This window comes from Somniosus microcephalus, chromosome 33 (genome assembly GCF_052327205.1).
Source record: "Somniosus microcephalus isolate GS21.2 chromosome 33, FLI_Smic_1.0, whole genome shotgun sequence".
NCBI classification, from domain to species: Eukaryota; Metazoa; Chordata; class Chondrichthyes; order Squaliformes; family Somniosidae; genus Somniosus; species Somniosus microcephalus.
This window is the reverse complement of record NC_141019.1, coordinates 28,869,390-28,940,652: the sequence shown is the minus strand read 5'-3', so window position 1 is coordinate 28,940,652 and position 71,263 is coordinate 28,869,390. Positions and strand designations below refer to the sequence as shown.

The window sequence follows — 71,263 nt, the reverse complement described above, 5'->3', positions numbered from 1 at the left end:
CCTATTTTAAAATGCAATATCTTCCAAAATTGAGTCGGAAGTGTGATTTTGTTCCCTCAGGTTAGTAATGCTGACCTGAATACTGACAGGAAAAACAAATGAGTCTTTAAGTTTTAAACTTTAATTTGTATCAAATGCTGTTTTACTCCCACCCCTTCCAGTTTTATATGCTTTGTTAGTGTTCAGATCATTACAAAAGTTTGAATGAGAGGAAAGGCTATTGCAGCCTTTTGGGTCCATATATATGACCCACTCAGATCATTATACCCCTCAGGCTTTGGTGCCAAGCCCATATCCCTTTTATTCTCTATTGAATCAAGAATCTTACCAATTTATTTCTCTTAAAAGTCTCAACTGTGTTCACATTCAGTGCACTAGGTGGAAGTCTATTCTGAAGTGTGAAGTAGTTACAGTAAGGGTTATTGTGATTTAGCCCCTACACATTTGATGTTGAGACAAGGGATCATGTCACAGATTCACTGTAAGCATATTTCTGGTAGTTCAGTGAAATGCTGGCTGCCCAGCACCAGACCAATAATTGAGAGCTAGGCTACCATGCAGTGGGAGTAATCCATTTTTCAATAGTTGATTCCTATTTGCATAACCGAATCTGAATCCTCCAATCTATGGTATGTTGGTACATTATGACTGCATCTCAGGCAGCGGAATCGCTGCTCCCTCTTAGCGCAAGTCTCTTCCTGACATATGTCATGTATTTAAAATTTAGTTAATAAAGAAACCGTATTCTAAACTAATCCTTGTTGTACATGTGGCTTTTTCCCCCTTTAATAGTTTCATCCAGTCTAGAAAAAAATCTAAAGCAAGACTATACACTCCTTAGGGAGAGCATTTTCCCTGGGTGTAACAGTTCTCTGCTATTACATAAGTTTGTCCCTTATTAGCCTTGCAACTAGTAGAGTAAGTGAATCTGCAGAATTATAGCTTGCGATGACAAGCCTATGAAGACTTGATGTTGACTTAACCATCCCACTGCCAATTGTAACTAATTGCCCATTTCACCACGAGAACTCACTAAAATAGGCTGATACATAGTAGATGAAATTTAATGCAGAGAAGTGTGAAGTGATGGATTTTGGGAGAACAAGGCACAGCAATATGAATTAAATGATACAATTTTGCAGAGACCTCTGGAGGTTCACATACACACATCTTTGAAGGTGGCAGGACAAGTTGATTCCAGACCAGATCCATGGTGATAAATTGCTTGGAGATCTTGCCATTTGTCTATCCATTGAAACTGAAAGAGAGTGTTCAGAGGGAGCCAGATAAATGGAGATACTATGTGAGGGCAGGAGAAATGTTCAAGAACTCAACAATGGAGTCCTGCTGAGCACAGCACTCGCCTGACAAGTACCTATTTATAACATAGACTCAACTGTTTCTTACAAGGGAATAATAACAATTGTGAGTCAACTTCATCTAAACAAATGATAGGTATGCAAAAAAAAAACAACTTTACAGATCTGGAGGAATGTTCTTGCCAGCTATATCCACAGGGAATGTTGAGATAAACTGAGAATGGTGATCACCCTGCCACTGTTGTGACCTGAGCTCCAGCCCCTTTTCCAGCTAACAGATGCTTGATTAAGCTTTTCACATTTCTACAAAGTAACAAATTAGTTTTACCACAAATGACTGAGATAAATGTTGTCTGCACCTTATGAAGTTATTTTTGCTTTTGTGATAGCATATGTTGTGAATTTCATTAAAACAAGACAGCAATTTACCATCTAAATTTAGCAAAGTAAATTCAATCACAACTGAGAATTTAATTTACCAGTATTGCAGGAAAGTCTGAATCCCATCAAATCCACCATCCAGCTGCAGAATCTGTAACCCTCCTGTCAGTAATGGCCTGGGACAGGCAAATCATCAAGACCAAATTTTGCACCTTACCTGGAACTTTCAGAGCACAGAAATAGCTATTTAAATAGAATTGTACAGCACAGGAGGCCATCCAGCACAGGAGGCCATCCAGCTCATTGTACCTGTGCTGGCTCTTTGAAAGAACTATCCACTTAGTCACATTCCCTTGCCTTTTTGAATTGTTCTTGAAATATTTATTCACTTCACTTTCAAAAGCTATTTTGGACTCTGCTTCCATTGTAGAGATATGAATTTATGCCACCACATCAAATAGCCTGTCAACATTCACTGCCTCACTAGCAAAATACCAAATTCCACTGGCATCACCAGAGCGGCAACCCCTAAAAACTAGCCTTATATTTTCATACGTATAAGTTCTGTTCTCACAAAATATTGCACAGTACAGCTTTAGGAGGAACTTTGTGGCACAGAATCCAGTTTCTCAGCTTAGTTAATGATCAACTGCATTCTCTCGAGTTGAATCTTGGAAGACAACAAAACTGAAAACTGCAAGACAATGACTTCGTTACTGGTGCAATCTGCCTGTCAAAACAAGCAACAGGCCCGCTACAATCGCCTCCTTTGCCCTTCAGAAGTATTCTAATGGTTTTTTATGATCGTGCCTCTGCATTGACCTATCATAGAAACATAGAAGATAGGAGCAGGAGTAGGCCCTTCGAGCCTGCTCCGCCCTTCAATGAGATCATGGCTGATCATCCAAATTCAGCACCCTGTCCCTGCCTTCTCCCCATATCCCTTTAGCCTTAAGAAATATACCCAACTCTTTCTTGAATATATTTAATGAACTGGCCTCCACCACCCTCTGGCAGAGAATTCCACAGGTTCACCACTCTCTGGGTGAAGAAATTCCTCCTCATTTCTGTCCTAAATGGCTTACCCCTTGTCCTTAGACTGTGACCCCTGGTTCTGGACTCCCTGGCCATCAGAAACATCCTTCCTGCATCTAGTCTGTCCAGGCCTGACAGAATTTTATAGGTTTCGATCAGATCCCCTCTCAATCTTCTAAACTCCAGTGAGTATAAACACAATCTCTCCTCATACATCATTCCTGCCATCCCAGGTATCAGCCTGGTGAATCTTCACTGCACTCCTTCCATGGCAAGAACGTCCTTCCTCAGGTAAGGCGACCAAAACTGCACACAATACTCAAGGTGTGGTCTCACCAAGGCCCTGTACAACTGTAGCAAGACATCCTTGTTCCTGTACTCAAACCCTCTTGCTACGAAGGCCAACATACCATTTGCCACCTTAACCGCCTGCTGCACCTGCATGCTTACCTTCAGTGACTGGTGCACAAGAACACCCAGGTCTCTTTGCACTTCCCCTTCTCCCAACCTATTGCCATTCAAATAATAATCTGCCTTCCTGTTTTTGCCACCAAAGTGGATAACCTCACATTTATCCACATTATAGTGCATTTGCCATGTTTCTGCCCAATCACCCAACCTGTCCAAATCGTGCTGGAGTTTCACGACATCCTCCTCACAGCATACCCTCCCGCCCAGCTTTGTGTCGTCTGCAAATTTGGAGATATTACATCCAATTCCCTCGTCCAGATCATTAATATATATTGTGAACAGCTGGGGTCCTGGGACCAATCCTTGCGGTACCCAACTAGTCACTGCCTGCCACTCGGAAAACGACCCGTTTATTCCAACTCTTTGCTTTCTGTCCGCCAACCAGTTCTCTATCCAAGTCAATACCTTGCGCCTTAATTTTGCACGCTAATCTCTTATGTGGGACCTTATCGAAAGCCTTCTGAAAGTCCAAATATACCACAGCCACTGGTTCTCCCTTATCTATTTTACCAGTTACATTCTCAAAAAATTCCAGTAGTCAAGCATGATTTACCTTTTGTAAATCCATGTTGACTTTGTCCGATCCCGTCACTGCTTTCCAAGTGCTCTATTACATCTTTTATAATGGACTCTAGCATTTTCCCCACTACCGATGTCAGGCTTACCGGTCTGTAATTCCCCGCTTTTTCTCTACCACCTTTTTTGAATAGTGGGGTAACATTAGCTACCCTCCAATCCATGGGTACTGTTCCAGAGTCTATCGAGTTCTGGAAGATGACCAGCAATGCATCTACTATTTCTAGGGCTACTTCCTTAAGTACCCTGGGATGTAGATTATCAGGCCCTGGGGATTTATCGGCCTTCAGTCCCATCAATTTTCCTAACACAATTTCCCTACAAATACTGATTTCTTTCAGTTCCACGCTTTCATCAGACCCTATGTTCCCCAGCATCTGTGGGAGGTTATTTGTGTCCTCCTTTGTGAAGACAGAACCAAAATATGTATTTAGTTGGTCTGCCATTTCTTTGTTCCCCATTATAAATTCCCCTGATTCTGACTGCAAGGGACCTACGCTTGACTTCACCAATCTTTTTCTCTTCACATAGCTATAAAAGCTTTGAGTCAGTTTTTATGTTCTCTGCAAGCTTACTCTCATTCTATTTTCCCTTTCTTAATTAATCCCTTTGTCATCCTTTGTTGAATCCTAAACTGCTCCCAATCCTCAGGATTATTGCTTTTTCTGGCCAATTTGTATGTCCTCTCCTTGGATCTTATGTTATCCCTAATTTCCCTTGTTAGCCACGGTTGAATCACCTTTTTTGTTTTATTTTTATGCCAAACTGGGATGAACAAATTCTGTAGCTCATCCATTTGGTCTTTGACTGGTTGCCATTGCCTATCCACCGTCAAGCCTTTGAGTGCCATTCCCCAATCAATCCTACCCAACTCGCTCCTCAGACCATCGTAGTTTCCTTTATTTAAATTGAGGACCCTAGTCTCCGAGTCAACTACTTCATTCTCCATCTTAATGAAGAATTCGATCATATTATGATCGCTCCGACCCAAGGGGCCTCGTACAACAAGATTGCTAATTAATCCTTTCTCGTTACATAATACCCAGTCTAAGGTGGCCTGATCTCTGGTTGGTTCCTCGACATATTGGTCCAGGAAACCATCCCGTAAACACTCCAGGAATTCCTCCTCCACAGTATTGTTACTAATTTGGTTGGCCCAATCTATTGTGATTTCTGTGATGATGACTGCTGTGCCCTTATTGCACGCTTCTTTAATTTCCCTTTTAATGCCATCCCCAACCTCCGCCTTACTGTTTGGAGGTCTATATACCACTCCCACTAACGTTTTTTTCCCCTTAGTATTCCTCAATTCTACCCATACAGGTAGTAGTGGTTTAGTAGAAGTGTGTACAACCTTGTCGTAATCTTCAGTTTCTGATGATCAGTAAAACTATTGAAAAGCATATTTATCTTTCCAACAGATATTTGACAGTAGCCAAGGTAGATTCATTGAAGGCTCATGTGCCTAACCTACACTGGGGTAATGTTACAGAAATTAATGATTATGGGATAGCTACTGGAATACACTCAAAAAAAATCTGACTGGTTTTATGTAGAAGCAATAGGATGGTTTTCATTTGCATCATAAACAGTCATCAACCCACTGACGTCACTGCATGTACAATGCATATGCCTATACTTCAATCTCACTTTTCAGATTTGAGAACCATTTTACCAAAAGAATTCTAGGTCCAATACGATCTACCTCAGATGACGTGAGTGAAAGACAGCCTCTTCCTTGATGAACACCAAGGTTCCTCCATTTTTTGCCAACAGCACACATACCTCCTCCACCACTTTAAGGGGCCCTGGCTGTGGAAGGACAGACTGATCCTCTCCCTCAGATATCCCAGAAACCCAAACACAGTACCCAGAGGGCTGTGAAGCCCTTTTGCTGCATGACCACTGTAGTGTATGTGCCTTTAAGAGCCCCCTGTGTACTGTAATGCCGGTAATGGCCACTTGGGCTATATAAGCCTGTATATTGTGTTGTATCAGTTAGTTCCCCTCCAGACTTTGTTCAGTAAACACCTGTGAAACCAACTCCTGTCTTCAGTGTCTCTATTAACACACAGATACAACAACCACAACGTCAGTATAAATCCGAAGTCAGGCAAAGGGGTTTCCTTTTTTTTTTTAATTTGGCGGGGGGGGGGGGGGGGGGGGGCGCGAAAGAAGATCACTACCATGAATTACTGCCAGAGGTTTTAGCAGATTGACATTTAGTCGAGTGCATATGTATAAATGGAAAGTGCAGTTGAAAAACAGAAAAGCTCCCTTAAGTACCTGTAAACTACTCAAAAAGGTTTTCCCCCACCCGTGCTTTTTTAAAAAGCTGAAAATACCTATTTTTTGTAAACAATTTAACTCAGAATACTGAAACAAATTAGGAGGAAAGTAAAAGTTTTAGGTCAGCTTATACTGTGAAGTAATATTCCATGGTTTAATTCTCTTAAATAACATTCATTAGAAACCTACAGAAATTCGTGACAGAACACGGGAATAGATTTTTGCAAAAATGATAAAGAACAGTCTAGCTGGAGTAATCTCCCAGGTGTGTCATCTACAATTGTGAGAATGTCAAGCTCGTGCTCACTTTCCTCTTCCTTGCCTATTAAGCTCCATATTTTATTCAGTTGGTCCATGCGACGGTAAAGCAACACCTTCCATGTCATGTCTATTGACAGATAAACGTCAGTAATAGCAGATGGCTCTGGTCCTGTGTTTGCTAATCCTTCTAAAATTAGATAAAACAGTTTTTACAGTCCAAATATCAGGAGGCTTATGAATCCCTGGCCACCGACAAGGATGCTTTCATCATTATTTTCAGCCACCATTTGCTGTTTGCTCAGAGACTGGAATCTCCCTCTCACTGCTGGTTCATCTTGGCAGCCTCCGCCCTGATCAGTGCAATCAGATCCTGGTTAATTAAAAACACAAAACGAAGGCCAGCAATCTACAGCAGGAAGGAAATAACAACAACAAAAAATTATTCTATCAGTTGCATAGGTTTTTCATGCCAGAAATTCAAACCTTAAAAAAAACTATATCCTTGTCTATCTGCCATCTGCACAATTGGTTAATATCTCTCTGAAGATAACCAATCCCCTTTCTACCCATTACCTGCCCACGACATCGGCAAATTGACTATCGCAGCCCGTCCATATCATTCACAAATATTTTGAACATAAGGGTCCCACAACAGACACATTGTAACACCACTGACTACTTCCCCGCCCACCCATCAGAGCATTCTCTACTTAATCACTCTTTGTCTTCACGTTAAATGCGCTATATAAATATAAGTTGTTATTATTGTTACTCAACCCATTCACAAACCATCTAAACAGTTCTTTATCTATTTTGGGAGCCTTAACCTTCTTTACCAATCTCACCCAAGGAACTTTATCAAAAGCCTTTTGAAAATCTAAGTGAACTACATCTACTAGATTATCCTTGTCCACTAGCTTAGGATACCTCAATTTACACAGAGGCTCAATTGTACTTGTGGCTTTTGTGATCACTTGAATCATTGAATGCGCTTTTTTTTTAAATATACCAAATTTGTAGCAAGTGATCGTCACAACGGTCAACATTTTGACAAGTGCAAGATGATTCCCCTCATCTTGGACACAACGCTTACTTCGACAACAGAATTGTTGTTCAATTTCCATTTATTTCCGCTCAGTACTGGCCTGCCATCGATGTAGATGGGACGTCGGCCTTCATTGGCAATGAAGAAGTCTCCATTGTTCTTCAGTTTTATTATACCTTTAAGACAAACAAAATGAATTTCTTTCTAAAGCAAATATCACTCCCCAGTGGTTTGATCCCACATTGTTACACGAGAGGAAATGATTCCAAGATTAATTAGAACCTCTCTGGAACCATGTTTATTATATAGCTACAGATTCCCATTCAGCTGCTACTCCACATTATGACAGAGGCAGCCTGTCCAACACAATCCCGACAGCTCCAACACAAAAACATTAACCCATGTCCAAGGAGAAGAGCCAAGTTTAAATACCAAGTGTCCGGTGATGTTTGTATTTTTTTTCCCCCAGAGAATTCTGTCCATCTTACTTGGTTGCCTCTTTCAGAAAGAAAATCACTTGGGGAGGGGGCACGAGAGAAAGAGAATGGGGTGAGGAAGAGAGAACTGGGAGTGTGGTTAATTGGATAGCTCTATCGAAGAGCCGGCACAGGCACGATGGACCGAATGGTCTCCTTCTGTGCTGTATCATTCTAATGATTCTATGACTGCATTCACATTCTGTGCTGCTCATCCTGGCGTGCTCAATGAGTGCACAGACAGTATCGCAGGTAACTGGAACCGGAAGGGATATAGGTGTGTGGATGTTGAGCAGCAAAGAATTATTATTTTTGAAAAATGCATCATGCTGACCAGTAGAAGATACGAGCAACTGGTTCAAATTTCTTGGTCCCTCATTCCTCACGAGGTGAAGTGCATACATATGTAAATACACAATTACATACATTTATAATTCATACAAGAGGAAGATAAAGTCAATCTAATGTAGATTGCAAGTCAAATTGAGAAAAAAACACTGACTGCTCCAAGACTGCCTTTTTGCCCCAGTTGTTAACCAAGGTTTAGAAGAACGCAGCAGGCAGGGAATTCTGTCCAAGAGCTGCACTCATATGACGCTCAGTCACAAAGCAGTACCGACAGTGGTTGTAGCCACAGGTCCACTGCCCAGATTCCCAGGGTTACGGCATGTACGGCAGCCTGAAGCCAGGAAGAATCAGCAACATAGAAGAAGCTAATACGATAGCAAAATTTCAGATCATAACCTCGGCCCCTATTATATTTTTATATATTTTTTATCCACACCTTTGGTTTGTGCCTTTTCCTTGTTTTCCTCTCTCTCCCACATGGCAGCTGTCTCTCACTCTGCCAGCGCATTTCACACTTCATCTAGAGCCATCCTTTGTCTCTTTACCTGTCCTATTACCATCTCGTCTCGCCTTGAATATCTCTTAATGTCTCCTCACCTCTCACAGACCTTCCCTTTTGCTCTTTCATCCCCTCCCCCATTTCCCAGCCCCCAAACTGGCCTTTTAATCCGTTTCATTTCCTGTTTGTTTCCTCAGTTCTGACGAAGGGTTTCGACCTGAAACGCTAACTCTGTTTCTCTCTCCACGGATGTTGCCTGGCCTGCTGAGTGTTTCCAACGTTTACTGTTGTTATACATAGAAGCTGCTGGTCAGTACCTTGCCTTCTGGAGATTTTCCATGCTGGTCCTTCTAGAGAGAGGTCAACATCAATCTGATTATCTTTTGTGGCTCTACCCAGTGTGATCTGTTTTGAGGGGAGAAGGGAGAGGTATTTATTAGACAGGGAGGGGAGACTACATACAAACAGGGGTCCATTTTGGAATTTAAAAATCTGGATTTAGCGGGATCAAAAAATGAAGTCACCTTTTCAAGTCCTTAACAAAATGTCAGCATTTTTTGTGATTTTCCCATTACAGAATTCTTTACATCTGTGCTCATAACCTAGCAGAGTGGCACTGAATTAGTAGCAAAAGTTCAAATTTCAGCACAGCAACATCTGAACTTGAATTCCACAGATCGAGCAATGACCATAAGCTATTCCTGTGCTTATATTAACAGCGCTGTATAAATACAATTTCTTTCTGATATACTTTGTGACGATTCCTCCGTCTGCTACTCCATTGATGTACATTTCAAAATCGTTGATGGAGGAGCTCAGAGTATGAAGAGATGGATACTCTGCCTATCTGACATGGACAGTTCCAATCAAGAGTCCTGCCCAAAATCTAAACCCACCGCCTTAGCTTGCTGACTGACCGGATGGGCATTTGCAGCATTTCGTTTTTAAAAGTCACTGTATCTTTAGAACGGAAACAAAATAACCAGCACACCCTACAACCATCTATATATCAAATGAAAATACTGCCGTACCTCTCGAGATCTCATCAAGTATCGGACCATTCTGCCTCGCAAAACAGCAAGAGTCTGGTTATCAAAGTCGGGAGAGCTGATACCTTAAGGAAACAAAAAAGGGATCGTTTTATAAATTTAGGCCTTTTCTGGCAGGAATATTACCTTTATAAAAACAATGTACAATTCTCAATGATCCTAACAAAGGCACACTCGATGAAAAAGTGTTTGGGATCTATCCTTCTTTTGAAGTTGAGAATCACAGTTCATTTTTTTTTAATCATGATGATGCATTTTGATACAATTTACTTCATCACATTGTTTGTAAACAAACAAAAAAAGTTTGCCAAATCCTTTTCCAAGGCAATGCCCCTTCAGAGAGTGTGGAAAACGGCCTAATATTTTTTTATCATAAAACTCCCCGATAAACCACATGGTAACCTGATCACTGAATCTGAAAACATCAAATAATTTTCCAATTTGCCCCTCTTGGGGACACAGGCCCAAAACCAATTCTTCCCAACAGCTACTCATCCAGGAACATCTGGTTCCAGGAACATCTGGTGGCCGTATGCACAAACAAACCAAATTCGAAGAGAGGGGAATTCCAAACACAGCCAGTAGGTGGTGTTTTCTGGGCTGGAGCGCCCTCTAATGGCGTCACTCATTTCAACTATAAACTGGATCTGGGGGCACATCGAAAATAAAACGATTCTCATTCTTAGCTACTTTGCATTTGCTGGGAACATTTTTGAAAAACCTGGTTTCCGCCGGTTCCTGGTAACTACTGGAACTTTAAAGTTACATTTTAAATTGAAACCAGCTTTATATATCTTTTGAAAGTTTTAGTCTGAGCAGTTGCAAATACAGCAATTTTTACACACAATACCATTGCAGTCGGCAAAATGAGCCTTTTATACAATAGTTGCCTGTGACCATGTGGTATATTATAGTTTGTTACAATAAAGACTTTAATATTACACTATCGATAAATAGAGTTATAGAAACCTCATTTTTGAGAGCAGGTAATCTTTATGTTTTGTCGAAATATCAGCCAATACCTGTTTGCCTTCTCGGCCAGGGATTGGTGACCAATGTGAAGGAGATAGGGGCCTAGCAGGGTTGTGGTGGATACTGCGAATACTCTTGGCAGGATCACAATAGCATTTCTGCAACCACCTCCCAAAGAAATATACAAGAATATGACTTTGTACTTGTACACAGTGCTTTACAGACTGCAGTTTTAGCACTGCTTAAGGGGGTCAGCCATGACTCAGTGGTAACACTCTGCTGTCCGAGTCACTCGATCGTGGATTCGAGTCCCACTCCAGAAATGTTTATTTCTTGTAACTTCTTGCACCACAGATGTTCCCCCAGCCAGGATGTCAGGGCTGCGACTGCCACCTTATATAAACGAATGTTGCTATACAGCCAGTCACTGTGCAGGGGAAATCACAGGTACACAACGGCATTCTGCCATTCACTGGCACAGCTTGTTAGAGCGCCAACACGCTGCTCCACTGTGCCAATCCTAGTGGGGCATTCTCATAGAATCAGAATGGTTACAGCATGGAAGGTGGTCATTCGACCAGTGCCAGCTCTCTGCAAGAGCACCTCAGCTAGTCCCACTCCCCCGCCCTTTCCCCGTAGCCCTGCAAATATTTTTCTTTTAGGTACTTATCCAACTCCCTTTTGAAAGCAGTGATTGAGTCTGCCTCCACCACCCTATCAGGCAGTGCCACTGTATACCTTCTTACAGTCCGAAAAACAACCGTTCACCACTACTCTCTGTTTCCTGTCACTTAGCCAATTTCGTATCCATGCTGCCACTGTCCCCTTTGGGCTTCAACTTTTCTGGCAAGCCTATTATGTGGCACTTTGTCGAACACCTTTTGGAAATCCATGTACACCACGTCAACCGCATTGCCCTCATCAACCCTCTCTGTTACCTCATCAAAAAACTCAAATAAAGTTGGTTAAACACGATTTGCCTTCAACAAATCAGTGCTGGCTTTCCTCAATTAATCCATACCTGTCCAAGTGACTGTTAATTTTGTCCCCGATTATTGTTTCTAAAAACTTCCCCACTACCGAGGTTAAACTGACTGGCCTGTAGTAGCTGGGTTTATCTTTACACCCTTTTTTGAAGAAGGGTGTAACATTTGCAAGTCTCCAGTCCTCTGGCACCACACCCATTTCTAAGGAGGATTGGAAGATTATGGCCAGTACCTCCACGATTTCTTCCTTCACTTCCCTCAGCGTCCTAGGGTGCATCCCATCCGGTCCTGGTGACTTATCGTCCTCAAGTACAGCCAGCCTTTCTAGTACCTTGTCTTTATCCATTTTTATCCCATCCAGTATCTCCTCTACCTCCTCCTTCACTATGTCTATGGCAGCATCCTCTTCCTTGGTGAAGACAGATGCAAAGTACTCATTTAGTACCTCAGCCATACCCTCTGCCTCCATGCGTAGGTCTCCTTTTTGGTCCCTAATCGGCCCCACCCCTCCTCTTACTACCCGTTTACTATGATGCTGCTGCAAAATATGTTGTGTGTAGTGGGACTTAGGACTAATAAACAGAGCACATCATAAAAATTATGAAATTGGAATATCTAAAGCATAAACAATCGTAACTTTAGTTCTTAATTCCAATATGATCTTTTTATGGAGTGGCTGTGCCTTGAGTTCACGCTGCAGTGCCCTCAGCCTGTGATATGCCCCAAAAGCATCTGGCTTAGTGATGCCAATGGGACTCAATTTAGTCACTGTTTGCTCCTTCACCTGTGACGCTGTCAACTAGAACCTGCCACTTCGGAAGCTCTTGTTCCAGCTGCCGGATCTCTCGCTTCTGACGTCGGTCTGCCAGAGTGAGCTCTGGAAAAAAAACACAAGCAACAAATAAAATAAAATGGATGTAAAAAGGCCGGAGCAACTTGCTACAGCATAGGCTTTCAGGCAAAACATAAATTGGCTCATTTGTTTGCTGCGCAATGGGAGAGGGGCAGGAAGACGACGCTGGATTAGCATTGAAAGAAATGCCAGTAGGCATCTGTATAAAAGACATTCACATTCTCCGGACATCCCAAAGTGCTTTACAGCCAACGAAGTGCTTCTTGAAGTGTAGTCACTGTTGTAATGTGGGAAACGCAGCAGCCAATTTACACACAGCAAGCTCCAAAAACAGCTATGTGATAATGACCAAATAATCTGTTTTTTTTAGCGATGTTGGTTGAGGGATAAATGTTGGCCCAGGACACTGGGGATAACTCCCCTGCTCTTCTTCGAAATAGTGGCCATAGGATCTTTTACGTCTACCCGAGGGGGCAGACGGGGCCTCGGTTTAACGTCTCATCTGAAAGACGGCACCTCCTACAGTGCAGCGCTCCCTCAGCACTGCACTGGAGCGTCAGCCTAGTTTTTTGTGCTGAAGTCTCTGGAGTGGGACTTGAATCCACAACTTTCTGACTCCGAGGCAAGCGCGCCACCAACTGAGCCACTGGCTGACACTGCGTGTAGCAAATCCTCCTCCCCATACTACGCATCAAGATCTTAGATCAAGCTGATAGATACAGATGAGTCATAGAGTTAGATGGTGCAGAGGAGATTTACCAGAATGGTTCCGGGGATGGGGGATCTTAGCTACAAGGACAGGTTGGAGAAGCTGGATTTGTTTTCATTAGAGGGGTGATTTGATAGAAGTGTACAAGATTATGACTGGTTTGGATAGGCTAGACGGGGAAAGGCTGTTCCCACTAGTTGATAGTAGAACTAGGGGACACAGATTTAAGGTTTTGGGCAAGAGATGCTGTGCGTAAATTGGCTGCAACGTTTCCTACATTGCAACAGTGACTACACTTCAACTTTTTTACGCAGCGAGTGGCGAGAACCTAGAACTCGCTGCCGGCGGAAGTGGTAGAAGCGGAGACACTCAGGCCTAGAAATTCAGTGGGCTGCGCCACCCGTTAGCACCTCAAGAGGGCGCTAAATGGGTCGGAAGCCACTGGCCACGCCTCCCGCTACATTCAGCGGGACGCTAATGGTGGCGCTAGCCGTTAGCGCTGCGCGGCTACCGATGACGTCATCGGTGTACGCAGCGCCCCGCTAACGCCCCGATCGCGTTATTTAGACGCGCCCCCTGCCTGAACGCCGGACGCTATGTGCGACCGGTTCAGGGGAGCCTACCTGCGGCGGTAGAGGCGCTAATTAAAGGAGCGGTGCGGGGTGGCCATTTTTGTTGCTGGCCGCCTGCCAGCACCTCTCCGCGCTGCCGTCCCCGGCCTCCTGAGCCCCCCCCCCCCCCGCGGAGTGCCGACTGCGTTCCAAGAGCCCGGAACTTCTCCTCGGTGCCGGGCTCTTTTGTCAGCACTCGCGATCCTCGATCCCGCTGCACAAGGCCCCTCCCCTTTAAGAAGGGGAGGAAGGCCTGCAGTACCGCAGCGCGCGCTGCGGCATGTTGCGCAGCGATATTCAGTTGCAGCGCCCCAAGAGGGATGTGGGGCGCCTCCAGTAGCGCCGCGCTTCCCTCTGGGGCGCGCCAACTGAATTTCCGGCGGGCGGTCGCGACTGCTTCCGGGGCGCTACTTTTAGTGCCCTGGCGAGGCTGGCGCCCCAAACGGGGCTATAGTGAATTTCTAGGCCTCAATGTTTTCAAGGCACTGGAGGGAAATAAACTTGCAGCGCTACGGGGATAGAGCGGGGGAATGGGACTGACTGGATTGCTCTAGAGAGCCGGCACGGACTCGATGGGCCGAATGGCCTCCTTCTGTGCCGTTATGACTATGAGAAAAGTCATTCAGCCCCTCCATCCAGACCGAACTTACAGCCGCCCACCACCATTACAGCAAACTGTTTCTTAAATGATTCCAGGGCATTTGCTTCCCTGCCCAGGAGTCCATTCCATATATTAAATCATTAACAAATGGACTATATAAAACCAACCAGTCACTATAACACACTACTGCCATGGCTTCCAAAAACACTGCTATTTTATGAAGATATTAAAGCATATTCAAGTCAGCTCCCATAAATACCAAAGCCCTGCTGCTAGATATCAATTACACTCTGCCGTGGCTCAGTGGGCAGCACCCTCACCTCTGAGTCAGAAGGTCGTGGGTTCAAGTCCCACTCCAGAGACTTGAGCACAACAATCCAGGCTGACACTCCCAGTGCAGTGCTGAGGGAGAGCTGCACTGTCGGAGGTGCCGTCTTTCAGATGAGATGTTAAACCGAGGCCCCATCTGCCCTCTCAGGTGGACGTAAAAGATCCCATGGCACTATTTCGAAGAAGAGCAGGAGAGTTCTCCCCGGTGTCCTGGCAAATATTTATCCCTCAATCAACATTACTAAAACAGATTATCTGGTCATTTACATATTGCTGTTTGTGGGAGTTTGCTGTGCGCAAATTGGCTGCCACATATCCCACATTACAACAGTGACTACACTTCAAAAAGAACTTCATTGGCTGGTAAAGTGCTTTGAGATGTCCAGTGGTCGTGAAAGGCGCTATATAAATGCAAGTCTTTCTTTAGTTCAACTACTGACATCTAGGAGGTGTAAATGAGATGCTGTGGGTTAGACGGCAGCACTGTCTTTCATAGCTGCACTTTTAACCATACAACCTTAGACGACTGTGAGCATTTCCCCTGATGAAGGAGAAACTGCATGCGGCACTATAATACTTGCAAAACACTGGAAATACTTGAACTCAAGGTTGAAGGAGTTGACGAGAAAACCCTGTGACAAGCACTCATCTAAAACAGGGTGCAATAAAGACTGGGAAGATGCACTGACATATCAGGAACCTTGACTCGCTTGTGGACTCTCCCCATAATTAGCTTTAGTCAGCAAACATTTCATCACCACAAACTGAAATCTGGCAACCTACCATGTTCCAGGACATCATCTCGTGTTTCTCTGGGAAAGGAATAAAAACAAGTGTTACACAGCATTCTATTGGAGCCAAGATGCTTCCCTATATACAGGAAACTCTTTTATCCGGCACAGACATGGAGCCGGTTTATCAAAAAGTCCGGATTACACAGAGAATTACACAGAGAGGTATAGTTAAAAGGTACGAGAGCTCCGTACACAGCAACAAATCCAGGCTTCCCTGTTGCTTAGCAACATGTGCAGGAACCCTGGCCACAGACCAAGCATCCCTGTTGCTTAGCAACATGTGCAGGCACCCCGATTGCACAGCCACAGATCCAGGAACTGCCACTAATATGAAGTGAAACTTAGCTGAACCTACTCCTGAATTTTGCCGGCTAACCGAGATTTCCGGTTATTTAGGTGCCAGTAAATCGAGAGTTTCCTGTACTGCATTACCAGATTAATGTTTCTTGCTACCCCCCCCACTCGGAAGGTGCTAACTCATTCTCATGTAGTTCCACAGGCTCTCGTGGCCCTGCAGTACCTCATTCAAGTCGCTTTTCCTTGTGTGCAAGGCAATGAGTATAGGGAGCCTATTTGAGCATTTGGGAGGGGCAGAGGATTACCAGTCTGGTCCAATCACTTCCTCCTGCAATAACCAGTCTTACCAACAGGGGTCACTTACACAGCATTCAGGAACAAGCACCTTGGTTGATTTTCCCTTCCCTAGTGCAGGGACACCAATTGCAGCAGTCCATTCACCCCAGTTCAGATCAGTTAACTCAACTCATCACAGACTGGAGACACCTCAGATCCACATCAAAATCACTGGGGGAGCCAACAACTTGAGGCATCTGGAAGGATCTCCGACGCAATTTCTGAAATGGCCCAAGCATTCCGATTTATCAATGTTTGTCCTGTTTGGATCAATTTGGACTTCAAATGACAAACTGCGGCCAATTCGGGTAAAATGCAGCCTCAGATTTCTTATCCTCAAGAACGGTGCTGTTACTTATAAAAAGCTGAATTAGCAGCGAGAGTCAGGGTAGGAATCAGAGCTTTGGATAGGTTGGTCCAAATCCTGAGCACATTCACCTCCAGTTCATTAGAAACCACGATTATCTATCTTATTACACAAGAGTGACTACAATAACTGAATATCCAGCAGGAACATTTCACTGGTATAACAAGTTTCAACCCACAGATTGCCAATAGCCTCTAGCATGCAGTAAAGCGCTGGCTGCCCCAGAAAAAAATGTCTTCATCCAAACCTCAGAAAAACACACCATAACAATGAAGCACTGCCCACCACATGACTAAGATGTGCCAGTTTAATGTGCTGTTTTGGGCAGTAAACTAGGAAGGAATTGGGTTAAGACTCATCCCACATTAGATCCTTACACCCAAAGAGAACTCTTTCTAAAGAGAACACTTTCTTCCATCAGTCTGTGCTGGATTCTAGCCCAGGTCCCAGGAGGTAACGTCCCACCGCTCTAATATTTCACTGCTCAAGAATTAAGGTCATTTTGACAAGAATATAAATAAATAAATAAATAAATAAAGAGAGGAGGGGGGAAAATTACATTCACACTTTCCCACTGTACATAAATCTTCAAACTCTTACTTGAGTTTGCTGTCATCAATCATGTCTTCAGCATCAGAAAAATTCAGAACTTGGTCTCCTTTAGGTAACGGTTGGACTAGAAAGAAAAAAAAGAGTAAAGAACCAGTCAGGAAAAAGCAGTAAAAGTCAGCCCGCCGAGTAAAATAAACTGCACATTAACCAACAGCAGCAGCAGCAAATTACACTTACAGAACGCCTTTAATGTAATATAATGTTCAAAAGCGCGTCACAAAGGCAAAACCAGACATTGAACGATAGAGGAGTTAGGAGAGTGACTGAAGGGGTGTTCAAAGAGATTTTAAGCAGGGGAGAGGGCTAACAAGGTTTAGGGGAGCGTTCCAGAGTGCGGGGCTGAGATAGCTGAAGGCCCTGTGGCTGAAGAGAGAGGGAGAGCTGCCCGTAACCTTCTTTAGCCCAGAACATGGAACAGCTCTGGCTCCAGGTCTCTCCACTGCTCTTTGTGCGATTCACCAATGGCAGGCACATGCTTGCAGATGAAATCAGACTCAATTTCCCCTTTTACTTTCTCTTCGCCCATTCCTTTCCCCTTCACGTCAAGGCGCCTCACCCAGCAGACCAGCAACAATATTCATTCCCAGACTCAAAATGATAGCCAGCCCGGAGACACACCGATAATGGTGTGATTAGGAAGCAGCTCCCTGCTTTGTGCTGCCAGGCTGGCCTCTCGTCTCTCCTGAAGGCACGGACTCTCACGAGGCTACAGGTGAACAGGCAGTGGTCACCCTCTGGTACTTCTCAGTTCATTCTTCAACTGCACTTCATTCTTGCCAACACCCACCAGTGAGGTGAGCCTGGACATAGCGTGTCAGCAACAACAACAACTTGCATTTATATAGTGCCTTTAACATAGTAAAACGTCCCGAGGCGCTTCACAGGAGCGTTATAGAACAAAATTTGACACCAAGCCACATAAGGAGATATATGGGTAGATGATTGGTCAAAGAGGTAGGTTTTAAGGAGCGTCTTAAAAGGAGGAAAGAGAGGCGGAGAGGTTTAGGGAGGGAATTCCAGAGCTTTGGCAGCTGAAGGCACAGCCGCCAATGGTGGAGCGATTCAAATTAGGGATGCTCAAGAGGCCAGAATTAGAGGAGCGCAGAGATCTCGGGGTGGGGTGTGGGGCTGGAGGAGATTACAGACCTCATAGAAATATAGAAGACAGGAGCAGGAGTAGGCCATTCGGCCCCTCGAGTCCATTTAATGAGATCATGGCTGATCATCCAAACTCAGTACCCTGTCCCTGCCTTCTCCCCATATCCCTTGATCCCTTTAGCCTTAAGAAATATATCTAACTCCTTCTTGAATATATTTAATGAATTGGCCTCAACTGCCTTCTGTGGTAGAGAATTCCACAGGTTCACCACTCTCTGGGTGAAGAAATTCCTCCTCATCTCTGTCCTAAATGGCTTACCTCATCAGCAGGTTTATTTAAATTGTATGGGGTGGGGGGGGGCAACAGAGCCAAGCCTGATCCCGTCCTCAGTCAACATCCACTGTCCAGCGAGGGTCAGGACAATCAGGTCCTGGGGGATTCTGTTGCCCTGGTTGAGATCAGCTGACTTAGCACAAATCTAGGACTTCCCTGATTTGTACACCTCAGTAGAGGAACATGGGGACAGGAGGAGGCCATTCAGTCCCTCGAGCCTGTTCCACCATTCAATTAGACTGATCTTCCACAGGGAACAGTCCGTGTACCCATTGAGAGAAGCTCGCTAATATTTGAGTTATCTGGTTGAACCAATCTACATCATCTCACCTCCACATCACAAGGCAAATCAGGATAGCAGGCACCTAGGTCATCCACGACCACCAGCGCCTCGCCAGGCTCGAAGGGGATACGAGGGCATACACCAGGGACAAGTTAAAATAAAGTGGCCCTCATCAGCAGACAGGGAAGTCACTTCAACAGCCGAGGATATGCAGAAAGCGGTGGATCAATGGCTATTGCCCGCTCAGCGGCCACACAGCCAACATGCTTTTACCTGTTTGATCTTCCAAGAGGTAGTACTGTTTCATCAGCTGCCAATGAACCTGCAGGGATTTGGCAGTGCGTGACTGATAGAAAACATTTGGGTGTTTGTTCAGCAACTCCTGAAAGGTGTCCAGCATGGGCTGACTGGTCTGTGGGCGGAACAGAAAAAATAAGGAATGGTAAACAATGTCGGAATTTTCTGTCAGCATTGCCCCATCAGAAGGTTATGACGTCCAGGCAAAGACATGTAAAAACTTTCATCTCCCAAACAGAAGAAAGATGCCTGGCTTATTTAGGGACCAGCTCCAATTAAATTGCACATCCAAGGGTATTTAAATTGAGCACGGTCAGATAGGTTAGGATTTTATTGAAATGTTTTATTATGTTTCCTGGTACTAGGGAGACTCATTAAATAACAACAGAAAATGCTGGAAAAACTCAGCAGGCCAGGCAACATCCGTGGAGAGAAATTAGAATTGACGTTTCGGGTCTAACCCTTTTTCAAAACTAGAAAGGAAATAAAGTAGATCGAAGGCAGGGCTGCGATAGAACAAAAGAAGTAAAAAAGAGACATTAAGCAGTATTCAAAACCAGACGAGATGGTAATAGGACAGTGGAGACAAAAGACGGCTCAGATTAGGTGTGAAGTGTACTGGCAGGATGAGAGACAGCTGCCATGTGGGAGAGAGAAAAAAAAGGAAAAGGGGGGGGGGGGGGGGGGGAAAAAGGGAAGACCCAAAACAAAGGGGTGGGAAAAAAATTATAAGTAAAAATGTAATAGGTCTTCCCTTCCACCCCCCTTTCCTTTTTTTTTGTTCTCGCTCCCACATGGCAGCTGTCTCTCATCCTGCCAGTACACTTCACACCTAATCTGAGCCGTCTTTTGTCTCCACTGTCCTATTACCATCTCGTCTGGTTTTGAATACCTCTTAATGTCTCTTTTACTTCTTTTGTTCTATCGCAGCCCTGCCTTCGATCTATTTTATTTCCTTTCCAATTCTGAAAAAGGGTTTCGACCCAAAACGTCAACTCTAATTTCTCTCCACGGATGTTGCCCGGCCTGCTGAGTTTTTCCAGCATTTTCTGTTGTTATTTCGGATTTCCAGCATCGAGACTCATTAAATGTTTTATTACTGCATGCATGTGCACGCACACACTTCCTCCCCTCTTCTGAAGGCACCAAGGTTTGCTGGAGAACAGCTCCAGCAAGTACCAGCAGTCCTCCAGTGCTTCACTCTAATGGCCATTCTCCATGTGTGAGCCGAGACAATGCCACCAGACTATTCAGTTGTAGAGTGCATCATAACTTCGGCCCCATCCAATGTTCGCCCACAAGAACTTTCCAAAAGCAATCACCGGATAGCAGTCAGGGACAGGGACCTTGGATGACTTTTCCCCTATTGTTGGGGCGCTGCATTGTTCCCTGCCCAAACAGTTGCCTTGGCTGAATTCAACTAACTCAGCAGAGCTGGCATCAAATCAGAACCCCTCAACAGGTTTGCGACACGCTCTTCATTGTGCGCATTATTCTGCAGAAAATCTAATCCACTTCCAAGTCTTGGACTGGTAGCAATCCTCCCCCTACCCCAACGTCCAGTTTGAAAAGATAATTCAATCAGAATGTATTTTGCCCCTATGGAAAATACTGCAAGGATTACCGATCCAATCTTTGCCAACTGTTGCTCCTCTGCCTTGCTGTAGAGAGCCTTGGCCTGAATTGCTGCAATCGCTTCAGGGTGAAGCTGTCTCATTGCCTGACAAGCCAGTCTGAAAGAACAAAGAGCTAGTAAGAGATCTGGGTTAGCATGAACTTTCAATGTCAAGACTTACTCACGAGATAGATAGGGAGGAAGGAGTTAAGAGACAGTTGTGAAATCCAAAAGCTCTGCTGACGTGGCGCAAAGCTTGAGCAATTTGCACACAGCTGAAACCTACAATCACATTTCAACCTTGAACTATCTCCGATTAGTTACAGTCTACTCCTGATCATTTGTTGTCTTTGCGCTAAAAATATGAATTATCCAATCATTTGAATTAACAAAGTGGCAAGTTAATGATAAAAAATTTGAATGATAGATAACTTGAATGAAGAGTTGACTGAATATGTAACATTTCAATTTTGATTGATGAAGTTGTAATGATTGAGTGCTGGGAAATAGTGAATGCAACTAAGTGACAATGGAGAAAAATTACTGGTCGATTCATTGTTGCACTTCAATAAGTAAAAGTGACGACAATCAATCATTCATTGTCTTCCACGAATGTAATGATCTTAAATCACAGCAATTATACCAGAGACAGATTTGTTTTAAATGTAAGTTCATCATTAAGCGGGGAAGTACACTGGTGTATCAATATGCTGTATCGTAGAGGTGCCATCTGGGTTTGGGCTCAAGATTTGCCATGAGAGGTCAAACACCAGGGGGCATAGATTTAAAGTCATTGGTTGGAGGTTTAGAGGGGAGTTGAGGAGAACTTTTTTCACCCAGAGGGTGGTGGGGGTCTGGAACTCACTGCTTGAAAGGGTGGTAGAGGCAGAAACCCTCATCACATTTAAGAAAGTACTTGGATATGCGCTTGAAGTGCCGTAACCCACAGGGCTACGGACCAAGAGCTGGAAAGTGGGATTAGGCTGGAGAGCTCTTTGTTGGCTGGCGCGGACATGATGGGCCGAATGGCCTCCTTCTCTGCCATAAATTTCTATGATTCTACGCTAATTCTCCTGATGGTTCACACCCCTGCCCACTCGGCAACACTTTCTGGCAGTGCTAACAGGAAGCTAAGAATAGGCCAGCAGCTTGCCTCATCAGGATAACTGGTGCTTGGCACTGGTGGGGAGGTGGTGAAGGAGGAGGAAGAATGGTACGGGCTAAAAAGGGGAGAAAAATTTAAATGGCCAATGTCAAACCTAAAATAGGGGGTAGGGTGACTTAAACATTGACCTTTTGTCTCTAACCTGGATTTAAATCCAGTCCAGTTGATGGGATAAACATTTTCTCTATCTGCTGGCTGTAAGGGTCCTGCATGGATTGAGTTTGAGCCACAGGACAAGCCCACCACACAAAACTGCCCCAATTTCAGTACAAATTGGCATATCCGGCAGGCAAAATGTCACTCTAGTGCAGTAGGGGGTGCTCTTCTGAAGTGGGGTCAGAGAAGAGGGAGCTTTGCTCCACATCCAACAGTGTTGTACCCGATGCCGACATTGGATGCCCAAAGTGGAAACGGTTCCAATCCTCAGCACCAGCTTCCCACACCTTGAGGAGCAGAACATTGCAATTCATTCTAAAATAAGAGGGGACAGGGGTAGTGGAATATTGTCACATTGCCTTATAATGCAGCTCAACCGGTTTTACACTCATTTCACTTACTTGGATATAACTGGATCGTACAGCAGTGCGTACCACCGCTCCTGGATCTCCCGTAGCGTGAAGCGACAGCTGAACTTCACCCCAAGGTGCACTGCAGTCAAGTCATTTGTCTGCAATTCAAAAAATGCAACATCAGACCCTAAAAAGGGCGGTAGCATTTACTGTAAAATTTAGCGTACAGATACCACTGGCGGGCAGGTTAACATTATCTATATATCTATCAATTATTATTAATAGATATCTACATGTTCGACAACTGCAGCACAGGATGATCCAGTATTCTTTCAGTTGCAGACCATTCCAGTTACACAAGACACGAGGCAGGTACCTTGTACAGGAAACTTTTTTTTAATCCGGCATGGACGGGACCGACGTGGTGCCGGTTCATCAAAAATTCCGGATAACCGAGCGCTGTAGTAAAAGGTACGGAGCGGAGAGTTCCGTATAAAGCAACAAACCCCGTTGCTTAGCAACAGCTTCAGAACAATGGCCACAAGTTGCAAGCATCTCTGTAGCTTAGCAACAGCTGCAGCCACACCCTTGCACAGCAACACATGGAGGAAGGCAAGTAATAAAAGTTACCTGAACCTACTCCTGAATTTTGCCGGTTAACCGTGATTTCCGGTTATTTAGGTGCTGGTAAATCGAAAGTTTCCTGTATGTCTTTCTCTACATTCATTCCCTTTCCCGCTCACCCCCACCACATCCAACGCCATTTTAATCACTTCTCTCCTAAAGGTGGTGACTCGTGCTGGGGTATAGTTCCCCAGATGCGGCCAACCCTCCAGTACTTCAGCCAAGTAGCCGTTCATTGAGTATAACCCAGGCAGTGTCAGCACTATTCAAATATATGGGGCATCCCAGCCGAGACAGATTCTCTCCTCACCCCTCATCTCACATCTACATTTTCTGGCAGGGGTCACACGATAGTGATCAGGAGCAGGAACCTTGATCCCCTCCTGAGCTCAGAGAATTTAAAAAAAAAGAGAAAACTGGTGGGGTCATTCACTACAGATTCAGTAGGCTGCAATGGAGACGTTCATTCAGACTTATACCAGGTGCTCAACCCATAAGCTACAATTTTCATGAAACTATTAGTTTAATTTATGGGCAGAACAAAACATACTTACTGTTTAAACATGTCTCGCTCACTCACTGGAGAAAATCCCGAACTAAACAATTATTGCCTAGCAACCTGACTGCCGACAAGAAACAACTGGGATTAGATAGAATAAATAAAGAGAAACTGTTTCCAATGGCTGAAGGGTCAATAATGCGAGGGCGCAGATTCAAGGTGATTGGCAAAAGAACCAGAGGCAACATGAGGAAAAACTTTTTTACACAACGAGTGGTTAGGATTTGGATCGCACTGCCTGATAGGGTGGTGGAAACAAATTCAATAGTGGCTTTCAAAAGGATAAATGCAGGGATATGGGGAAAGGGCGGGGCAGTGGGACTAACTGGATTACTCTTCGAAAAAGCCGGGGCAGACTCAATGGGCCAAATGGCCTCCTTCTGTGCTGCACTATTCTATGATCATCTATGACACTGCAAAGCGCCATACACCTTAGTCCATGAATAATGCGGCTCATATTTATTCCTCCGTTCTGACCCATTCTAACTTTACAAAAGATCAGTTTTGGTCTAAAATTTGATTTGACTTCCTCTCAATTCACTGCTTCCTTCCGTCTTCCTCGTCTACTTTTCTTAACTTCTATTCTACCCATACCCCCTTTAACTCTTCCTCTCAGTTTCTCATCACTTCTCTATAAATGAAAGCAACACTGTAGCACCACCCAGTGACAAGAATCGGGTGCTACAATAAAGCTGAACGTATAGAAACATAGAAGATAGGAGCAGGAGTAGGCCATTCGGCCCCTCGAGCCTGCTCTGCCATTTAATGAGATCATGGCTGATCATCCAAACTCAGTACCCTGTCCCTGCTTTCTCCCCATATCCCTTGATCCCTTTAGCCTTAAGAAACATATCTAACTCCTTCTTGAATATATTTAATGAATTGGCCTCAACTGCCTTTTGTGGCAGAGAATTCCACAGGTTCACCACTCTCTGGGTGAAGAAATTCCTCCTCATCTCTGTCCTAAATGGCTTACCCCTTATCCTTAGACTGTGACCCCTGGTTCTGGACTCCCCAGCCATCGGGAACATCCTTCCTGCATCTAGTCCTGTTAGAATTTTATAAGTTTCAATGAGATCCCCTCTCATTCTTCTAAACTCCAGCGAATATAAGCCCAATCGACCCAATCTCTCCTCATACGTCATTCCTGCCATCCCAGGTATCAGTCTGGTGAATCTTCGCTGCACTCCCTCCATGGCAAGAACATCCTTCCTCAGATAAGGCCATGGTCTGAAATTCAGAATATTTTCTGCTTGTCTGGACCCAGTTTTGTCTCCTTACATAAATAAATGCAAAGATGCAACAATGCAGTCATCCAGTTGAATAAAGGTGATGGTTGCAACGGAATACAGGAAGATGAATGGGGTAGGTTGGAGATGGAGCTAATTGAAGAAAAATATAGCACCGCACATTAGCAAAACATCTCAAAGCGAGTTACTTTTTGGACTGTTATGTAGGCACAATCACTTTTGTAGATTACAAGGCAACTTAGACAAGAGGTCAGGAACTGAAAAGGGTTTTAAAAAAACATACAAAGAGCACTAAAATTGGAAACCAACCTCCTAGAAACCAGCTCAAGTAGTACTGGCAGTTACGTGAATAGGTCGCCTAACTGCCGCCTTATCCAGGGATTTGTGTATGGCGGGGGGGGGGGGGGGGGGGGGGGGGGAGATACAAAAAAGGGGGGGTGGAAATGGGATAAAGCAAAGATGAGTTTGTGTGGTACTAAGTGTACTTCCAGGTTTCAAACTATTTAAATTAATTAACATTGTGGCATATAGAATTTACATTGGAGTAGACCGATTACTTGCTTCTCGTTAAAAGGACAGTGTCCAGCAGAATTAGCTCGGTCGTCGCCCCGAAACGTTAACTCGGTTTCTCTCTCCACAGATGCTGCCTGGCCTGCTGAGTATTAACAGCATTTTCAGCTTTTATTTCCGATTTCCAGCATCCGCAGTATCGTGCTTTTGTTTTCGGATTAGTTAGGTTCTTGGTTACATTCAGAAGATGACCCACAGGATGCTGCAAGTAAATTTGAATGGGCCGCACAGCCCATTAAAGGGACCGCGCACCCACAAAAAAGAGGGGGGGGGGGGGGGAAACACTGGATACAAGGTTCCAAATCTCAGAGAATACAGGCCTCCGTTATGTAGAGTTCGAAGAGAAAAGCTACTTTGATCCAATATTTGTAAAACTCGAATCTCTCCCCCGCCCCCTCCACTTTACCTGCAAGACTGCATTTATTAACAGCAAGTCATCTGTTGGTTTCCATCGTCCAAGATCCTTTGTGACTTGAAGTGGTTGCTTGCTTTTCTTCAGTCGCTTGGCGATGCTGCTGGGAGCTGATGGCACTGCGGTGGACTTTGATATCTGATTTTTTTTAAAAGAGACATAGGGTTGTATTAAATGCTAACCAAGAACATGGCCTGGACAGGACACTTCTACAGCTAGCCCAGTGCTTGAACAATCCATTCCTGCACAAACTATTTAGTTACCAGATTAAAGTTTTCATCTAACATCTAGGTTTCAGAATAAAATTGGGAGAATACACCTGTTATTTCAGTGGGTATACAAAAGTTAAAATGGAAATCTCAATTGATAGAAGTTTGCAATAAAAACAGAAAATGCTGGAAATGTACAGCAAGTCAGTCAGCATCTGAAAGAGGAAAGAATCACATGTGAAACATCATTCGAACTGGCAGCCAATGGTTTGAACAGCCTACACAGCAGATTTTAAAAAGCTGGGAAGAGGTATAAAAAGTGCTGCGCACTACACAAAGGTCTCAGTCAGGCATTATTCTCTTTCCACCTTTTTACATAGAATTATAGAAATTTACAGCACAGAAACAGGCCATTTTAAAATCCATTTACAGTCTATTAAAGCCAATAGCTGCCTCAGTGAAAATAGTTAGCATGTTTGAACGCTTGGGGGAAAAATTCGGTTGCTTTGCGCCTCCAGTTAGCACCCCAAGAGGTTAGCGGCGGTAACCGTTAGCGCCCCACGGCACTGCGCTGCCGGCTATGACGTCATCCCCGTGCACAGCACCCCGGCCGCGATCTTCGGTAGTGCCCCCTGACTTACCGCCGGACGCCATGTCCGACAGGGTCAGGGGGGGGGCCTACCTGCGGCGCTAATTAAAGGCCAGGTGCCGGGCGGCCATTTTTGTTGCTGGCCGCCTGCCCCCGTTGCCGTCCCCCCCCCACGGAGTGCTGGGCTCTTTTGCCGGCACTCCGATCCCTGGTGGCCCAGCTGGGCCCCAGGTCGCCCTGCGCAAGACTCCTCCCCTTTAAGGGGAAGGCGGCCTGCTATACCGCGGCGCGACGTGCGCGCTGCAGCACCCCAAGAGGGAGGCGGGGTGCCTCCAGTAGCGCCCCACTTCCCCCTTGGGGCGCTACTGATGAATTTCGGCCGCGAGGACGCTAATTTTTTCGAGGCGCTAGCACCCCAAAGGGGGCGCAACTCAATTTTTCCCCCTTGACCTCCCATTTTTTGGGTCCGTTCTCTGAAGAAGCCCCTCCAGCCTGATCACGTCAGTTCTGATAAAGGGTCACAACCAAAATGTTAACCTATTTTTGTCTTTCAGATGCTAATTGAACTGTTGCAAATTTCTAGCAATTTCTGCTTTTGGAGTGTCGTTTAGCTCATGTTCACACCCAATCCAATGTACCTGGAATCTGCACACAAGTCATTAGCTAGTTCTCATAACAAGAGAGAAACTAATGCATAATTTAACTGTTCGAGGATCCAGCACAGATTTCGGTGTCCGCCTCCTTTGGTTCATTAGCTGTGGCTCAGTGGGCAGCACCCTCGCCTCCGAGTCAGAAGGTTGTGTGATCAAGTCCCACTCCAGGAACTTGAGCACAAAAATCTAGGCTTACGCTCTAGTGCAGTCCTGAGGGAGTGCTGCACTGTCGGAGGTGCCGTCTATCGGATGACACATTAAACCGAGGCCCCGTCTGCTCTCTCAGGTGGGTGTAAAAGATCCCGACACTCTTTCGAAGAGGAGCAGGGGGAGTTATCCCCGGTGTCCTGGGCCAATATTTATCCCTCAATCAACATCACTAAAACAGATCATCTTGTCATTATCACATTGCTGTTTGTGGGAGCTTGCTGTGCACAAATTGACTGCTGCGTTTCCTACATTACAGCAGTGACTACACTTCAAAAAGCACCTCATTGGCTGTAAAGCGCTTTGGGAGGTCCGGTGGTCGTGAACGGTGCTGTATAAATGCAAGTCTTTTTTCATTTGTGATCCTTGATGCAAGCGGTGAGCGTCGGGAAGTGTCGTACAGAGCTGCAATGCAGAGGTCTCTCTCTCAATGGATAGGTTGAAGAATGGCGCAAGGCAATACCACCACTGAAAGATTCAAGACAATGCCAAACTTTGGGAGTAAAGTTCAGGCGGTTTGTGACTGTTCCCAATCCAATTGTATCTTTGCCTTGCATCATACTCCAACTCCACTGCTGGATGCCATGTGTAGAGGCAGCGCTATTCAGCATTTACTCACTGAGTCACTCTAATTTGGAACAAAACAGCTCAATGGAAACGCCTCGCAGCAAGCAAGACTTTCTCTATGTTGCTCTACTTAACCAAACAGTAACATATATATGGGAATGAGCCCCTCGGTAAATTTAGAAAATGCTATTCCCATTAACCAAGTGCCTAAATTGTGTAGAAATAAAAAGGAAAAAAACTGCAGACGGTGGAAATCTGAAAGAAGAACCAAAGGGGCTAGAAATGGAAATACATAGAAGCTCCATCAGCTTGGCCAAACATTAATCTTCCCTTATAACAGAAAATGCTGGAAAAACTCAGCAGGCTAGGCAACATCCGTGGAGAGAAATTAGAGTTAACGTTTCGGGTCAAAACCCTTTATCAAGACTAATCTTCCCTTTTTGCCTCTCCAAATGCTGACAGACCTGCTCTGTATTTTCAGCATTTGTGTATGTCTGTGTCTGTGTGTGTAGTACATACTTTTTTCTTCTCGTTGGATGATGGCTCACTGCCGGAGTATCGGCCAGGTTCCATTCCCGTTGGGCCCTTTGCCCGAGTGGAAGATTTAGCCAGGCTGCTCTCAACTAGCTCATCGTCAAACTTCTTGCGTTTTATGGATCTGAAAGAGGGAACAATGCAAGAGTGGTCCGTCAGTGGTGCGAAAGAAAATGACAGAACAATGTGGCACTGGAGGAATAGGAAGCCTGGCCTAGTTGCTCCAGTTAGTAGAATTACTGTTCTAAAGTACACACTATCTATTTACTTATACTCCAATAGTAGAACATAAATCAAAAAAATAATTTTCAGATCATTTCATCAACTGTCAAGCCTCCATTTACACAGCCAAGCGTGCATGGAAATATGGGGGAGGGAGCAGGAAGAACACCAGGCAACAAGCTTTAAAACTGAGGGGTGGACAGAGCTTCCGGGAGTTTGAAGCTCTTCACAAATTCTCATCAGTTAATTCCTCCAATAAACGTCTCCGTTTAGAGTGTGCAGACTCTGATCAGGTGAACCCAGCCAGTGCTGCATCGAAGGGGTCGATCCGTGGAGGCCCGCTGGTACATTAGGTATCCTAGTTGCATGCTCCATTTATACTACAAAAAAAGGTCTTTAATGGCAAATGTTCTTGTCGCAGGCACTTCTATAGCGTAAGCAAGGTAGTGCACACACCTCACTAGGTGCACACACCATCTCAGTGGAACTGAGGGCAAACGGAAATGGCAATCACTGCCACTGCGAGCTGTTTGTTGCCAAACTTCAACTGCGACTTGGAAGCGACTGCATGTGCACAATCTTGTTTCTTAGCCAGCGCCAGTACTCAGAACTCCACCCCACAGCATAGACAGCATTCAGAGGATCAGGTGGTGGGGGGGAGGGGGGGGGGGGGGGGGGGGGGGGCCAGCAACACAGTGTAGATCCCTTTTGCGTAGAAGTGGCACTGTAATATAAATAAGGTGTAAAAGAGCCAGTGGGTTAGCTGAAGAGGCAGATTATTCGCACCCCTGTGTTACCTGGAGGAGCTCCTGCGTTTGGGAAGTAGGCTGAAAGCTTGAGTTGCGGAGCGTTTCTGCGCCGAGGGAGACTGGTCCCCATCAGATCTCCCCACAGGCCCCGTCGACATAAGCCTTGTCCCAATAGTACCCAGTGTACACTGCTGCTCAGCTTCAAAGAAAGGAATGAGAGAGAAAGCGTGCTTATTAGTTCAGTTAAAAACATACGAGCTTTACCAGCCACATGATCCAATATACAGGAAACTTTCAATTTACCGGCACCTAAATAACCGTAAATCTCGGTTAACCGGCAAAATTCAGGAGTAGGTTCAGGTAAGTTTTATTACTTGCCTTCCTCGATCTGTTGCTGTGCAAGGGTGTGGCTGCAGCTGTTGCTAAGCTACAGATACGCTTGGAACTTGTGGCCATTGTTCTGAACCTGTTGCTAAGCAACAGGGTTTGTTGCTTTATACGGAGCTCTCAGCTCCGTATCTTTTACTATAGCGCTCGGTTATCCGGAATTTTTGATGAACCGGCACCCCGTCGGTCCCGTCCGTGCCGGATAAAAAAAAAGTTTCCTGTACAGCTAGGCAATCAGATTCCAGAAAAGATTGAATTATTCAGTTTAATGCGGTGACTCTACGTGACTTCTGTATTGTTCTAAGGTACGCACTATCTATTTACACTTATTGTATTCAAGCCTGTTAACTGAAGCGACTTTAGCCTTTCATTCACAAGAGGTTTGTTTTGCTAAACCTCTCCCCGGCTCATCTCCTGAAAGCTAACCATTGCTGGGGTAGAGCAGGAGAGTTCTCCCCAGTGTCCTGGCCAATATTTAGCCCTCAATCAACATCTGAAAAACAGAAATAACAACAGAAAACGCTGGATAAACTCAGCAGGCCAGGGCAACATCCGTGGAGAGAGAAACAGAGTCAACGTTTCAGGTCGAGGACCTTTCATCAGAACTGAGAAAAAAGGCAGGAAAGGAAACAGATTAAAAGGCCAGTTTGGGGGCTGGGAAATGGGGGAGGGGATGAAAGAACAAAAGGGAAGTGAAGAGACATTAAGAGGTATTCAAGGCGAGACGGTAATAGGAGGGGAGTCTCGTATCTGGCATGCGGACAATGTGACCCGTCCATCGGAGCTGATCGAGCGCGGTCAAAGCTTCGATGCTGGGGATGTTGGCCTGAGCAAGAACACCGACGTTGGTGCGCCTATCCTGCCAATGGATTTGCAGGATCTTGCGGAGGCAGCATTGGTGGTACCTCTCCAGCCAGCCATGATCTCATTGAATGGCGGAGCAGGCTCGAAGGGCCGAATGGCCTACTCCTGCTCCTATCTTCTATGTTTCTAAATGGACCACTGAACTAAAGTAGCAAACAACCAAAATGGCAACTACTATAACCGACATTAGGACCGTCCAAGCTTTTTTGTCTCCATGAACCACTTTAGTGCTCATGGAGTCTCGGGGGGCTGTGTGTAAAGTTTAAGTCCACGTTCCCATTAATTTGCAAATATCTCACGTTGCTAATGCTAACAGATCTCGGTGTTCCGATTTAGGATTTATCCACCAACGAGACAGCAGTGCTAAAACCAGCCCTTCCCAAACTTCCAGGTCCACAAAAATCTAACAGGGAAAACCAGCAGGGTAGAGTTAGAAGCAATGGACCAGATTACCAGGGCTCAGGGGTTGAATGTGGGCCATAGTTTGGACACCCCTGAGCAACATCAAACAGCCTTTCTACAGACTAATAAAGTCCCCCCCCACCCCCCCCACCAGCACCAGAGTATACAATACCTTTATCTAAACTCCTGCCCTCCAGAAGAGAGCTATTCTGACTAGACGAAGCAGAATTACTCATTATCCGTGGCAATCGGTCACAGGGCGAAGCTTTCCGTTCAAAACTGTCTCATTGATCAAGAGCTTGTAGATCTGTAAAACAAATTCAACAAAAAAAAACTTGAAATCAATGTCTCCAGCAAGTTCACATTCCTTTGTTTTCCCTTCCATTTTGGAGGTCTGCCTGACTTAACTTTTTGTTCTACAAATACCTTTTCAAACACCCAACCTCCATTATATACACCGCTTTACACCCGTTTCTTACATGTTCTGCTGCAGCTACACGACAGATACCAGTCTCAAGCAGCAGACTGGAGTTATACTGTTAGCTGTGCTCTGCACTGCACTGAATCCGGCAAGAAGCAGCTCTGTGTAGCTGTGTTTGGATACCTCTGCAGAGCTCCTCCCCACCAGGCATCTTAATTTTTAATATTAGGACAGTGTGTCCAGGAGTCCCCATTTTAACAATATTGAAAAGTTTAGAAAATTCCCCAAGTGACACAATTGTCCAGAAGTGCCTAGGTTTTGCAAGGGATCGGAGTTATACTGCATCCAATGCAAACTAGAAGTAGTGTGTGACCACGTGCTGAAAGTCACCTTACACCTCCCAGCCTCAGTGCGCACAGGACTCTGACCTTTAACTTGACTCGAGTTGTATTGCACCCTTACAATCCACTATGGCAACCTGACAGAGACAGTGGAGGGGTCGAGAGAGGTGATGGAGAGGTCGACCTAGGTGTGATCAGTGTACATGTGGAAGATGACCCCCATGAGGAAGAGGAGACCAAGGATAGATCCTTGCTGGACTTGGATCAATGGTGTGAGGGCTGGAAAAAAAGCCATTGCTGCAGATGCTCTGGCTCCAATCAGATAGGTAAGAGTGGAACCAAGAGGGGGCAGGCCCACCAAGCTGGACAACAGAGAGCTGTTGGAGGAGGATGGTTTGGTCAACTGTCTCAAATGCTGCAGAGAGGCTGAAGAGGACGACAAAGGATAATGCCCCACGGCAGTCATCACAGAGACTTTGGTTCAGGCTGTTTGGGTGGTGTGGGACATGTGGAAACCCATGTCCCACAACAGACTCTGGTCTGTTAATGTAAGATCCTGGTTAAATGTGCATCACTGAAGCCCCAGGATCATATACAGGTTTTGTAGAAGGGTTTCGACCCGAAACGTTGACTATTTCTCTCTCCACGGATGTTGGCTGGCCTGCTGAGTTTTTCCAGCATTTTCTGTTGTTACCCCAGGATCACATCTTGCTCCCAGAAAAACAGCTGAACAGGAGAGCATAATTGCAGAATTTTTGACAAACAAATTACCTACTTTATGCATGAACTTGTATTGGACTGCTGCCTAAATCACCACAAACACATCACTATTAAAAACAACTGTAGGTGAAGACCCATCGTCTCAGCCTGTTCTTGCCCCACGGAACTTATCTCTTCCTATCTCGACTCTATTTTTTCTCCCCTTATCCAGTCTCTTCCCACCTACATCCGCGACTCTTCCGACGTCCTCCGCCACTTTAACAGTTTCCCGGCCCCAACTGCCCCTTAACCCGTCCTATTACCACCTCCTCTCGCCTTGAATATCTCTTAATCTCTCCTGCTTTCTATCCTATCACTGACCTTCCAGTTTGTTCTTTCATCCCCTCCCCCTTTTCCCAGCCCCCTAAACCTGCTTTCCATTTCCTGCTTTTTTCCAGTTCGGACGAAAGGTCATCGACCTGAAACGTTAACTCTGTTTCTCTCTCCACGGATGCTGCCCTGGCCTGCTGAGTTTTTCCAGCGTTTTCTGTTGTTATTTCGGATTTCTAGCATCCGCAGTATTTTGCTATCGTATCAGGCTTGACTGTGATGCCGCTCAGTCAAATAGTACACCATATAATTTAGGCTCACACATGAAAAACTACCACAGTTCCAGAAGTTACCTATATAGGGTTCACTGCCTTGGGAGGGGGGATAGAAACATAGAAGATAGGAGCAGGAGTAGGCCATTCGGCCCCTCGAGCCTGCTCCGCCATTCAATGAGATCATGGCTGATCATTCAAATTCAGTACCCTGTCCCTGCTTTCTCCCCATATCCCTTGATCCCTTTAGCCTTAAGAAATATATCTAACTCCTTCTTGAATATATTTAATGAATTGGCCTCAACTGCCTTCTGTGGTAGCGAATTCCACAGGTTCACCACTCTCTGGGTGAAGAAATTCCTCCTCATCTCTGTCCTAAATGGCTTACCCCTTATCCTTAGACTGTGATCCCTGGCTCTGGACTCCCCGGCCATCGGGAACATCCTTCCTGCATCTAGTCTGGCTAGTCCTGTTAGAATTTTATAAGTTTCAATGAGATCCCCTCTCATTCTTCTAAACTCCAGCGAGTATAAGCCCAATCGACCCAATCTCTCCTCATACGTCATTCCTGCCATCCCAGGTATCAGTCTGGTGAATCTTCGCTGCACTCCCTCCATGGCAAGAACATCCTTCCTCAGTTAAGGCGACCAAAACTGCACACAATACTCAAGGTGTGGTCTCACCAAGGCCCTGTACAACTGCAGCAAGACATCCTTGCAGGAATTGGAAAAGAAAATATACAAAAACGTTTACAATTGTATATATAATTTAAAAAGACAAAATGTACCTCCAATAAATTCCAATGTACCAATAAATTCAGTATGGAGTCTCACATAAACCCCAACCCCTTCAGGCCCTGGAACATCCTTGTGTACAACTTGTAAACACCTACACTCCCAGGACAGAGCCCCAGTTCCAGTCACACGCCGCTCACTCGGCGATATTAGAAGCGGACACGGACCCTGAAAGTTACTGAAAGACATAAATAAAACTCTGAAGAGATCCGGCAGCCGTTCGCTTCGATCACAGCCACTCCCTTGGCGTGGAAAAGTCACGAACACAGCAAATCAACACACCTACTCGACTTCGACAAATAAAACTCACCCGCTTCCACGAAAACAAGCAGCTTATTAATTTAGTCCGCGCCCGCCGCTTGCAGGCCCCACGTTAACCGAAGCCGCGGCCCACAAACACTTCCGGGCCACACCGCCGGAGTTGCTGCAATTTTTTTTTTACGTATTCTCTTTCTTTTTTGCGCATGTTCATCTCCTCACAGGCACTTTCAATAGTTTAAATTTTATAACGTTATTGAAATAGTGCCCAAAAAAAATACAGTTCCAACGTATCATTTCCGGGTCACAAGCTCTTCCCTCAGTTGGTAGATGGAGTGCAAGTTTTGTACCTCAGAATGAATTTGCAAGCTTTTATTTAGTCCCTTTAAACTGTGAACGTATTGTTTTGTTGTGTATCTGCTTTTATTATTCATAAAAATATCAAATATGAGGTTACTTCATAGAATGATACAGCACAGAAGGAGGCCATTTGGCCCATTGTGCCTGTGCCGGCTCTTTGAAAGAGCTATCCAATTAATCCCGCCCCTGCTCTTTCCCCACAGCCCTGCAAATGTTTTCCCCTTCAAGTATTTATCCAATTCCCTTCAGAAAATTACTATTGAATCTGCTTCCACCGCCCTTTCAGGCAGTGCATTCCAGATCATAACAACTTGCTGTGTTTTAAAAAAAGTTTCCTCACCTCGCCTTTTGCCGATCATCATAAATCTGTATCCTCTGGTTACCGACCCTTCTTAAACAAAGGTTCAGAGCTTCAGGTGCCAGCCTTGACTCAGTTGGCAGCACTCTCACCTCTTCAGGTTCTGGGTTCAAGCCCCACTCGAGACTTGACGACAAACTGCAGGCTGACACTGTTGGAGGTGCCGTCTTTCAGATGAGACGTTAAACTGAGGCCCTGTCTGCCCTCTCAGGTGGATGCAAACGATCCCACAGCACTATTCGAAGAAGATTAGGGGAGTTCTCCCCTGTGTCCTGGCCGACATTTATCCCTCAACCAACACCTAAAAAAAAAAAAATCTGCAAATTGGCTGCCACGTTTCCTATGTTACAACAATGACTACGCCTCAGAAGCATTTCATTTGCTGTAAAGCGCATTCTGAGGTTGTAAACGGCACCATATGAATACAAGTCTTTATTTCTTTCAAGACTACCCTTTAGTGGTTGCTTATTATTTGTTTTTTATATTGTCATTTTCCAGGGGTTTGCCATCTGTCCCACTTTGGGCTAGATAGTTATGATTTGAATGGGCCATTTGGAGAATTTCTAAATGTAAACTAAACGCTGAAAGTTTTATTTCTCCCTACGTTAGGCTTCTTGGAACACACAGTTCTAGTATAGATGTAGTTGGCTGCCTTAGATTTGGAATTGCAGATAAACCTGGAGAATGATTTGGAAATATCAAGCATGACCATGACCATCAGGTTTGCATTATTGATATTTTGGAGAAGATTGCGACATGCAGAATGCCTGAGGTTTTAAAACACTCTGTTGCTAGTGTCCCAGTATTGCCTGACGCTCTGCTCTGCTGATCACAATTAAAGTTCCCTCAGTTTTCAAACAAGCTGCCATGAAGTTTGGATTAGTTAAGTGACCTGTCCACGCAGCTTGAATGGGACATCTGATTTTTGGCTTTTGTTATTTCGTTTTTTTTACTCCCACTTTAAGCCCTGTTCCCTGGCTCAAAGAATAAGTCCATTTTAAATTCACACTATATTGGCCTATCTAACATTCCATAGGAAAAAGATATAAAGAAAGAATTTACATTTACATTGCACCATATCACATCCCTGAGACACTCCAAAGCACATCCTTTTGAAATCCAGTCGCTGCCAATTTGCATACATCCCACAAACAACAAATGAGATCCGGTCGCCTGTCATTTTAATTCACCGCTCCATTCCCACTCGGACCTCACCGTCTGCAGCCTCTTGTATTGTTCCACGGAAGCTCAACGTAAACTCGAGGAACAGCACCTCATCTTCCGATTAGGCACTCTGCAGCCTTCCGGACTCAATATCGAGTTCAACAATTTCAGATCATAAGCTCGGCCCCCATTTCATTTTCTCTTGTAATTGTTCCACTCCTTTCCCCCCCCCCCACCCCCTTTCCTTTTGTTTCTCTCTCACACCTGGCAGCTATCTTTTGCCCTGCCAGTACACTTTACACCTAATCCCAGCCTATTACCATCTCGTCTAGCTTCTAATCTCTTTTACTTCTTTTGTTTCTTTTATTCTTTTGTCCGATCGCAGCCCTGCCTTCGATCTAGTTTCTTTTCTTTCCAGTTTTGAAGAAGGGTCCAACCCGAAACGTCAACTCAAATTTCTCTCCACGGATGTTGCCTGACCTGCTGAGTTTTTCCAGCATTTTCTGTTGTTAAATGAGATGAATGCCCAGTTAGTCTGTTTTTTTTGGTGATGTCGGTTGAGAGAGGAATGTTTGGCCAGGACATTGAGAGAACTTGCAGCCTGTTGAATAGTGCCATGGGATCTTTTATATCCATTGAAACAGGCAGACAGGGCCTCCGTTTAATGTGTCACCTGATAGGCAGCACTTCTTAATGCTGCACCATCCTTAGTACTGCACAGAACTGTCAGCCTAGATAATGTGCTCAAATACTGGCGTGAGGTTTGAACCCACAGCCTTTCTGACTGAGAGGTAAAGGCTGACCAACTGAGCCAAGCTGACACACTGAGCCAATATAATAGACATTTTATGTGAAATGTCACACAGGCTATGTCGATTGCACTGTTTCTCCTTAAGACTTGGAAACGCGCTCCCAGTTTCTCAAGCTAACTTTAAACGTAAGGGATGAAAAGTCCTATTTCGGCCCTAATAAAGATGTGTTCAGGCAATTGTTTAGAAAATCCATTCTGCTCTCTCAAAACTAGATCTGACACTTTTAGGGCTGTCCCAGAAAAGGTTAATTCTTAAATAAAGGACAACAAATGATGATCAAATCTTTTATTTTTTTTCCTCTCATTTAAAAAAAATTAAACTCCAACTTCATCTCCTCATATTATACCATTCCCGGAGCAGATTGCCAGGTTATCTGCTCACAGGATTCTACTTGGGCTGTCCTTGTTTTTGCCATTAGGAGGTGCATGAGGACATCCCTGGGTAACATGGTCTCCAGTTTTCCTTGGCTGCCAGTGAAAAAGCAACAGGCATCCATTTAGCACCTTCTCTTAATGCCACAACGAAGGCCAGTCATTAGATGTGAGCCAAATCCCACAGTTCCGATTCATAGTGCATCTGAGCAGTGGCATATTTCATAAGTAGTGAAATAATACAAAATATAATTCTTTAGAAACAACTATTCACATAAGAATTAGGAACAGGAGTAGGCCGTATGGCCCCTCGAGCCTGCTCCGCCATTCAATAAGATCATAGCTGATCTTCGACCTCAACTCCACTTTCCTGCCCGATCCCCATATCCCTTGATTCCCCTCGAGTCCAAAAATCTATCGATCTCAGCCTTGAATAGACTCAATGACTGAGCATCCACAGCCCTTTGGGATAGAGAATTCCAAAGATTCACAACCCTCTGAGTGAAGAAATTCCTCCTCATCGCAGTCTTAAATGGCCGACCCCCTCATTCTGAGATTATGCCCCCTAGTTCTAGACTCTCCAGCCAGAGGACACAACCTCTCCACATCTACCCTGTCAATCCCCCTTAGAATCTTATGTTTCCATGAGCAACTATATTGCAACTTTTACAATTTACAGGTTGAAGTTTCTTGTATGGGACAAAATATTAAATACGTATTTAATCTAGAAATAGATATATAAAATTGATACTTTGGGAAAACAAAAATAAAACACAAGGAAGGCCGGAAGAGGAAGAAAGAAGAGAAATGGCTATCTGTAAAAGGCAGTAAAATGAAAATATAAAGACGATTTTACTTCATAAAACACAATTATTTGGAATACTTGACTCTGCCACGGGTACTTGTCTTCTATTATAATGGGGAGAGATTCCCGAACAGCAGGTTATTTTATTTATGACTAGAATCTGTCATTTCCAGGAAGAATCATTGGTGTATGCAGTTGGCATAAGCTATGAAAGGCCCAAGTGTGTTCCACCAAAGGATGAAGATTGCACAGAAACAGCAAGGGGTGAGTTTGCAGCTACATGGAGTGCAAGTGTTTATTTTTTATTTTCTACTCTCCTCCCCTAAAGGTGAGAACTCTTTCTGGGTTCACAGGCGCCCCAGCCCTTCAGCCCATCACCAAACTGAGCATACTTAAGATGTGGGGCTCGCAATGAAGCCTAGATTTTCCAATCGCCGTTACTTTAACACAGATCGGAAAATCCAGGCTTGAGTGACAACAAGCTATTGAATCACAGAGAATATATCACAGCCAAGCCCAATCCTGTCATGATCCAGTATCAACAATATGCACTTTCCAGCAAGTGTTATTGGATAGTAAGCAGGACTGGTCTCAGTTCCAGAGTGACTGTTACATTCACTTGCCATTTGGGGAGCTCTGAGTGCAAGCTATTAAGGGGTCAGATAATCAAGTGTTGAGGCAGAGGAAGGTTTGAATTACAGTGCCCAAGTTAAGGAATCCTTGACCTCTTTAGAGAAAACAGCCTCACACAGATCCTCCATGTATGATACTGTATTTGATATTTATGTTTGTGAGCTGATTCAGATGCAAGGTCAGTGAGGACTTGATACAACCTCGCTGTCTTTAGTTATTTGGTTGCGCAGATCTCAAACCCCTGTTAATAGAGTTACTGAGATTTTAAATTTGTTGTATTACAACAAAAACTTGTATTTATACAGCGCCTTTAATGTAGTAAAACGTCCCAAGGTGCTTCACAGAGCGTTATAAAACATAATTTGCCACCGAGCCACATCAGGAGATATTAGGGCAGGTGACCGAAAGCTTGGTCAAAGAGGCAGGTTTTAAGGAGCGTCTTAAAGGAGGAGAGAGGCGCGGAGAGGTTTAGGGGGGGAATTCCAGAGCTTAGGGCCTAGACAGCTGAAGGCACGGCCGCCAATGGTGGAGCGATTAAAATCAGGGATGCTCAAGAGGCCAGAATTGGAGGAGCGCAGATATCTCGGAGGGATGTGGGGCTGGAGGAGATTATAGAGATAGGGAGGGGCGAGGCCATGGAGAAGAAGAAAATGACATGTGTAACAGCACGTGAAAGCATATGATTGGAACATGTATACCTGTGGTAACTAATTATCTGTATACATCAGATGGTCTCTATTTTACAATCATGTACATAGACTGGGGAGTAGAATTTCCACAGATTTTGACCAATTTCCCGCTGTGACTTCCACATGTTCCTAAACTTCATTTGATATAGTGATCACATAACAGTAAAAGATTCAAACTTGCAGTCATTGCTAAAACTGGTAGTTACCTTTCTTCCCTTACCAAGCAAGTCATCCTAAAGCGCTTTACAGCCAATGAAGTACTTTTGAAATGTAGTCACTATTGCGGTGTATGGAGGCCACATTGTGCATTCTCAGGTAAGCCAATTGGGACGTTCTGTTGAGAGTCATGCAGTGGAACCTATGGTTTTGCATTCCATGTTGATCAGTCAATTAATAATCACCAATGACTTCTGTATCTAATACCTTCCTCAGAGTATGCTAATTAGTTTATTATTTGCAGGGCCTATAATGTGCTCAGCAACTATTTATTTACTGACCCTTCGAATACAGAAGATCATTTGCAGCTTTCAAATGCATACAGATATACAGCGAGGATGCCGTAAACATCTCACACGGATACCATAAGAAAGAACTTGCATTTATATAGTACCTTTCACATCCTCAGGACATCCCAAAACGCTTCACAACCAATCAATTACTTTTGAAGTGTAGTCACTGTTTTGTCGGTAAATGCAGCAGCCAATTTGCGCACAGCAAGGTCCCACACAAACACCAAATGAGATCAGCTAATCTGATTGTTGATAATGTTGGTTGCGGGGATAAATGTTGGCCACTGACCAAATAGTGCCACGGAATCTTTTACATTAACCTGAACAGGTGAATACAGCCTCAGGTTAACATCTCATCTGAAATGCAGCACTGAAGTGTCAGCCTAGATTGTGTGCTCCACTCCTAGAGTGGGACTTGAACCCCTGACCACCTAGACTCAGAAGCAAGAATGCTACCAATCAAGCCAAGCCAGGATTTATTTCACCATCTACCTTGAACTTACTTATGCTTAGTGTTTTGGTGCCGAAACGTTCTTACATTCCTTAACAAATTGTTACCCCTGGAATAGTTTAATTCTTCGATACCTCAAGACGAAGAAGTGAGCATAGTTTAATCAATAGTGTTTACTAGTTGAAGATGGTTAGATAGTCATAAAAAGTTAGTGCAGCATAAGGGAAATTCGATAAAGTTGCAAGTTCTTTTAATTGCAGCAAGGAGAAGACTGGTGACAAGTGTTCTGTCTGATTTTAATTTGTTTCCTTTTAGCAATGGAAATTGTATTAGATTATCACAAGAATTGGTAGCTTTAGAGTTCTATCTGAGCAGTTATCCATTAGTTGACGGTTTAATAGGGAATGCAGAAAGTTGGTGGTAAATACTGCGCGCCCATTCCTACCAGTTAATGCAGCATGTCCTTTCACCTTGGCGAATGGATTCAAATCCAGACCAAATGTATAGAATCGAGGCTTTCTAATAATGTGAAGAGTCAGGCAGGAAAAGAGATTCTGTTGAATTAAGGCCAGGGCATCAGTGTTTTTTATTGGTCAATTTGGACCAATTGTACAATGGCTTCTTCGAATGCAAATGATCAGAGCAGGAGAAGTGAAATGACTAGCAATGTACAGTACAGTCGTGAAACAGTCAGGCTTGCAGTTGAGGCACAAGAGGCCAATTTTGGCAATGGCAGCTGACCAGAAGTACTTAATGCCTGTTGTAACTTCCAGTTTCTTTCTCTATCCCCATCTCCATTGGATGGGAAGACTGTTAAAAAAAATTACATAGCGCCTTCCACAACCTCAGGACGTCCCAAAGCACTTTACAGCTGAAAATGCAGCAGCCAATTTGCGCACAGCAAGCTCCCACAAACAGCAATGTGATAATGACCAGATAATCCGTTTTTAGTAATGTTGATTGAGGGATAAATATTGGCCAGGACACCGAGGCTAACTCCCCTGCTCTTCTTCAAAGTACAGGAAACTCTCGATTTACCGGCACCTAAATAACCAGAAATCTCTGTTAACCGGCAAAATTCAGGAGTAGGTTCCGGTAAGTTTTACTTCATATTAGTGGCCGTTCCTGGATCTGTGGCTGTGAAACCAGGGTTCCTGCACTTGTTGCTAAGCAACAGGGATGCTTGGTCTGTGGCCGGGGTTCCTGCACCTGTTGCTAAGCAACAGGGAAGCCTGGATTTGTTGCGGTGTACGGAGCTCTCGTACCTTTTACAATAAGTCTCTGTATCCGGACTTTTTGATAAACCGGCACCGCGCCGGTCCCGGATAATAAAGAGTTTCCTGTAGTGCCATAGGATCAGTTACGTCCACTTGAGAGCAGACGGGTTTAACATCTCATCCGAAAGACTGCACCTCCGACAGTGCAGCGCTCCCTCAGTACTGCACTGGGAGCGTTGGCCTAGATTTTGCTCTCAAGTCTGTGTGTGGGACTATGAACCCACAACCCCTTCTGACTCAGAGGCAAGAGTGCTACCAACTGAGCCATGGCAGATACATGGTTACCTGACAAGCAAGATTCAAGCAGTGGGCAGCAATGTTAAAGTGACAGACAGCCTTGTAGCTTAAAGTCTTAATTATTTGATTGTTCTCGCAGTGTTAGGATTCAACGGACGTCCTCTTCCTTCTCCCTCCCTTTCCCTCCTCCATATAAAAAAAAGTCCACATACGCAATTAGGGTTAGTTACATTTTATTGGTAACATGAATCCACTTTCATAATCCATGTGAAATGTCTCAGACGACACAGCCATGCAGCAGAGGGCTGTCCTCGCTGACTTTACTCCGCTGTCGCTTGAACATATTTCTCAGGAAAATGTTCACAGCAGCTCTGTCTGGGATCCACTCGGAATGAATCCTCGAGGGGTCCTGCTGCAGTGGAGCATATTCCTTGTACTTCCTGTTGAATGAGACACAATTCAGTTAAGTGGTTTTGAAGAGAAAACATCTTTCCCCTCCCCCTAATCTCTTGCAGTTGTGTGGGAATAGGACAATTTGAACAGCCCCTGGATGTCAATGTTACTCCATCCTTCAGTTAATAGGAAGGTACAGTTGCCAGTGAGCAAGATTAAGAATACTTAATAGGTTTCTTTAAATCATTTGGCCCAAAACTAGAAACTGGCAGTTAGTAGCGTGAAATACTGACTATGCAGCCACCCATATTATCATAGAATGGTTACAGCTCGTTGAGCCCGTGCCATCTCTCTGCAAGAGCACCTCAGCTAGTTCCACTCCCCCGCCCTTTCCCCGTAGCCCTGCAAAATGTTTTCTTTCAGGTACTGATCCAATTCCCTTTCGAAAGCCACAATTGAGTCTGCCTCCACCACCCTCTCAGGCAGTGCATTCCAGATCCTAACCACCAGCTGTGTAAAAAAGTTTTTTCTTATGTCGCCTTTGGTTCTTTTGCCAGTCACCTTAAATCTGTGTCCTCTGGTTCTCGACCCTTCCGCCAATGGGAACAGTTTCTCTCTCTCTACTCTGTCCAGACCCCTCATAATTTTGAACACCTCTGTCAAATCTCCTCTCATCCTTCTCTGCTCTAAGCAGAACAACCCCAGCTTCTCCAGTCTATCCACGTAACTGAAGTCCCTCATCCCTGGAATCATTCTCGTAAATCTTTTCCGCACCCTCTCCAAGGCCTTCACATCCTTCCTAAAGTGCGGTGCCCAGAATTGGACACAATACTCCAGTTGAGGCTGAACCGGTGTTTCATACAGGTTCATCATCATTTCCACGTTTTTGTACTCTATACCTCTATTCATGAAGCCCAGGATCCCGTAAGCTTTTTTAACCGCTTTCTCAACCTGTCCTGCCACCTTCAATGATTTGTGCACGTGCACCCCCAGGTCTCTCTGTTCATGCACCCATTTTACAATTGTACCCTGTGGTTTATATTGCCTCTCCTCATTCTTTCTACCAAAGTGCATCACTTCGCACTTTTCAGCATTAAATTTCATCTGCCACGTGTCCGCCCATTTCACCAGCCTGTTTACATCCTCTTGAAGTCTATCACTATCCTCCTCACTGTTCACTATACTTCCAAGTTTTGGGTCATCTGCAAATTTTGAAATTGTGCCCTGTACACCCAAGTCCAAGTCATTAATATATATCAAGAAAAGCAGTGGTCCTAGTACCGACCCCTGGGGAACACCACTGTATACCTTCCTCCAGTCCAAAAAACAACCGTTCACCACTACTCTCTGTTTCCTGTCACTTAGCCAATTTCGTATCCATGCTGCCACTGTCCCTTTTATTCCATGGGCTTCAACTTTGCCGGCAAGCCTATTATGTGGCACTTTGTCGAATGCCTTTTGAAAATGCATGTACACCACATCAACCGCATTGCCCTCATCAACCCTCTCTGTTACCTCATCAAAAAACTCGATCAAGTTAGTTAAACACAATTTGCCTTTAACAAATCTGTGCTGGCTTTCCTTAATTAATCCACACTTGTCCAAGTGACTGTTAATATTCAAACTAAAATGGTCATTTTCACCTCTAGATGAACGGTGTCCCAAAAAAGTGATTCCCCAGAGGTGGTCTTAAAAACAAACCCAAAATTTGATTTTCTACTCCCCCCCCCCCCCCCCGCCACAAAAATAAAATCTAAAAGCTACCAGATTTAGAATGTCAACTAGCCATGTTTCGTACCAACTGTCTTATCCCCTTTGGGTTTCAAGGACCCAAAAGTTTGGTTGTTTGAAATGAAATGAAATCCCGGTACAATTCACAAGTCTTCAGACTAACAGACACTGGGCATGTAACCCGCTTCCAAGCTCACATTTTAATACCTTTATCCATCGTGACAGTGGAAAGTGATATATATGCAATTTAGAGATTATTTTATACCCAGTTTAAGGGATCCTGGATTTAAGGCCTCCACCATGACCACTTTTGCTGGTTAAGTAGTATGCAATTTGCCCCAGGTGACTTGTCCTTCATATATCTTCCCATACCCACTATCTCGACACCTCCTCTGACATTACAAGCAAGATCCCTAATTCTCCAAAAGAAAATCCCTACTTTTGATGGGCCAGTGGGGGGGATGTCGGTTTCCTGGACGCCACCAATCATTCTCTTGGGAGAGTGCTACAGATATGTTTGGTTAACCCACCTAAACTGTATTTTACGGGAAGGGTCTATGATGCAGTGAATTCCTTGCGATGCCCACCAGTTGTGAAAGGCTTCGAGCAAACTGGTGGACACTACATGTTCATGCTCAATGGCCACCTTCCACAAGAGAATCCTGGCCATGAAGCAGCATAATCATGCTTTCTTTTTGAAGACACCTGACATGAAGTAGTTCGAATTAGAACACATTTAACTATTAATTTGAAAAAAAAGCTACAAGTTGCTGAATCAGGACCACCTTGCATTTTTACATTTCATTTCGTTCTCAGGACCTAAGTTGGAAACTTGTACTGCTGCTCTTGACCATAGGTTCAGTTGGTTTCAATTCTGGACAATCTTGTGTTCCCTCATCTGTAAGCTACATATAGAGATCTTTTAAGTAGCACTGCTTCTGAGTTCCGAAGTCAATAGGAAAAGCCAAGTACCTGCCAAAGAGCAAGTCATCTCTGAATTGGTTCCTCTCTTTCATTGCGATAATTGTACATACTAACCTGTAGGTAATGGCTACAACTCCAATGATACTGGCAATGAGCAACATCCCAACAAGTACCAGTGCTTCAGTAGTATTAGGTGTCCCACCTGCAGCTAAGAGAAAAGTCTCATTAATCACTCAAAATTAAGTTCATTAATGCGCAGAATACTGACGACAATCTTTCAGCAAAAATGGGAGGGTTGGAAAGATAATCAGTGAGGGGAAATAAACCAACAATAGGAAAATTGGCTACAGTTAGTTCAACCATGTTCCACACAACAGCGTGCTTTGATCAAGTTTTGACCCTGTCCTTTCTAATCAATTGAAAACTAACTGCTCAGCTTGTCTATTAAATCAAATTAAGTCAATCATTCAGTAGAAACTTAAAGCCACACAGAAATAAAACCTGAATGTTAAAGCATTCTTTCCCACATGCTTTGATGCAATAAGAGGGCAAAACTGGGACAGTATGTAGATAAGCAAATATCTAATATATTTAAAAATCTTACCTCTGCGTACACTTCCTGTCAACTGTTTCTATTATAAATTCCTATTTCCACATTTATGATGGAAACTGCCTGAACTTGTCAAGCTGTAATTGCACCCTTCCCTCCAGTGGAAGCGCTACAGCGCCACCACTGGCAGGAGGGTGTAATTACACCGTGACAAGTTGACAGGCAGTTTCCATCATAAATGTGGAAATAGGAATTTATAATGGAAATATAAGATGAAAGGTAGAGGGTATTACTTTAAACTGGGGACTGAATTACATCTGTGCACCCTGGTCCGATTATTGCCCCAGCCTCTGACCCCAATTCAGAGTTTAAATGTCTTAATCTAAATGTACACTCTCGGGAGCCGCAAGCCTACATTTCGTTGTACTGCACTTGTGCACTAACAATGACAATAAAAGTTGATTTGATTTGATTTGATTTTGATTTTGATTTGATTTTCACCTAATAACTACACTTGGTCTTGACTGTGTGTGTGCACGCAACGCCACAGCAGATCGATTAGCAATGCTATTAAGGATATCAATAGGACAAACCCAGTAACTTCTCATTTAGCTATTTTGACCATCCATGCACTGGAGCAAATAAAGATACACTCCCAACTCTATTAGTCACGTTCGTGGTAGACTGCATCATCTATTAACATGCCCAAGGGTTGCATTGTATTCACTCACTTTGTTATATAGTTTGGACAGACTTACTTGGGTTCACATTAACACGGGCACTGGCAACAGCCAAGCTGACCACGTTTGTCATGGAGACATTTACGCAGTAAGTTCCAGAGGAGTTGAAGAATTGGCGAAGAATAAGCTGACATTCATCAGCAGGCAGCACTTCCGTACAGTCCGTTTGCTGAGGATTTATGCAGTCTGCGTCCAAGACAACAGTGCAAATCTCACTTGGGAAGCTGGAAAAGAAATGACAGCACTTAAAATTGTACCTTCTCGTCGTGCACCTGTTCTTTCATCGTAATACAAATGGCACAACCAGAACAGATTTTAAAGGCAGCTGTCGGAATACCTCGAGCGTTCTGCCGAGAGTTGGATCGAGAAGGTCCAGCCTTCTCTGCATGAAAGAGGTATAAAAATGTTTGAGAAGATAAGTTTTCCCCACCAAAGCCACACACGTCCTTGGTCAGACTGCAGGTGGAGAAGGAATACAATTGCGTTCCATCAATATGCCCAAATGCAAAAATGGAAATTCTGCTAATATAACAGGAACTGTACTACTGTCATTTCAAATTGGACAGATTGTTGGTGGTAGAATTACAGTTAAAACCAATTTTCTTGCCAACTGTGCCATTTAAATATTTTAATTCAATATAAAACTGTAATATATAGCATGCTTTACACCACTTTAAAGCTCATTGTCCCCCCAGCCAGTTACTGGGCTGGCCTTAAACCTTTAATTTGGCGCCTTCTTGTCTTGTAACTGTTTACACTGCTCTTGCAAGCAGAGCTATATCTCAAAGCCATTAGTGTACATTAAACGAGAAACATAGTCAAAACTCATATACACCATACCTTCCCTGACAGGTCACCGTGAAATCCACAGCATTTTGCTGCATCTCTGCCACAGAAGCAGGCACCACATTTGATATTTGTACAATTTCCACACTTTCAATGCCCTCTGAAAGAGAAAAAAATAGCAAGACAAACAATTAAGCCAGTAACAGCCCACCACCTCAGCAGCCTTTCATCTTAGTCAGCTGTGGCTCAGTGGGTAGCACCCTCGCCTCCGAGTCAGAAGGTTGTGGGTTCAAGTCCCACTCCAGCGACTTGAGCACAACAATCTAGGCTGACGCTCCAGTGCAGTGCTGAGGGAGTGCTGCACTGTCGGAGGTGCTGTCTTGGAAGTCAGGGCTGATTAGCTGTTAGTTATGGTCAACGCAGTATCTACTTGTTCGTGGTTTGAAGGTCTTACTCACGGACAATATTGACAGCGGTAGTGAAGGTGCCATAGCGGTAGATAAGGCAATTCTCTGCTGGATCTTCAACAGCCTGTCGTTTCACCAGCACCAGCCCCTCATTTGTGCCTGTAGCTGTTATCTCACTCTCTGGAATCAGCATTGTGGCAGATACAGCTATAGATTCAGAAAAAGTATTTTCAATATATTTCAAGAAAGAAACCCATTGTTGCAATAATTTCAGTCCTCCAAATTTCCAGTTTCCAGTTGTACCATACTACACAAAAGCAAACAGCATTTCACCAGATTTGTTGCACTGGTTTAGGCCAATGCAGCACGAGATTTAGATTTATACAAAACTGTGCATTGCAGTTTTTCCAAGCATTTAAATAAAGTCTCCAAAAAAAATAGCAAATGGAAGACTTACCAGTTGATTGTTCGGAGGCAGAGGTTGCTGCATTTATAACTTGTTCAGAGACAGCGATTGCCGCATTAATAGCATCGTCAGAGGCAGGGGTTGCCGCATTTATAGCTTCATCAGAGGCAGGGGTTGCCGCATTTATAGCTTGTTCAGAGGCAAGGGTTGCCGCATTTATAGCTTGTTCTGAGACAGCGATTGCCGCATTTATAGCATCGTCAGAGGCAGTGGTTGCCGCATTTATAGCATCGTCAGAGGCAGGGGTTGCCGCATTTATAGCTTGTTCTGAGACAGCGATTGCCGCATTTATAGCATCGTCAGAGGCAGGGGTTGCCGCATTTATAGCATCGTCAGAGGCAGGGGTTGCCGCATTTATAGCATCATCAGAGGCAGGGGTTGCTGCATTTATAGCTTGTTCTGAGACAGCGATTGCCGCATTTATAGCATCGTCAGAGGCAGGGGTTGCCGCATTTATAGCATCGTCAGAGGTTGCCGCATTTATAGCATCGTCAGAGGCAGGGGTTACAGGATTGATGGTGGAAGAAGGAACTGGAATAGGGCCTCCTGTGGAAGTGGGGATTACGATTGGCTGCTGCGCAGAAGGTGGTACTGGGGAATCAGACACTGAAGTAGATACAGCTACAGGTTCAACTGTTGGTGGCTGAGAAGGAGCTGTATTTCCTATGAAAACAAATTAAAATGCAGTTCTAAAGTTTTGTCAGATGTACTAGACAGAAACCAAGTTAATTTGAAATTCAATACAGTGTCTTTTTACTTGAGTATTCAACAAATGTACCTTAACTTGCTAATATTCCATATCCAGTCCCTTTCAAAAAGATTAGGCTGTCATTAATTAGTGATATTGAGAGCAAGCGAGTGAATAAGTAAAGCTGTTACTGCCCATTTTGAGTGTGGAACAGAGTTTTTCCACATACAAAATAATACCTTGCTTAGTTTAATATCTCATAGCTGTTGCTGGGCAATGATTACACCAGTTTTGAACTACATCTGGTATAATTTTAGTGATATTTTAAACATGTGAATAATCTATTTATTAAGTATGATCCCTAATTCACTGCTCCAAGATGCTACACTATGCATTTTAGTCATGCCTACCGATATACTTGCATTGGAGGCAGTTCAGAGACGATTCACTAGGTTAATTCCAGAGATGAAGGGTTTGACTTATGAGGAAAGTTTGAGCAGGCTGGGCCTATACTCATTGGAATTTAGAAGAATGAGAGGTGATCTTATCGAAACATAAGATACTAAGGGGGCTCAACAGGGTAGATGCAGAGAGGATGTTTCCCCTCGTGGGGAAATCTAGAACTCGGGGGCACAGTCTCAGAATAAAGGGTCGCCCTTTTAGAACTGAGATGAGGAACTTCTCTCAGAGGGTCGTAAATCTGTGGAATTCTCTGCCCCAGAGAGCCGTGGAGGCTGGATCATTGAATACATTTAAAGTGGAGACAGACAAATTTTTGCAAGATAAGGGAATGAAGGGTTATGGGGAGCGGGCTGGGAAGTGGCTTTGAGCCCTAGATCAGCCATGATCTTATTGAATGGCAGAGCAGGCTTGAGGGACCAAGTGGCCTATTCCTGCTCCTATTTCTTATGTTCTTAGTTTGTCAAAACTGGAAAATGATAAATGTTGAGTTTGAATCTGTAGAGAAGACTGCAGTGGCTTTATAGAGGACTGTAATTGCAACCAGCCATTCAAGTGTCAGTACCTCAGCAATATCTGGTGTTGCCAATAAACCATTACCCTGGAGTTTGGAAGTTATAAGAATTTGGGAGGTGCAGCAGAAAAGCAAGGGAAAGAGGATAATTATCTGTTGTGGTACAAGAAAAGATGGCTTACGAGTACCTCAGATGTTGAATAACCATAAGGTTAGCAGTCACTCAAATCTCTCATCTCAGCTGGGCAAGCTCACTCCCTAACAAGCTACCACATGAACACGGAGCTAAAGTGATCCATTTTTTGGGGAGGAGAAAGGAAAGAAAGACGACAGCCACACAAAGTTTGACAAACCACATTCAAATTGTGCTTCCCACTGTCCAAAGACTTTATTTGCAATTATTGAGAAGTCAAATTGATTAGAGTGCTTTCCTCACCATCAGAAAAGCTCGAGTATTAGTGATGGGGGGGGGGGAAATCTCAACAAAAACAGCTCAATTGGAACAGTATCCAGTTTGGCGACATCACATTGCAATCTTTCGCCAGCCAAAAAGGTGGCTAGATAGATTTAAAACCCAGAAACCGGTCATGTTGCACAATAGTTTGACCTTATCGTTTGTAGGCAGAACTGACAGTGACATTGTTAGTTTTGGAGATAAAGAAAGATAATGCTTCAGAATTCCAACAGATAAATTCCCCATATCCTCTCCATCACCAAGACTGCCTACTTCCAACTCTCTAACAATCGGCCATCTCCACCCCTGCCTCAGCCCATCTGCTGCTGAAACCTTCATCCATGCCTTGGTTACCTCTAGACTCGACTAGTCCAATACTCTTTTGGCCAGCCTCCCACCTTACACCTTCCCTAAACCGATCTCATCCAAACCTCTGCTGCCCGTATCCGAACTCGCACCTGTGCTCGCTGACCTACATTGGCTCCTGGTCCGGCCAAACCTCAATTTTAAAATTCTCATCCTTGTTTTCAAATCCCTCCAGGGTCTCCTCGCCCCCTCTCTCTGACCTCCTCCAGCCCTACAACCCTCCGAGATCTCTGCGCTCCTCCAATTCAGGCCTCTTGTGCATCCCCGATTTTCATCTCTTCACCATTGACGGCCGTGCCTTCAGCTACCTAGGCCCTATACTCGAATTTCCGCCTCTCTACCTCGCTCTCCTCCTGCAAGATGCTCCTTAAAACCTACCTCTTTGACCAAGCTTTTGGTCACCTGTCCTGATATCTCCTTATGTGGCTCGGTGTCAAATATTGTTTGATAATGCTCATGTGAAGCATCTTGGGACGTTTTACTACGTTAAGAACACTATATAAATGCAAGTTTGTTAATACTTTTCCCTTGAAATAATTTGAATCTGCACCTTACAGCCAACACAGTGATCCAGGTTACTGTTGCCTTACCCATCTGTAACATGCAAACATGAAAAGTGAACTATGAACCATTTCAGCTTCTACCCCAGTGTTTATTATCCTGGATTGCTCCTACCTGTAGTAACCTCCCCTGCAGTAGGCTGGCTAGTTACTGGGGATACAATCAGACCAGGAGTCATAACAGAGGATCCAGTGATAGGTAGAGGTGATAGGGGGTCAGAGGTTACAGTCGAGATCATTGGACTTGAATTCTCAGTAGTTGGATTGGCTGTGCTGCACATAGTTGATGGGATGGCAGCCTGGAGGACTACTTGTGGTTTGAATGCTCCTGTTGAGAGGTAGGTATGCGTCACTGCGTGGAGCCGAGAGATTAGGGTACCACTTCCATCTCCAAAATACCAAGAAAAGCTGACATCCGCATCTTTTAAATATAGACTAGGGTCGTGGAGTTTAATTCCAAATAGAATAGCCCGGTTCTGTATGAAGCTGTTGTCTGCATCATTGAGATCACTAATCTGGGAAATCTCAACAGAGAATGGAATCTGATCTGCATGGAGAAATAAAATCAAAATTAGTGCAGGATTCAATTTGGAAGTAAAAAAAAAAAAAAAATTGAATATCAAGCAACCAGGTTATTAAAAAGGCACAAGAATTTCTAGTTTCCAATCCAGAAAAACTCAGTTGCAACAACTTATCACATTGATAGAAACCATTCTGTCAGATGTTGTAGGAAAGGATCAACTTACTATATCAACCTGCAAACTTCATTAAAAGGTTTTACGTGAAGACCACACTTTTGAAAACAAGTCACATTGACTCAGACTTTACTGGACACCAAGAACAATTATGGTCACAGTAACATCTTATAATAATTGCACTCCCTCACCTCTGGATAACATAAGGGGGGAGGGAAGAGGGGGTCATATTTCATCATCCCCCATCCTGAGTGAAGTACAGGAAGTCATAGACACAGGCCCCAAAAGAAAGGAGTTTCTTAGTGAAGCATTATCAGTGTCAAAGGACAGAATACCTATGGTGCCAGTATATGATTAGGAACTGGATTTGGTCTACTTTCCTGATGGAAACCTAAGGGCCGATTTTCCACGACCAGCTCAATTGAGGCTTTTGTGCGGCATTGCTGGAGCAAGGTTAACCAGCGGCGTAGTGAACTGACTCCCCCCAATTTTCCACTTCAGCTTATTTGAATTATTAATCATAGCTGACAATGTAGCTTTGGCCTTGTGCAGGGAGCAAGTCTAATTCAGGAAGCAGAAAATCTGGCCAGCGGGTACAAATAAGGATGTGCACTTTTAACAGGCAAGTGGCTGCATATGAGGACAAGTATTTGTTTCAGCCTCAGAGTGGATTTTAGGTATTGGTTAGCCTTGTCCAAGATTGGAGGTGGGGAGGGGAAGAAAGCAAAGTAGCAGGTATAAATGAAAGGAGGCAGAATCCTACACACTGCTAGCTTGTCATCTTGTATGACTGGTTTATAAGTGTATTCAACTTGTAAATTTACCAGAACTGTCTGCTGAGCATTCCCTAAAGGAAACAGCTTTTAGATCAAAGTGGGATCTTGGGCAAATAGGTTTCAGAACTGCCCTCTCTTAATGCAGTTTAGTTCTGGTCGGGCCATGGGACAGAGTAAAAGACTCCATGAATAGCCAAGTTCACACATAAACTACTTTGTTAGCTGGTCATTATCACATTGCTGTTAGTGGGAGCTTGCTGTGCGCAAATTGGCTGCCGCGTTTCCTACATTGCAACAGTGACTACACTTCAAAACGCACTTCAATGGCTGTAAAGCACTGGGATGTCCGGTGGTCGTGAAAGGCGCTATAGAAATGAAAGTCTTTCTGTGTCACAAACATTGGTCCAATTTAGAAGCGTAAATAGGATAGGAACCAGAATCGAGATGTTTTTATTATGCAGAAACGAGGACTCTAAATTTAAGTACATTATTGTAATCTAATGCTGTGTTTGCTCTTGCTTCTAATTTTATTTTCTAACCCAATTCCTAGTTTGTAGCGTGAGCTAACTGGTCTGCCAGAATATTATTACAGGAAACTTTCTGGTATCCGGCACGGACGGGACTGAGCTGGTGCCGGTCTATCAACAATGCCGGAGAATCGAGCGCTATAGTTAAAAGATACGGAGCTCAGCGCTTCGTCTAAAGCAACAAACCCTGTTGCTTAGCATCAAAACAATCAGCACAGCTTGCAAGCGTCTCTGTAGCTTAGCAACAGCTTCAGTTAGACGCTTGCACAGCCAGAAATGAGTAAAAAAAAAGTAACTAAAAGTAAAAAAAGTTATCTGAACCGACTCCTGAATTTTGCCGGTTAACCGACATTTCCGGTTATTTAGTGGCCGGTTAATTGAAAGTTTCCTGTAGTCAGTCAAGACAGCAGGAGAATAGGAGGCATCTCATACCATTTCTATTTCCAGTGAGCTTATCAGTAGTACAAGAGCTCGAGTTTTGGTCATCCTGAGCACACATTATCCAAAACCTTGCACACAAGGTCATGCTTCAGTTGACCTTTGTGTGAAAAAGTGCTTCCTGATTTCACTCCTGAATGACCTGGCTCCAATTCTAAAATGATGCCGCCTTGTCCTTAATTCACCCACCAGAGGAAATAGTTTCTCTGTATCTACCCTATCGAATCCCTTTATCATTTTAAAGACCTTGATTAGATCACCCCTAAACCTTCTAAACTCAAGGAAATACAAACCAAGTTTCTGCGACCTAACCTCAAAATTTAACCTTTTAAGCCCTGGTATCATTCTGCTGAATCTGCAAGTCATTAATATGTATGGTGAAAAGCCGAGACCCCTGTACAAATCCCTGGGGAACATTACTTGTCGCATCCCACCAATTCCCTTTATCCCTACTCTCCGTCTCCTACCTCGCAACCAACTACCGACCCATTTCACAAAGTTACCAACAATTCCATGCGCTTTCATTTTTGCTAATCTGTTGTGCGGAACCTTGTCAAATGCCTTCTGGACGTCCATACAAAAAACATCCATAGACACTCCCCTACCCACCATACTAGTGACCTCCTCAAAAAGTTCAACTGGATTAGTCAGAAATGACCTATTCTTCACAAATCCAGGCTGACTCTCTGATCAGCTTATACTTTTCCAAATGCTCAGTCACTCTGTCTCCGGCGATAGATTCCAGTAACTTCCCCACAACCGATGTTAAACTGACTCCCTTCTTAAGTAATGGAGTGGCAGTTGCAGTTTTCCAATCCAAAAGGCACAATTTCTGAATCTAGAGCACTTTGGAAAATTATGACTAATGCATCTGCAATTTTCTCACCTATTTCTTTTAATATCTGGGGTGGAAACCACCAGGTCTTGGAGATTTATTTACCTTGAGTCCCATTATTTTCTCCATTCCCATTTTAAAATTTATATTAAACCCACTAAGTTACTTCCCTTGACTTATTTGTAGGTTCTCTTGTACTGCTGGTATTTTGTCCTCTTCCTTTACTTTGAAAACAGATACAAAGTACTCATTTAACAAGTCTGCCATTTCCTTATCGTCTATTATAGTCTTGCCTGCATCTGTCTTTATTGGGCCCACTGTCTTTATTGGGCCCACATTACCCTTTACCACTCTGTCTCTTAATATATTTATAAAAACTTTTGTTGTTAGCTTTGATATCCCTTGCAAGTTCGTTTTTATATTCATTTTGCACCTCATTACTTTCTTTGTATCCCTGTTGCTTTTTATAGCTACTCCAGTCTTTTTTTAAAAATTCATTCTCGGGGTGTGGGCGTCATTGGAAAGGCCAGCATTTATTGCCCATCCTTAGTTGCCCTTGAGAAGGTGGTGATGGGCCTTCTTCTTGAACCCCTCTAGTCCCTGTGGTGAAGGTACTCCCACAATGCTGTTAGGGAGGGAGTTCCAGGATTTTGACCCAGCAACGATGAAGGAATGCCGATATATGTCCAAGTTGGGATGGTGTGAGACTTGGAGGGAAACCTGTAGGTGATGGAGTTCCCATGCACCTGCTGCCCTTGTCCTTCTAGGTGGTGGAAATCATGGGCTTGGGTCTGCTAGATTTCCACTTTTCCTTGCCTCTGACCTCATTTGTTGACCATAGTTGGTTAACTACACAAGTAGAGCCTTTGCCTTTTAGGGGTATGTACTGGTTTTGTATTGTACCAAATACTCCTTTGAATACTTCACTGTTTGTCCGTACAGGCTACCAGAGGCTTCTATGGCCGAAGATGGATGTGTGTTTATTGAGCTTCCAACAGATAACTTTCAAGCATATCAATCATTAAACCACCCACTTTGTCAAATAGCTTCACTATCCAATCCAGCCTCTTACCCGTGATTGTAAACTGCGATGTAGTTTTTCCGATCGGAATGAATTTCTCACGTCCACGGTAATGATAAACAGCTACCTCCATGGTATAGGAACCTAATGGGATATCTTCTGTGCCAATAACCAGCAGAGAGGAGGGACCATCCACTACCTGCCGGTACTTCCCTGGAAGACAAGTCAAAACAAACTAGTATATCAATTCCTTGTGACAGGCCATGCATCATTTTCCCAGCCATCAATTTCAAAGATCCTGAGCAGTTCATTCTTCCCACCGCACCAAAAAAGTTCCATTAAGAGCAAGTATAAGTAGCCTGTTCTCAAATTATTGAGAGTCCCGCAGTCTTTGTTCTCTGAACATCTCCTTTAGAAACCATTGTGCCCAGAATTGCATAGAGCATTTCACACGTGATTGTATCCATTTTAGATCTGGACCCATTTTAGATCTGTACATGTATCCGAGGACTCAATTCCTTTCAACAGCGTTACGTTTCCTGCACTCAATGAATGCTTGTTAATCATTCCTTCAATAAAATCCATCATTTTTGTGTAATATGCATTACTTTGTGTCCTTTATCAAATAGCATTTATGTAGCCAAACAATGATCAGCCTAGTGATTAATTAAAAATCCTGTAATGAATAGTCTAGCTTCAGCCTCACTGCACTACAACACGCGGAGTTCATCTCAATTGCCCACCCCGTGCTGCCCCGTTGTATTATAGAAATGGAGATCTGGGATAATTCCGTCTTAAAAAACCAAGCAAGTTAAATTATTCGTACCCAGTGTTTGCCACACAAAGATAAATTTGGATCCTTTCTTCTTAGAGATCCTTGGAAAGGGCTTTCCATCTGGAAACACCTTGTCAGCATGCTGCACTGTATCATTGGGATACACTGGCTCTCCAGCAGTTACATGTGTACCTGTAGGATATAAACAGGCAAATTTATAATGCCCCACACACAAGATAACACCAAATATGATACGTACATCAGCACTTCCTGGCACACGCAGGGAATGCCGTGAACTCAATGAAATTAGGAACTTAGTCCTTGGTCTCTTATTGAGATAATTTTTGACACATTTATTTTAATCTAGCTTTTTTGCATAGAAATAAAACATAATGGGCTGGATTTTCCAAGCCCCGAGGAGGCGGGACAGCCGGTAAACTCGGAGAAAGTGGGGGCGGTTGGCAAAGCCGCCCCCATCCCGCCTCCGTGCCCTTTTTCCAGGAGGCGGGAAGATGTGCAGCTTCGGGTCCCGTCTCCTGGAGGCGGGAAAGGCATTTAATCCTTTTAACTGCCTGTTAACAGGTAGTTAACAGGCAGAAAAAAGGATTAGTGCTACTTTCACCTTCACAGCTGAAGGCTTCCCGACCTCGGCGAACCCCGCCGGGTTGGAGGAGACGTGGAGGAGGTCTGCGGCGGTCGGAGGCACCTGAAAGTAAGGTGAGTGATGGGTGCAAGTGTGGAGTGGTAAATATGCAAGGTGAGTGATAAGTTTTTAAAAAGTGTTCACTTACCTGGTTTTCTTCATACAGCCTTTAGCCACGGTGGATCGGGAGAGCCGACATCCTGCTTGTCAATGTCACAGAATGGCTGTTGGAACCTCCGTTCCAATAGCCATGTGAAATTTACAAATTTGAAAGGTTTGATGAGTCCTCAACACAAGGATTCATCAAACTAAAGAGAATGTCAGTGTTTGACAGCTTCACAGAGCTGTCAAACGCTGACATTTTTTCTTTCAAGAAGTCTTGACAGATAGCACATCTGACGTTGACGTGATCTGTCAGTGACTTCCTCCCTAATTGGCCTGCTGAGCCTGCAGGGCGGGCTTAACAAGCTCAATCAGGGGAAAATCCCCCTGGTTGGTCAGGCGAGGATGGAGGCGGGACATTGTGCAGCCGTCCCGCCTCCAATCACAAAATCCAGCCCAATGTGGTCAGCAGCTGGACAACTAATTTGACTACACTGGGAGCTAAATGTTAATGGATGTCCATGTAACTCTTCTGCTAATGACTCATTTCCCATTTAATTGTTGAGTAAAATCTTTAAACAAAAACATTAGCACACAGGAAAGGCAATCCGAACTTTTAAGTATGAACTTCAGATAGCACTCTCAATGCTGGGCAGTTTTACAGCTGAATCATGTGTTCTTGTTCCTGTTGAGACCTGGAATGTGCTGAAGTATCCAAAGTTGAAACTTGGAGCGTTAAAAGTTAAAGCAAATAGCAACATAGAAACAGGAGGAGGCCATTCAGCTCCTCGAACCTGCTCCGCCATTCAGTTAGATCATGTCTGCTCTGTATCTCAACTCCATTTACCCGCCTTGGTTCCATATCCCTCAATACCCTTGCCTGACAAAAATCTATCAATCTCTGTTTTTACATTTTCAATTGGCCCCTAGCCTTGACAGCTTTTTGCAGGGAGAGAGTTCCAGATTTCCACTACCTTTTGTGTGAAGAAGTGCTTCCTGACATCACCCCTGAATGGCCTGGCTCTAATTTTAAGTTTATGCCCCCTTTGTTCTGGACTCTCCCACCGGAGTAAATTGTTTCTCTGTATCTACCCTATCAAATGCTTGAATCATCTTAAACACCTCAATTAGATTACCCCTCAATCTTCTATACCCAAGGGAATTCAAGCCTAGTCCATGCAACCTGTCCTCAGAATTTAACCCCATTTAGCCCCGGTATCATTCAGGTGAATCTGCGTCTCAGTCTTCCTTCCCTTCTACAATCTGCAACCCAAGATCACTGGCAACTAATCGCCACTTTGTGATCTCTCTGACTATGTTTAAACGTGGGGATTTCCTGCACTTTTGGTCTTAGCCGTTAATCTTCTATACTCAAGGGAACACAAGCCTAGTCAATGCAACCGGTCCTCATAATATAACCCTTTAAGCCCTGCTATCATTCTGAATAGCCAAGCCATTCCAAATCCTGTCAATGTTAGAAATGCTGCTGGTCATCCTCCGGCAAAAGATTACGACCCTTTTCATCCTTACCATTCAGAGTACAGTTTTCAGCCCAAACAATCTTTCCGTCAGACTGGATGGTCTGATTCCTTGGGAATTTCAAGTTAATGTAGAAGGTGGATTTAGCACCAGTTAAGGTGGGGGCATCGTTGTTAACTTCAATTGAAATTGGTCCTCCTGTAAATGAGAAAAAAAAAATCTGAGCCTGCAACACTTAAACATGTAGGTTATTTATAGGCGAGCCAGTAAGTTGTCCAAAGGCCTTGGCTACTTATCCCTAAACCAAGATAGCTGTTGTGTAAGTTAGTGATGGAACACTGGTTTGCAAACAGAATGAATATTATCCTATTAGGATCTTAATCTTCATAGTGCTGTTAACCCATGACTTCAGGGCAGTTTCAGCAAGTCCAAAGGAAGTCCAAAGGCGGAAGTCACACCCCCATCCACATCAATGGGGCTGTGGTGGAAAGGGTGGACAGCTTTAAGTTCCTCGGAGTCCACATCACAGAAGACCTCTCCTGGTCCCTCAACACCTCCTCTCTGGTGAAGAAGGCCCAGCAGCGCCTATATTTCCTAAGGAGGCTGAAGGGATGTAACCTGTCACCCCTGATCCTCTCTAACTTTTACCGCTGCACAATAGAGAGCATCCTGACAAACTGTATCACAGTATGGTATGGCAGCTGTAGCTACTATGACCGGAAAGCCCTGCAGCGGGTAGTCAAAACTGCCCAACGCATTACCGGCACCCGGCTACTGACCATAGAGCACATATACCAGAAACGCTGTCTACGGAGGTCACAGTCCATCATCAAAGACCCTACCCACCCCAGCCACAGTCTGTTCGCCCTCCTGCCATCTGGGAGACGCTACAGATGCATTCGCACCCGTACGACCAGATTTAGGAACAGCTTCTTTCCCAGGGCTGTCATCCTACTAAACTCCACAAATAAACTCTAAAGCCTGCACATCTGCCAATGCACTTTATTATGGTTATATTTATGTTAATGTATTACAAGCCAAATGTATGTTGAATGTTTAAATGTCTTAATCCAAATGTACACTCTCGGGAGCCGCAAGCCTACATTTCGTTGTACTGCACTTGTGCACTAACAATGACAATAAAAGTTGATTTGATTTGATTTGATTTGAAGTGCTCAAGAAATTAACAAACTACCAGTGTCCATATTGGTTTGCTTCAGAACTAATATTAGGGATTGTGCATGGGCTAAGTTCAACATTCAATTGTTTGAACACTTCAAACTGCACTTGGAATTGTTTGCATACTTACAAATTAACTTAATTTCCCCCATCAATTCTTTATTAAAAGCAACAATAGACCCTCCTTTGCACAGTTCCCTGAATCCATTCCTCTGATGCATAAAAACTCAGATGAGGGAAAATGTTCCAGCTACAAGATGAATTTTTGGAATGTCTACACCAAAATAGAAATTTGACAGTAGTATTAAAATTGTATAAACCTTCTAGGAATCAATTGTAGATTAAAAAGTGAGTGGTCTGAGGATTCCTAAGCTACTGCACCAGTAGGTGGTACTGTCAATGTAACGTTACGTGACAAATTGAGAACGTGGGGCACCAACTGTGGCCTACATACAAACTCCTAAACCCTGGCAACCCAGGCACCTAATTCTTATTTATGCTTGTGTTTCTTAATTCACTGGTTTGTCCTTTTTAAATGTTGTACACCTGGAGGTTTGGAAAGGGCTGTTTTTAAGCGCTGTTATCTCATTGATGTTTAAATTCTAAATCAGCTCTATTAGTGTGAGCAGCCTGAAATATCAACAACAACTTGCATTTATACAGTGCTTTTAATGTAGTAAAACATCCCAAGGTGCTTCACAAGAGCGTGATCAAACAAAATTTGACACTGAGCCACATAAAGAGATATTAGGACAGAAGAGGTAGGTTTTAAAGAGCACCTTGCAGGAGGAGAAGGAGGTAGAGAGACAGAGAGGTTTAGGGAGGGAATTCCAGAGTTTAGGGCCTAGACAGCTGAAGGCACGGCCACCAATGGTGGGGCGAAGGAAGTGGGGGATGCATAAGAGGCCAGAGTTGCAGGAACGCAGAGTTCTTGGAGGGTTGTAGGGCTGGAGGAGATTACAGAGATAGGGAGGAGCGACAGTGATAGGGAAGGGAGAGAGGAGGGATCACAGAGGAAAGGGAATTCAGATTAGCAAAGGGTGGAGGGATTGAGGCATAGAACAGTCAGCCATCGGGGCAGGAGAAATACAGTCAGTGGGGTCCTCTTTTGGTTAGACCCAATTAACTGTAAATTAACAGAACTTTAAATAAACCTTATCAAATTAAATTATAATGACATTACCCAGGGTGACAGTCAGTGGGGTGGGGTGGGGTGCTGTGGATGGAAAATGCAGTCAGGAGTATAAAAAGGAGAACTGAAGCAGAATAGGGGTAGCCTGCTTTACATAACAGATTTCCTACCATACCAATAAGGTTTGGTTTGATTTAGGATTAAAGGAATTATACTGGGTGATGTAATAAAACTCACTACGCACTTGGTTTGAGTATAAAGCAAGGCTTTAATCAACTTGTTTCAGAACATGGAGGTCTAGTTGTACTTCACTAGTTCCTTGTCTTACAAAATGTCCCTGGAAAGTTGGGCCCACACCCGAGTATTTATACTCCTTGGACGGCGCCACCAGCTGGCCGTCCAGCGTTATTTCATAAGTAGTTTCTTGATGATGAGATTTATAACACTGGGTACCTGTAAGGAGGGAATAATTCATGAAATCCTGATGTGTTCAGGACAGCTTCACCCGAGCATCCCAGTATCTACTAATTTTCACAAATCAGTATAATTAAGAGAGAATGAGAACATGCAACCTACTCCAGGCTCACATTCTCACCTTTCCAACAGTCATGCCATCTGGGGTCCCCAGCCTTCCAAACGGGATAAAGTTCTGAATTCCAGGTCTTGTAGCCAGGTAACCGTCTTGGAGAAGAGTTCTCTTTGTTCCTTCTGCGTCCATCATTAGGAGACCCTGTCAAAAGGCCATACCACAGAAAGACATGAAAGCCACAGTAGTGTATACTGCTCTACTTTAACAATTTAAGCTAGAAGAAAAAAAGACCAAGGTCTGTCTACTCTTCTGATTTTGGGCGATTCAACAAATCAACTGTAACTTAATAAAATTTAACAAATTAAATTAAAATTTGGTTATCGGTGGTGACGATGCACTTCAGTCCCCGCGGCGCCCGCCGGTCGCGGAAGGTCTCGAGCGTGCTGGCGGACACCACGTGCTCCATCTCCAGGGCCTCCCAGGCGCGAACATGGCCGCAGAAGAGAGGCAGGCAGTCGGGCCGAACGACCCCCTCGACTGCCCGCTGCCTGGACCAGTTAATGGCCACTTTGGCCAGGCCCAGGAGCAATCCCACAAGGAGGTCCTCCGACCCGCCCACTCCCCTCCACACCGGGTGACCAAAGATCAGGAGCGTGGGACCGAAGTGCAGCCAAAAATCGAGGAGCAGCCCCTTCAAATAATGGAAGAGGGCTGCAACCTCGCACATTCTATATAAACGCAGAACATAGACTCCTCCAGGCCGCAGAAAAGGCAGGCGGCCTGGGAGTCCGTGAATTGACTTAAAACCATATTGCACGGGACTGCTCCGTGCAACACCCTCCAGGCCAAGTCCCCAGTAGAAAAAGGGAGGACTCCCGCGTAGAGAGCCCTCCAAGGTCTGTCTAGTTTGCCGCCTACCATCCTGGTAGTCACGTGATACAACGATAATGGAGTTGTTGACTAATCACAACAATCAATGAGTCTACAACAGATCCAGACATGAGGTGAGGAAAACCCTTCCGAAATTCACCCCACCAGGCCACCACCATCCAAACACAATCCAAATGTTGCTTGTTTTTGGCTAATTGACCCGTGGTTAATTTTAAATTGAAATTGTTCTGCATTAGCAAAGGATTTTTTTTTAAAGTTACATTCATTCTTTCTCTGCTCTAAAAACGTTAATTCCCACAGTTTGTGTTTAAGTTGTTTTGCCTGAAGAAGCTTCAGGCTGTTGAGGCATGTGATGGATTCCATCTCCGCACATTGTGATGCAGTGAGATCCCTGCTGAGAACATCCACATCACATGCCTCCCAAAATCTTCAACTGATCTCTTTCATGTGACGGTCAGCTGAGGAACCTAATCCCAGCCGGTGAAAGAGGGGTTAATGAGGGCATCAGACCAAATACGTTTGTACCATTTCTTTTTAGACTTTTATGCAATTATACTTCATGCTTAGCCGTACTCCATAGCTCCAGGACACAGGTTTCTAGAAAAGCCGTTAGATTATCGTCTACAAAAGCTGCAAAGTCAGATTGGTTGCTTTCTTGTTTGTTCCTTGCCCTGCGGCATTGTTTTCCATACTGGGGCTGAATACGTAGAACACAGCCTACATATTAAGTTGGACAATTTGACATTTGTATTCTCCCGGTCTCCTGCAACAGCTTGTTTTGAAGAACAACAAAATGCAATGCTACCAAAGCCACTCCAAACGGAGGATGCTCCAGCAACACTCTGGGGCCAGACTTTCTGTTCAATAAATATAGTGAACGATTAGAAATTGCCGTGTGGGGGGAATCTGGGCAGAACATACCCAACAGACTATGGCGGTGAACTTCTGTGAGCGGCATAAACACCATTAATGCTGTGGTTTCCGCGACTCTTCCGCCAAAGTTACGGCGGACAAGCGGGAGAACCTTGCGGAAATTCGCCCCCTACGTGTGTGTTTAACATACGTCTGATCATTCCTGCCACTGGATTGGCCCCAGAGGGGCCTCACCTAGAGTGGTCAGACTTGAAATCACGGCAGAATGGCACACACTTAAAAAAACCAATCTATATTTCAGAATATTCCATGCGCAAAACTGCAAATTGCAGCCGAAAGACCATTTGCAAAAGTGCCTGCTTTTCAAATTTTCTTTTTAATCCTTTTAAGCTTCTCCTCGGGGTGACTCGAGCTCCGTTCCTGCTTTGCAGGGCGTGTGTTTAAAGACAGCGCACATACGCGAAAGATCCGTAACCATGGTGACAAGCTGGCTTGGCGAGGCATATGTAGCGTGTGCCTCATCTGCCAAAAAGATCACCAGCCCCCACTGATTAGCGCACCTTAGTGAAAAGCATTTTCGTCCGGCCGGATTGCCTCCCTCTCTTCCGCGGCCATGTTCGCGGCCGGGTGGCCCTGGAGATGGAGCACGCGGTGTCCGCCGGCGAGCTCGAGCTCTTTCGAGACCGGTGGGCGCCGTGGGGACTGGAGTGCGTAGTTGGTTTAAACAACCAAACTTTAATTTAAGTGGTTAAGTTTTGTTTCGGGGTTTATTGGACTGGTTGTTAGTGTATTTGTTTAATGTATTTTTATTGGTTTAAACAAAGAGGAAAAGCATTTTTGCGCTTGTTAAAACCTTGTTCTAGGCCAATCAAGGGGAACTTGTGCACAATTCTGCACTATTGGGTTCTCAAAAAGTATTTAACAGTAGGTCCTGGTCCTCAAACCCAGGACCTCAAACCCGGCACTAAGCTCATGGTCTACAGGGCAGTAGTGATACCTGCCCTGCTGTGTGCCTCAGAGACATGGACCATGTACAGCAGGCACCTCAAAGCACTGGAGAGGTACCACCAACGCTGCCTCCGCAAGATCCTGCAAATACATTGGCAGGATAGGCGCACCAACGTCAGTGTTCTCGCTCAGGCCAACATCCAAGCTCTGACCACACTCAATCAGCTCCGATGGACGGGTCACATTGTCCGCATGCCCGATACGAGACTCCCAGAACAAGCGCTCTACTCGGAGCTCCAGCACGGCAAGAAAGCCCCAGGTGGGCAGAGGAAACGCTTCAAGGACACCCTCAAAGCCTCCTTGAAAAAGTGTAACATCCCCACCAACACCTGGGAATCCCAGGCCCAAGACTGCACAAAGTGGAGGAGAAGCATCCGGGAAGGCGCCGAACACCTCGAGTCTCTTCGCCGGGAGCAAGCGGAAGCTAAGCGCAGGCAGCGCAAGGAGCGCACGTCAACCCAAGCACCCCACCCACCCGCCCCTTCAACCACCGTCTGCCCCACCTGTGACAGAGACTGTAGGTCCCGCATTGGACTCATCAGTCACCTGCGAACTCATTTTTAATGTGGAAGCAAGTCATCCTCGGTTCCGAGGGACTGCCTAAGAAGAAGAAGAAGAACAGCAGGTAACGCCAAGTGCCAAGCAGCTTAACAAGGAGGAAGACTTTTATATAAGTGTATAAGCAGAGGAGTTTTCTTTCTCATTCCATGGGTGCACTGGCTTATGCCAGGTTTTTCGAGGTGACAGTAGATGGAGAGGAGGTACACAAAATATATGACTTGCACTAAGACCTACCCCTGGCAGCATGTTTACTGCTTGTGTCAGCTCAGCTCAGCTCAGCTCACCTGCTAGCACTAAGTTAGAGGGTTGTGGGTTCAAGCCCCACTCCAGCTTGAATCTAGGTTGACATTTGAGTGCAGTGCTGCATTTTGGAGCTGCAGTCTTTCAGATAACATGTTAAACTGAGGCCCCATCTGCCTATAAAAGATGTTATGCACTATTTAAAGAAATGTATGGAGTTTTCTTGGTGTCCTTCCTATCCCCATATTCCTTCCTCAGGCACCACCCACAACAAATACTCATTTGCCTTTTGTGGGGTATTTCTGTATATAAATTGCTGCATTTACCTGCATAACAAGACTTCAAAAGTGATTTATTGGCTGTGAAGCACTTTGGGACAGATGTGAAAGGTGCTATATAAATAGATGTGCTTTCTATTATTCCAGCAAAGTGTAAACGGCATGCAACCAAAGCTGGAAAATAATGCACATCAATACAGGCTGTGTGCATGATGCTTTCATTTTGAGGCAATCAAGTCATAGCTCCAAAGATGGAGGAAGGAAGGATAGCTAGCTGCGTGGAAGTATAGGCGACTATGACTGATGACACTGCTGCACATTCTCCCATACCCCAGCAAAGAATAGATACAATGAAGTACATGTGCAAGCTGGTGCCCCTAGTAAGCAGACATTTGGGGTGAGAAACAAAGAAGAAAAAGAAAAGAAAGACTTGCATTTCTATAGCGCCTTTCACAACCTCAGGATGTCCCAAAGCGCTTTACAGCCAAACAAAGTACTTTTTGAAGTGTAGTCACTGTTGTAAATGTGAGAAACATGGCAGCCAATTTGCACACAGCAATATCCCACAAACGGCAATGTGATAATGACCAGATAATTGGTTATAGTGATAAATATTGGCCAGGACACCAGGAAGAACACCCCTGCTCTTCTTCAAAATAGTGCCATGGGATCTTTTACGCCCACCTGAGAGCAGACGGGGCCTCGGTTTAACGTCTCATCTGAAAGACGGCACCTCTGACAGTGCAGCACTCCCTCAGTACGGCATTGGAGTGTCAGCTGAGGTTTTTATGCTCAAGTCTCTGTGGTGGGACTATGAACCTTCAGCCTTTGCACTCAGAGGCAAGAGTGCTACCAACTGAGCCATGGCTGACGGGACTCTGAAGAAAAAACAAGAACATTTATATAGCGCCTTTCATGACCTCAGGATGTCCCAAAGCGCTTCATAGCCAATGAAGTACTTTTTGAAGTGTAGTCACTGTTGTAATGTAGGAAACGCGGTAGCCAATTTGCGCACAGCAAGCTCCCACAAACAGCAATGTGATAATGATCAGATAATCTGTTTTTAGAGGTGTTGATTGAGAGATAGATTTTGGCAGGACATTGCATTAGATATATTGCTGCTCCTAAAATTGATTTAATTTTTACTTAGTTATAGCTTTAGATCTCTGAACCATTTGCACAGGTAGGCTTAAAGTAATTCCGCTGTAAGTCTCTAAATCTGCATTAGTAACATAGATCAGTCTGTTGATAAAACTGTTTGAGAGACGTCGGTCACCTGTGTATAAAATTTTGAACTCAGGAAGCTTTAAAATTGACATTCATATCAATAGCAATAGGACTATTTAGGGAAGGAATGAGGAAGATGTTGGGGTTCAACTGGTTACGCACCAACCAAATGTAAATTTGATATTGGTTTACTGTCTTATTAAATACAGCTTTTGAAGTGTCTCCGAAAGAAGGGAGGCAGTTTACTAAATATGGACTTTCTTTCTCACTATGCTCTTCGAGAAAGTTCTGAAGACTTTCTGCACCTTCTTAATATGCGCTGATGGTAGCTTGATTCAGTACACACCTTTTTAATGTGCTAATGGTAGTTTCTGACACTGTATCTAATTATCACTTCGCTCCTCATCAGCAATGAATTCCCATTTTTTAACTCTTAAAGACTGCAGTAGCATTCCAAACTTATAAGATAATTAATAGAGTGACCTTATGAAGTCCAGACTTGTGGCTCTTCAATTCTGATAGCTGCAAAAAGGTCGACATTTCTGGAGATATAGGGAACAAAAGTGACTCCCCCAATGGCTTAGTGAGTAGATGCCCAGCTCAGTGATGTACTGAGATTCATACAGATGAGGTCCCAGGTTTGATCCCTGTTCAGTGCTGAGTGATCTGATTTTAGCCAGGGTGGCAGTAGGCACATTACAATAGCCTCAGTGACCCTGTAGTACTCTCCCCTTACCCAACAATGTCTGTGGACATTGGGAGAGGGCAGATTGGGCTTGGCTGTGATTTCTCTTCCTCACCTCCACACCATCGCACCCCCCTCCCCCGTAGTCAAGAACATAAGAAATAGGAGCATGCGTAGACCATATGGCCCTTCGAGCCTGCTCCGCCATTCAATAAGATCATGGCTGAACTTCTACATCAACTCCCACCCTACTTCATCTCAGCCTATCAGCATAACCTTCTATTCCCTTCTCCCCCATGCACCCATCTAGCGTCCCCCTAAAGGCATCCATGCCCCTCATCTCAACCACTCCCCGTGGCAGCATGCCCCCCACCCCCACCACTCTCTGGGCAAAGAAGTCTCCTCTGAACTCATTGGATCTACCAGTGACTATTTTATATTTATGATGATCCCTGGTGAGAGAAACCTGGTTTAGCATGTGACAACAAATTGCCCGTCAACCGTCTAGCCTTTCACATGTAACAATTGCCATTTGGATGGGGTAGCAGAGGGTTGCCAGTGCCTTTTGGAACTGTAACCTGCAAGAGGCTGGTACCTTCAGGAGAGGGAAGAAAATTGGGAAGGGACTGAGGGGAAACAGATGAATTGTCAAAGGCTTTGAAGAGAGAAAGAGGGAGAAAGAGCAGGAGAGAGGGAGAGAAAAGGGAAAGAGAGGGGGACAAAAAGAGGATGGCAGAAGAAAGTAAAAAGGGGAGAGCAAGGGAGGGACAAAAGGGAGAGAGAGTGGGACAGAGGGAGAAAAAGAGGGGTAGAAGTGTGTAAAAAGGGGAGAACAAGGGAGCGAGAAAAGCAGGAGAGAGAGGGAATGGAGAAAGGAAGAAGAAGGAGTAAAAGGGCAGCACGGTGGCATAGTGGTTAGCACTGTTGCCTCACAGCGCCAGAGACCCGGGTTCGAATCCGGCCTCGGGCGACTGTCTGTGTGGAGTTTGCACATTCTCCCCGTGTTTGCGTGGGTTTTCTCCGGGTGCTCCGGTTTCCTCCCACAGTCCAAAGATGTGCAGGTTAGGTTGATTGGCTATGATAAATTGACCCTTAGTGTTAGGGGGATTAAATATGTGGGGTTACAAGGATAGGGTGGGATATGTGTTGGTGTAGGGGTTATGGGGATCGGGTGGAATATGTGTCGGTGCAGGCTCGATGGGCCGAAATGGCCTCTATCTGCACTGTGGGGTTTCTGTGATTCTGTGATTCTGTGAACAAGGAAGAAAAAGAGGGAGCAAGCAGGATGGGAGGAGGGGAAAAAAGAGGGGGAGGAAGAAAAGAGAGGCAGGGAGGGAAAAGGGTAAAAAGGAGAGGGAAAGAAAACAATAAAAAAGAGAGAGACACACACAAACACAGAGACCGGGGGATGCCTTTAGCAATGTTGCTGTGTAAATGGCAGCTATGAATTGCGTTAAATGAACTTAGAGTGACTGTCATCCTCCCCGTGGACATGTAAATGACCTTGACTAAACACTACCCACAACAGAGAAGCAACTCAGTGGTACAGGGAAGATTTCCTCTGTTCAGTATGTGTTGTGAAATACTAAGTGTGTTCTTGATACAAGTATTTAAGACTTCACTACAAATAGCGAACAGAGAAAATTATTTTCCGTTAGCATCCCCAACACCCCCCAGGAGAAAAAGGAATACAAATGTGCACCCTACCAGCCCATGGTGTGCTGCATTGGTGTTGCAGTGTTCTACATCACCCTACAGAACTGCATCTCCGAGATAGAGAAGTCCTATGATTAGACACAAGAAAGCAAATATGTACCGAACTGCTATATTTTAACATGAGGCTTTTTGCTCAGTCTGAATGCTCCATTTGCTTTCTTGTTTTTTTAACCTAATTCAGCCATTTGATGCTTTATGACCTTTTCCTAACAAACTTTATCTTGTAGAGGAATCTTTTCACCTTGATGGTTGCACGAAGGGCTAAATTAGTCGGCTAGTACTTTGTGACAAAGAAACAATGTTGCTACATCCAATAGAATATAGCCCATGCTTTCTACTGCTACCAAAACACGATCTGTACTGGAGAAAAGGCAAGTCAGAATCTTTCACTGAGCACAGGCACAACAGCACAAACTTAGGACATTCAAAAGGTTAGAATTACTGTGGTCTCTTTATATTTCCTACATTACAAGAGTGACTGCACTTCAAAAGTACTTCATTGGTTGTAAAGCGCTTTGGAACATTCTAATAACAACAACAACTTGTCTTTATATAGCGCCCTTAACGTAGTAAAACGTCCCAAGGCGCTGCACAGGAGTATTTTAAGACAAAAAAATTGACACCAAGCCACATAAGAAGAAATTAGGGCAGGTGACCAAAAGCTTGATCAAAGAGGTAGGTTTTAAGGAGCGTCTTAAAGGAGGAGAGGGAGGTAGCGAGGCGGAGAGGTTTAGGGAGGGAATTCCAGAGCTTAGGGCCCAGGCAACAGAAGGCACGGCCGCCAATGGTTGAGCGATTATAATCAGGGATCCTCAAGAGAGCAGAATTAGAGGAGCGCAGATATCGCGGGGGGGGGGGGGGGGGGGGGTTGTGGGGCTAAAGGAGATTACTGAGATGGGGAGGGGCGAGGCCATGGAGAGATTTGAAAACAAGGATGAGAATTTTGAAATCAAGGCGCTGCTTAACCTAAGGGTGTGAAAGGTGCGATATAAATGTGAGTCTTTTTCTTTGCCACAGACTGATATTTTCGGTTTGAACAAGCACATAATTAGTTTTCCCTTTGCCCTGCTGGTTTTATTCTTTGGGAGTTTAAAATACCATTGAATTGCAACCAAATTCCTGCTAATAAAAACAGAAAATGCTGGAAACACTCAGCAGGTCAGGCAGCATCTGTGGAGAGAGAAACAGAGTTAACGTTTCAGGTCAATGACCTTTCATCAGAACTGGAAAAAGTTAGAGATATAACAGGTTTTAAGCAAGTACAGGGGCAGGGAAAGGGAGGAGGGTAGGAAAGAACAAAAGGGAAGGTGTGTGATAGGATGGCAGGCAGGAGTGATTAAATTCCTGCTAAATTGTGACGGCTCACAGTAAACAGAAGTTTGTATCAGAGCCTGGAGCCTTGGAGGGTGAAAGTCACTCTAAGTTAATGGCTGTGGAAGAGATTTAAGTAATAAGTTCTATACCATGAGATCACAAGTATAAACTTCCAGAAAGCTATACTTAGCTCTTAAAGTTAATGTAAGTGTGATCTGATCTGTAGCTAATTTACACTGGAGCAATTCAACTGACTGCAGCAGCTGGAGCTGTGAAACTAACAGTTTAAATTCAGTACAGTACCAACACCTCAGAGCTGTTAAAAATGCTCCCTCGTCTGACACCTGCCAAGGCACTTTGCAAGTCTAATGACAATTATATAATAGGAGGGAGGAATATCCTGAGCTAAAAAACATTCTTGATAATATTGGCAATCCATTCAATCCTAAAAGCATCTTTAAACCACCTATGATATATAAAAAGAAATATATATTCCAATCCTGGTTTGGAAAAAAAAAACAGTATTTTTTTTACATGTAGTACTTATTGTTTTAATAAACTTTTCCCCTAGTCCTAGATAAAAAAAAACCTGCATTGTAATTAGAGATTAAACCTGAAAACAGCTTTCATTCCAGGAATGTGTAACTGTTCTGTTTCCCCAGAGGGAAACGGGAGTTTTAGAATTCCCCAATGTCAGACAATTAGCAGTACAAATAGTAAGGTAATTTCTTGCAGAAACCACAACATCTTAAATGTTAAAAATGATCGTTCTATTTAAAACACATTGAACTTACAGCTGGCAACCATAGGAGCAGCACAAATGATAAAAATCAAGAGCAACTGCAAACCGCTCCACATCTTCTTCTTCCTTCTTTCTTCCTTCTTCCCTCCACGAAATTCAGAGACCAAGAGATCGCATCTTATATAGAAGCCACTTTTAAGTAAGTCGGAACCATCAAATGAATGTAAACCCAGCCTACTTGTGACATCAGTGAGGCAAACTACAACAGATTTAACCTTTTGAGAGCTGCTGGATAAATAGAATAGGCACTGAACACTTGTCTCCAATGGGCCAGAAATTCGTGACCAAATGCGTGAGTACGGTCGGGGTACTCGCGCATCTGGCCGTTGGAAATGCCGGCGTTCAGCATACACAGCGCATGCGGGGAACGCCGGCATTTCCAGTCCTCGGAACGAAGGGGTT

At 44.3% G+C, this 71,263-nt stretch overlaps 3 protein-coding genes across 11 annotated transcripts in view; 1 reads left to right on the top strand and 2 right to left on the bottom strand.

Moving 5' to 3' along the window:
* spats2 (spermatogenesis associated serine rich 2) overlaps positions 1 to 755 on the top strand; it is a 112,109-nt gene extending 111,354 nt beyond the window's left edge. For both annotated transcript variants that reach the window (XM_085972842.1, XM_085972843.1), the window contains one exon: positions 1 to 755. This exon is cut by the window's left edge and continues 1,908 nt beyond it. The gene's annotated coding sequence lies outside the window, so the exon portion shown is untranslated.
* A 5,443-nt stretch (positions 756 to 6,198) lies between these two features.
* mcrs1 (microspherule protein 1) lies at positions 6,199 to 34,590 on the bottom strand. Of its 5 annotated transcripts, none has more exons than XM_085972836.1 (15): positions 34,484 to 34,590; positions 31,489 to 31,623; positions 29,712 to 29,862; positions 28,678 to 28,816; positions 25,928 to 26,071; positions 22,567 to 22,676; positions 20,854 to 20,962; positions 19,206 to 19,344; positions 17,206 to 17,281; positions 15,595 to 15,623; positions 12,492 to 12,584; positions 9,732 to 9,814; positions 9,018 to 9,105; positions 7,426 to 7,553; positions 6,199 to 6,738 (listed from the first exon to the last, which is right to left on the bottom strand). In XM_085972836.1, the coding sequence occupies exons 2-15, from the start codon at positions 31,550 to 31,552 to the stop codon at positions 6,652 to 6,654; spliced, it is 1,440 nt and encodes a 479-aa protein (XP_085828962.1). In that variant the 5' UTR covers positions 31,553 to 31,623; positions 34,484 to 34,590; the 3' UTR covers positions 6,199 to 6,651. The 5 variants fall into 5 exon arrangements, with proteins under 5 accessions (XP_085828962.1, XP_085828963.1, XP_085828964.1 ...); XM_085972837.1 differs by lacking the exon at positions 34,484 to 34,590 and adding an exon at positions 34,167 to 34,305; XM_085972838.1 differs by lacking the exon at positions 34,484 to 34,590 and having other exon boundaries at positions 29,712 to 29,854; positions 31,489 to 31,590.
* Positions 34,591 to 42,321: 7,731 nt separating this feature from the next.
* Positions 42,322 to 70,972, bottom strand: pmela (premelanosome protein a). 4 transcript variants are annotated; one of them, XM_085972835.1, is made up of 13 exons: positions 70,854 to 70,972; positions 61,333 to 61,467; positions 58,478 to 58,624; positions 56,254 to 56,394; positions 55,479 to 55,640; positions 51,251 to 51,682; positions 48,592 to 48,757; positions 48,086 to 48,531; positions 47,680 to 47,835; positions 47,276 to 47,381; positions 46,454 to 46,659; positions 45,260 to 45,353; positions 42,322 to 42,537 (listed from the first exon to the last, which is right to left on the bottom strand). In XM_085972835.1, exons 1-13 carry the CDS (start codon positions 70,915 to 70,917, stop codon positions 42,375 to 42,377), a joined length of 2,418 nt encoding a protein of 805 aa, XP_085828961.1. In that variant the 5' UTR covers positions 70,918 to 70,972; the 3' UTR covers positions 42,322 to 42,374. The 4 variants fall into 4 exon arrangements, with proteins under 4 accessions (XP_085828961.1, XP_085828958.1, XP_085828959.1 ...); XM_085972832.1 differs by having other exon boundaries at positions 48,086 to 48,757; XM_085972833.1 differs by having other exon boundaries at positions 45,260 to 45,347; positions 48,086 to 48,757.
* Positions 70,973 to 71,263: the final 291 nt, after the last annotated feature.

Bases quoted from the DNA above. Each gene is read 5' to 3' on its own strand.
- mcrs1 (XM_085972836.1), bottom strand. From the start codon at position 31,552: ATGAGTAATTCTGCTTCGTCTAGTCAGAATAGCTCTCTTCTGGAGGGC. The intron at 20,963-22,566 runs GTAAGTGAAATG...TTGTTCTTTCAG, and splicing joins TACGATCCAGTTATATCCAA to ACTGGCTTGTCAGGCAATGA. The intron at 6,739-7,425 runs GTAAGCGTTGTG...TTCCTGCTGTAG, and splicing joins ACAACAATTCTGTTGTCGAA to ATTGCTGGCCTTCGTTTTGT.
- pmela (XM_085972832.1), bottom strand. From the start codon at position 70,917: ATGTGGAGCGGTTTGCAGTTGCTCTTGATTTTTATCATTTGTGCTGCT. The intron at 58,625-61,332 runs GTGAGAATGTGA...TCTCATTTACAG, and splicing joins ATGGCATGACTGTTGGAAAG to GAGGACCAATTTCAATTGAA. The intron at 48,758-51,250 runs GTAGGAGCAATC...TTGTTTTCATAG, and splicing joins TGCAGGGGAGGTTACTACAG to GAAATACAGCTCCTTCTCAG.